Here is a 67,695-nt window from a genome sequence, read left to right as displayed (position 1 = left end):
GGGGCACAGATCCATAAAAAACTACTTCAGCCGGGCCTGTCATGTATATATGGCTGTCTTCCTCTCTCCACTCAATCTGCAATGGCCCTCCTGGTAAATCAACCGTGCAATTCTGTGTCCAATAAGATAAGCATGAAAAAAGATGAGTAACGAGGAAAGAGAGTAAAAGAAACTACAGTAAACATGAGGTTAATCTGGAGCCAGCATTTAACAGCACAAATCCATCATCCAATAATGAAGCAACAGTCAAAAGTTGGAATCTTGTGACAGTAAAGTAAACCTATTTTTTCTGATAGGAGATAATAAAGTAAAACTGAACTTTTAAGATAACTAGAATCATCATTTTTGTATATATGACTTTACTCTTCTTAAAATTGAACGTTAAAACTGATAGAGCAAAATGGCACAATTTCATTTCCGCGAGAAATATTTAGACCAGTTATGTTAACTTTTTTACAATATTCAGCAAATAGAATGCCAATACTTACCCGCTCAGCTCGACCCTCAAGAACTGCTGCAACAACTACAGCACAAGCACCAGTTCCGCAAGCCAGTGTTGCTCCTACAATGAAAAGTAATTAATTTCCCACTAGAAAAGAGGGATTTGATATTAGATCACAATACAAATAAGTTTTTCCTTTGGTTGCAATAGAACTAACCTGCACCACGCTCCCAAACACGCATCTTGAGGTGTGAAGGAGTGAAAACTTGTACAAATTCTGCCAATCACAATCAAATGAGATTCATGAATACAGAAACATACTTAAGAATAATGACATATTAAGAATTAAAAGCTCACAAGACAAAACCAAAGGACCAAAGAAGTTCAATTGAAAATAAATATTTAACTCGCACTAAAATATATAGCATGATCTTTATATGATCTTGTAACTGTGTTTCAAGCTGCTAAGTAAGGCACACAACCATATGAGGATAGGGCAGGGCATAAATTCTTTTTACACTTTAGGCCATGTCAGAGCATACATGTGTTGACTAGCTGTTTGACTAGCATGACAACACCCAAAAAAAAAAAAAAAAAAAAAACGATTTGTAGCATGATAGCATCCAACAATATACCAAGACTAAACTCTAATTGACTTCAATAACAAAAGCATGCCCACAGAAAAATATATTCTAACCTGTGTTAGTTCGTGCAGGAAACACCACATGGTTTTCAAATTTTGGACCAATTTCAGCCAACTTCAATTCATCAACCTGCAAATTCTGTTCCATTCCAACCAAAAGCAAGAAGTGACGGTCAGCAATGATTGATTTTGCTAGAAGTCCTACTTCAAAAGATCATGCAAGTAGAAAGAGGACAAGTTGGGGATATTCAAGAAAACTTTCAACCATTTGAAAATGATGTGATATACTAAAGGCCACAGGGCAACTATTAATGAATCATCAGATGAGTATCATTGCTTCTGCTAAATTATTTACGTCCAAACTAGGTCATTCATTTCAGAGAAAGAGAAGTATCAGAAAGAAGACAATTAAATGAAAACTCCAACAGACCTCTATTAGTAGTTACTATGTCCCAAGTTAATCCAGAAAATAGTTACCTGGCCTCCTTTTGTACCAAAAGTTACACAATGAGGATTTCCCATACTAACACATGTTACGTTCCAGGTTACTCCATCTACATCAAGATCCGACTTAACAACAGATTGATTCTTGTTTGCAGGTAGTCCTGTAGGTACATCTGTTGCTTTTAGAATTGGTTCCCCCATATCAACTTTAACCTGCAATTCAGAAAGTCAATGTCTGCTAAATTGAAGATGACCATCTACATACATACTTAAAGCATGACTGAGGCATGCAGAGTAGCAGTGGGCCTTCTTATAATATTTTCAAAGCCACATGCTTTGCCATTATCAAATGTTTGATGTGTTTAAAGTATCTCAACCTGAAATGCTCTACTTAAACTAACACATAAAATAAACAAGAAGGTATTGATACATAGAGTAAACAAGAACGTACCTTCCCATCATCTTGAATTTCTGGAACAATTAGACCAGCACCGGTATGCACCGTAAAGCTGCAATGGTATACACATAAGGTCATTGTTAGAAAACAGACACACATATTAGTCTGAAACAGATTATATTTCCCTTCTCAAAATGCAAACAGACACTAAAGGAAACAATGCAGTACATTAGCAAGCATTGTTAGATAAAAACAAAACTATAGCATTAGCTCACATCCATACCGTTGCTTCCCGTGCAAATTCTCAAGCTCCGCAATGAATCTGGCAAAGCATCGGACTCCATTACCACACATCTACACGATAAAATTGAACATCAAACTTTCAGAAATTCGAAAAACATAACTCATATAATTAGTAAATGCAACATATCTGCATCATAAATAATCAAAGTATCAAGTAAAGTCAATATTTGGGAAAATGTGAGTCACCTCGGGCTCGCTCCCATCAGAATTGTAAATCCTCATGGTATAGTCGGTGCCATTGATGCCCGGCAGCGCGAAGATCACTCCGTCAGCGCCAATCCCGAAGTTCCGATCACAGAGCTTCGCTGCTTGCTCTGGAGTGATCTTAGGCTCCGAAGAATCCCTATTATCAACCTATCACTCGCAAAATCAAATAATCAATAAAAAACCAAAACTCAAAATAGAGAATCGAGCACACCTAACCCTAACCTTTTCGTTCCTCATCAAATTTCAAAATTTGCAAAATTTTCACACATTTTCATTCAGAGATATAAAATTACCAAAATGAAGTCGTTGCCGAGGCCGTGGTACTTGACGAAGTGAAGGAACCCGGTCTCTCTCCGGTCCAGAAAAGAAGCCGGCGAGGCTTTCTCGACGGCTTCGACGCTCATCGAAGACGAGGCCGCCGAGACGCGAAGACAAGCAGTTCTCAAAGCGACACTTCCCCTGACAGAGTTGAGTTTCAGAATTGGAGAATAAGATCGAAGAGAGGTGAAGGAGGCGAGAGAGCGGCGAGCTGGGGACGTGAGAGGCAGTGTGATGGCGGCGGCTATGGCCATGACTTTGACGCTAACAGTAACAGAGTTTCCTTCGCAGCTGATTTGTTGTTTCACTTCTTATCTGTCCTAGCGCCAACATGGTAGTTATAAATAAGGTGGTAAAATGGACATTCTCTTTGAATTTAATTTAAGACAAGCTAATTAGGATTTGATATTTTCTTTGAACTCACCCACAATTTTTATATATATTTATTTATACAAATGATAGGATATTTAAAAATACTTTTACAACTTGTGAATATATGAAAATTCTAATTGAAAATGTCAAAACTTCTTGACGTGTTGGTGAAACTAATCCTTTCATTTATGCACAACTTTACTTGACAATCCTCCATAACCTCGTATTAGAGAGTAATTGATTTGAGTGGAAAAATTATATATAAACTTGACTAAACAATACTGTACATGCGAAATGACATTTTAAACATTAGTACTTGGGAGCGTTACATAAAGAACCAAGCTCTAACTGCATGCATTACACTTTGTTATGATAAAAATTCAGGGCAAGTTAAAGTCAATGAGTTGACCCTAATTGCCTTTTCAAGCAAAAGATCCATTAGTTGCAATTCATGGTCTCTGCCAGTGAAGCCCAGCAACCCAATGCTTTTAAGGTGCTTGAGCTGTGAAGTGTTCGACTTGACACTTGTGAAGTCCATCCACAGGTGAGGCTCGTGCCAGTATTGGTAGAACAATGGGCAGGGGATGGTGCTGAGGTTGCTGTCAATCTGCCACCACAAGCTCAAGGCATCAGTTACCTCAACCAAAAAAAAAATATATATATATATATAAGCGATAATTTATTTTAAATAATATATAAGAAGGAGAATTCAAACTTGAGCGCAAGGGGCGAGCTCAACTCACGGAAACAATTTAATAAAAAAGATGAACTGTTATTAGAAGTCTAAAAACTTAATTACCTCAACCAACAATTTCTCCAGCAAAGGACATGCATTTAAGAAGCAAGCAAGGGAGTCTCTTTTGTCCTTGTTGATCAAAGAGTCGATCCAAGTTAATGCTTTTAACTTGTTGAATTGGAAATCAAGCCTCCCAAAAATCACTCCTGCTGAACACAGCCACTTCAACAATATAGCAACCAAATTCAGTCTCAGAAGTTGGAAATATATAAAGATTTACATGTGTTTTATAATTTCATATATACCTCAAGAAGCCAGCCACTTATAGTGAGAGCCTCAACATCCTTGAAAGAGAAAAGGATGGAGAGAATTTCCTCACAGTCAAACTCATTGTTGATTGGTCCATCCTTCAAATTGAGCACCACATCAACCAAGCTTCTTGTGTTTTTTAGGGTGATAATCTGGGGGAGAGCACCACGGAACCAAAATGATTTGAGATTTTGTGCAGAAATTGTAATGGCAGCCATGTTTAAACAGTCTGCGACCACCAAGCTCCTCAGGCTATCTGTTTTCACATCAAGGCTGTCCAGTCCCGTGCATTTCTCAAGCTTCAAGCTTTCAAGAACATGGCAATTGGAGAAAACTTCAGACACCAGGGTTTTAGTGAGGTTGGTGACTGATCTGAGGTGGAGAAACTTCACCCCAGCAAAACTATCTGTTTGTGTAGGATGATGGCTGTGAAGGCACAAACAAGCACTTGTTGATGTTGGCTCTGATTTGAAATCTCTTGAAACTTTCTTTGTTTCAAAAAATTCTAGATGAAGCTCTCTGTCAACCCCCTTGGTGGCTTTGAGAATCAGTGCTTCATTGCTGTCAACAACATTGAGGCACAGCTTCCATTGCTCAAGACAAGCATAGGACCTCATGCACATTCCCATAACTTGGTTGAATTCTTGACCTGAGCCTTCATGGTTTACTGGGTTTGGATCAAAATTCAAGCTTACCTGAATTGGAGACCAGAGGCTCTTCCAATGAGTTGAAAGGACACTAGCGCTTACTGCCTCTTTCAATGGCAGGAAGGATATAATTCTCTGTTTTAATTCAAATGGTAAGCTGCTGATCAGATCAAGCTTTTCCTCCTCCATTAGTTTCTGATAATTTCCCTGCTAAAACCGAATTGTTAGACCCAAAATACAAATACAAATTCACAAACCAACTTCTAAATCCTCAAACAATTGTTGGGTTAAGCTCAGAAACAAGAAATCATCAGAAGAACATAAAACTAAGGCTTCAATTGCTTCGAAACGTACCGGAGCCAGTGTGGATGTGGAGCTGAGATTGTCAGTTTCCAGCGAGTGCAAGATTATCTGCAATGGAGTTGATTTTGCCCCGGTAATCTGAAATGGACAAGTCGCCTTTGGTGGTGCAAAGGAGTTCATTGCGCAGATGAAGGATGCGGTTGTGAGAGGTGGAGGCATAGCGACGTTCCAGAGATACCCAGGATTGACGAGATGTGGGAGACAACGCCACAGTAGACAACACAGACGGAGTGAGTGAGATGTTTATACAACTCAATATTGTCCGATTTTGCTGGACCCAAGAGAGATAAGAAGAATTGATGACAAGCCAACCACAGTGGACAGTTGGAGCGGGTCAATTTGATAGTAATGATGGTGAAAACAACAAGTGGAGGCTCACGAGGTTGGTTGTTGATGGTGGCAGAGGATTTTGGCCATTGGTAGGAAGGACATAGCTATAAGAGTTGGCTATGGGAAACCTGGGTAGAAAAACATCGATAGATTATGGGAGCTCTTGATACCATAAAATTATTTACCAGCATATCAACTATTCAAATTCAAATCCACAAATGACTTTAAGAACATCAATTTTCTCTTGACTTGGGACTTTGTCTAATGAAACAAGTGGTGCTTGAAGGCAACAAGTGGTGCTTGTACGTTTCAAGTTGACATCAATCATGATCCCCGATCTTTATATAAACATTTCTTTGGCCTTAATGCAGAAAGCTGATATCGAATCGAACAAATAATTTGTTACAGAGATTTTCTTTGCCCATGAAGTTGAATTTCATTATTTAAACAAAAGTAAACGATATGAATGAATCAAACATGTCTGCTAGATTATTATATGATGTTGATTAGATTGGACTTGTAATTAATAATTATCAAGATTTTTGTTGTTTATTTTTTGTCAATCTTTCACAAATGGATATTATTTTATTAAAAAATGTTCCAGCAGCTTCTAGGAAAATGGATGAGGAAATTATTGTCAAGGTTCAAAGTTCTGTAGTGGCCATTGGCCAATAAAAATATAATAAGCTTAAAATTAGTGTGTTCTTATCTTCTGTGACAAGGAAAAGATGGATGAGAGGATCAACAATAAGAACTTATTGGAATTGTTATTCCAATTTAAATGAAATAATTTCATGTCGGACGTTTGGTGTTCTTAATAAAAGAGGAACTATTAAATTGGACAATATTCTCATGGATTAGAGACTAATTTCACTCTCGACTCTATGGAACATGACTGAACTGAATGATCCGATTTTCGCGCTATTGAAAGTTTGAATGAAATTCAAGACATTTTTTGTCTCACATCGGTAGAATGGAGAAAAGGGCCTAATGAAAGCAATTTGGGTATATATAATATTTAATTATCAAAAGATGGGTCTTGAACTTCACATTCAGATTTAAATTAATTTTTAAGTTTCGAATTAATAATTTTTTATAAATTTGGATTAATTTAAATAACAGTTTTTTAATAGTTCTAACTCTTTTGATAGGGTTTTAGAGGTTTATTAGAAGAGACCTCATGTCTTTTTTTTAGGGTGCATTTACTACCATATTTGCTTATCGATAGATATGACCAATTCAAACTTCTTGAAAACCTTAAAGTAATTCATGTATGTCTTTAACAATTGATTTTAATTAATATCCACGAAATCTGTGCCTTCTGTAATAAAATCTGAGTTGAGACTTTGGAGTCTCCTTCAACTTCTATCTTCGTTAAACGTACGGTCGTTGTGCCCAAATCAGAGCTTGCTTTAGAGCACTTCCATCCTTGGTCAACACGGGCAGAAGGGCCACTAGTACCCAAAAACTAACTCCAGCGGTGAAGGCCAGTCTATGTTATTTGGGTTTGCTGACGTTAACATGACATCATCAACCAATTTAAATACCTAAATTTTTTTATAAAAAAAAATTCAAAAAATTCAGAATTTTTTTAATTATAAATACCTAGCCATAGCAAAACTCCATACAAATTTCTCTCCTTATAAGTTAGAATGGTGATTTCCCCACTCATTTTTCTCTTATTTTATCCACTTACACTCTTTTTTTATAACTAAAAAAGGAGTGTAAGTGGATAAAATAGGAGTGAGGAAATCATTGCCCATAAGTTATATATTATGTGAATAGTATTTGCCTTTATTTGCCATAGCAATAAGTGAAAAAGCAAAATAAAAAAGGATATGATTGTTACTATTCACGTGAATAGCCTCTACTATTACCTACTTTTACATTTTGCCATGGCACCATGAGTTGAAGCGTAAAGCCAGGACTTGCGCGTGTGCTTGAAGAACTGACATATGTGTGGAGGTATACTGTGTACATAGTTATAATTTAGGTTTTTTAGGTTTTACACATAAAAAAAGACAAAAAAAATCACTCAACTTTCAAATCAAAGACATGCAAATGTATTGGATTCCTTGGGAAATCTAAAAATAAATAAGAATATTTTAGTCCATTTTTGCTTCTTTTAAAATTTTTCTCTCTTCTTTTGCTTTTTTCAAAATGTTCCTTATAATTTGAAGACTTTTGGAGCCTCGTGCAAGTGCCCATTTTCCATACCCCACCGCTTCTGACTCAAGTACGGCTGCCAATTCAATGCTCAAAATAAAGCCACATCAACAGTGAAGCTTTCATGGCAGAAAGAACCAGCCAAAAAATCTCCCCCATCCCCCAACAATTCCAATGAAAGGCAAAACCACCTGGTTGGATTTTTCTCGTCATAGAGTTTTCCCTCCCTGCTACGCCAACGAAGTCGCGCAAATGATTGGGAACTTCGGTTCCCACGAAAAGAAGAGAACAGAGCTGGAGGGCATAATGGCCAATTCACTGTCCATAAGTCAACTCAAGGAAGCAGATCATCACTTAAGTGGGAGCAAAAACATAATTTCACTATTCTTAATGAACAGATTAGGAACAGTGAGTTTGGATTCAGTTTTATGGAAAAAGTATCATATAAGCACATTCACTCGTATTGTCTGTGAGAAAAACAAACTTTATTAATATAGATAGTTGAATTCTGAGAGACAGTCACTTGTAAATTTCAAGCATCAAGAAATGGTGAAATTACTGTCTTTAGAACATTACATCAAATCTGCTAGTCTCTATCTCGAATCCAAGTCAATTTTATTTATTTATTGTTTATTGTATTTCAATTTAGAGTTTATTGCAAATTTAATTTCGCTGGAGTTGTTTTTCCAACATCGCCCGCCCACCAAACAAGGCCTGAAAGGATGGAATAAGGATGCTGGCTGCGAAGGCACAAACAAGCACTTGTCGTTGTTGGCTCTGATTTGAAATCTTTTGAAACTTTCTTTGTTTCAAAGAATCCTGGATGAAGCTCTCTATCAACAACATTGAGGAACAGTGTTCATGGACCCTAGGCCTGCAAGAGTTGACATGAATCACGGTGGTTCGTTTAATTTAAAGCGACTTTTTTGTCACACGTATTAATATGGACCCCCTATGATCTTGACTTTTTTATAAACATTTTCTTTGCCTTATTATAATGAATAGACGCAGGTCTACTAGTCTATATTACTGTATAGTTATTCATATGAAAAATATACATTGACCTTATCATAATTATACTAATAAATTGTCAAGATTGTTGTTTAGTTTTTTGTCAATCTTGTACGGCACGTATTAGGAGCCTAGGACATTCAACAAATAGATATTATAAGAAAAGTTCCAGCTGCTTCGAGGAAATGAAGAAGGAAAATACTGACGAGGTTCAAACTTCTGTTATGGCCAAAATAATATGATAAACGCTTGCCTAAAGTGGCCTTATCTTATCTTACGTGATATTATAATTAAGGAAAAGTAATGCTTCTAGAATAAGTTCATATCAATTCACTCCTGTGCATAATCACTGTCCACAGCCATTTCTTATAATGTTCATGACGAATCTAGATTCCTGATGTGCTTATAACTTGAAAAGGGAAAAACAAGGATGAGAGGATTTACTTTCTCCATGTCAACAATATGAAATGATTGCAATCCTTTGTTTAGCATCAACATGACTAGTAAAATGAACTAGTTTCATGTTAGATGTTTGGTACCATGAATAAACGAGAGGAACTGGACTTATTGTATTGGACAATAGTCCCACGTATATGAGAAAACAAGTCTCATTCTAAACTCTATGGAATATGACTGAACATAGTCTCGATCCAATCTTGATTCGCTCACGTTCCAATGACTGATGTAGTCTCGATCCAATCTTGATTTGCTCACCAAAAGAGGCCTGAAAAGATGGAAGAAGGATCATGAATTGGTATTGTTAAAGCAAATCAACAAATTTATATATACTAAAACTCAATTCAACTAGACATTGTTCCTAAGCACAATGAAATGATGCAATTGCCCCCGTGTTACTGTTACTCAGCCTTTTTTTTTTCCTTCCCAGAGACTCGTTAAGTTTGAACCATGGTTGAGCTGGTTAGGGGGCAACAATGGGATAACCTGCTTGGATGTTCGGGATTCGTTTGGGGCAGTGCGCTGCGAATCTCACCCTTCTTTTGGTCTTCATCTCATCGATTTGTTTGTTGGTTGAGAGATTTTTAATGATTTCTAGAGCATTAGTCTGATGGATCTTCCATCTTTGTTGGCTGCGAGTTCTTGCATCGTTTGTCTTCAGGTTTGCATCTCATCAACTTTTTAACAAATTAATGACTTGTTGATGGATTGCTGAGCAAACTGTTGAATCCTTTAATTCCTTACTCAAATTGGTTCCTCGAACAAGTGAGTGATAGGTTTAGAAGATAAGTCTTTAAGAACAAAGGTTGTTAGCATATGAGAGTTTATTTTCTCTTGCTAAGCAAACTGTTTTATTCTTTGTTTTAGAAACACTTGCTTTCATCCCCAACAAAAAAAAAAACAATCATTTCATCAACTGTTGTTGGGGTTACTCTAAATTGTGTAATGATCTATTTTTGTTAATATTTGTTTTTTTAAAATTAATTTTTGTTTTTATGTTCATATGTTTTTGTACTAATTTGTGTAATATATATTCATTTAGTGATTTCATGTTAGAGATGTTAAAAACTGTGTAATAGCTATTTGATGTGGTATGTTGCCAAAATATAAATATAAATGAACATGTATGAGATAGAGAGAAAGAGAGACCCTAACTTAATGACGTTGATGACTACTAGAGAGAGAAAAACAAAGGAGATTAGTATCTGTATACTTTTTTTTTTCTTCACTAAAATTATGATTTGGATATGTGGTAAGATTGATTTTTAATTGAATTGATGAACTGAGTATGTGTTATATTAAAGATTTGACTATGGTTATAAACCAGATGTATTCAAGATTTAGTTTTTTTTTAAAGCAAATTTATGAACTTCGCATGTGCTATACCTTTTTTTTTTTTTTAAAAAAAAACAAAACTTTTGTAATATGCATTGTCATTAATTCTTATATACTATCATGTCTGAATGTTAAATAACTTAACTCTGTTTCATATATTGGGATTGTCCGTTTTATCATACAGTTGTGAGCCATGTCAAATTTAAGTTTATCCGTTTTCAATTTCTAAAGGCAAAAGTTATGATGCATGGTAAATTTGTAGTTCAACTGTTTTATTTCTGTTTTTGAGTTTTTAGAAGTCATTGTTTAGACTGTTGTTTATGGAAAGTTTGATGATTTGCAGCATCAGTGATTACAGACAATTAAAGCACAGTGATTACCATCCATAGTTTTGTCTTTGATTTTTCCTTTTGTATTTCCTAGAAATTGATTTTAGTTAGAAATATCTTGATTCCTTTTAAAAAGGTTTGATGAAGTGTCAAGATTGTCTGATACAAAATCATGAGTCATTCAAATACTATGAAGTGTGCACAAGAGAAGGTGAAATCCTCTTTTTTATTTTCCAAAATATAAATAGTCTCAAAGCAAATTGTATAATTAGTTTTGTTATGTATACTAATTGTTTTCAGGGGATGATGTTTCATGGCTAGAGATATACACTGAAGGCTTTTTTCCCCGACTTACTCTTTGTATAGTTCAATCCTTCCCTATCGGGTTTTGCAGGCATGAGTCATTGGGCAATTTGTTGTATAATAGTATGGTATTTCTCTGGTCTTGCATGCATGTGGAAATGAGTTGTGTTGTGTTTATTTAGTTTTCTCTTTGTGGTATTGGTTACTTTTCAACCAATTAAGATGTGATTGTGCTCTTAAGGAATTTGAAAAGAAACCAGTCTTCACTTCATATCGTCATATTTTCATGTTTTCATTTGTTTGTGTAAGAAAAGGAAATGTAACAGAATTTTAACTTCACTGTAGATTCAAGTGCAAGTTTGCACGCTTTCATTTAATACAAGAACATAACTTAATTTCAATTTATAATTTATGTGATTTATTGTTGTGCAAAGGAGTGAAAATAGAAGCGATCTACTTATTCAAGCTGTGTTTGATGACAAAGTACAACTTCTTGAATCAGGCTATAAGCCATTTGGTCAAAAATTGGTTGAACATGAGAAAAAAAAAGATAGTTACCCAAATGCTTCTGCCACTTTTCTCAAAACAAGCTCCACTTACATTTCTCATTGTCTCACCCAACCCTTCTCCTCCAGAGCCCATTTCATAGTAAAAAAAGAGGCATGGACTAGCAGTTAAGAGAGCTCTTTTCACATCTTTCAAGGGGAAAAAATTGAAACGGTTAGGATTTATATAACAATTAAGTCATTCGTTCCATATTTTCACATTATCTAACATTTACTAATACTTTTATTTTTCTTCTATTTTGCATGTGTTTAAGTGATGTTGCAACTAAAAAGAAATACGAGGAAACTCTTGCTGTGAAGACCATAGAAGAAAATGTGTCAGATTCTGACAATTTACCAATTATCAGTTTGAAGAAGAAACTAGCCCAAGGCAGTTCCAAACCCACCTCTGCTACCTCCAAAATAGAGTTTGTACTCTTTCCTTTACAATTCATTCATCATCTCACTGAAATTCACATTACATGCATAGTATTTCATTGTTCATAGCTTCTCAATTTCTCTATATTAAGTGGTAGTTGATTGTGTTGAATTTGGGAAAGTTTCTTTTTCTCATAATTGTCTTCAATTACGATTCGATTACAGAGAAAATTTATCAGCTCTTCTTCTAAAATATGATTTTTCCCAAACATCTTTTACAACGCAATTAGGTTGGATTCTTTTGGTCCAAAACAAGAGCCAGTTTGTTTGATTTTAAAGGTTCTGTACTACATTAATTTTTGTAGTTCACTGAAGTGATATAGGTATATTTCAATTCTTCCCAATTCTAATATTTAGTTGCTGCAATACTGCTCAACTTATTTTCATTGTTATGATTCGTAGCACAAAGTCAAACCACACATATATTTTATTTTCTTATTTTCACTAGAACTTTGTTATTTGTCTGCTCTGACAGCTACCATTTTTCCAATTTGTAACAAAGAAGTGAAAACACCTGCACCACCCATGCAGCAAAGCCAACCTGAAGACATCAATGAAAAACCAAGAACCAGTAAAGAGAGAAGTTCTGCCACCATCATTGTATAACGTGTTATTTATCTATCTATTGCAACAGTTGTAATAGTTTTTTAAACACTAATTCACGTACATAACATGTTACTCATCTATCTTTTGTAATTTAAACTTTCACATGTATGTAAATAATATTGTGTTTCCTATATGTTTTTACAACTTTTTACGTATATTATACAGTTTTACGGATACCTTTTCGCGCCCCTAACATATTCGATCATCCCAGTAGGATACCTTTTAATGAGTGCTCAATATGTAACTTTGCCACTAAATCATTTCTTTTTTAAAATAAGAAATAAATAAATAAATAATCTCAAATTGGAAGTGAATTTAACACAGCGAGAATGTTGCCGGACTCGTAGCCGATCTTTTGGCCTAGTCCCAAATTAAATAAAACAAAAGGCTAAGTAGCATTTTCCCTTTGGCAAATAAGATGATTAGCCAAGACAAATATGTTTAATTTTTTTTCTTTCATTTTTATCTTGCAAACCATTTTAGTGGCCACGTGGCCCTTCATGGATGGGTTTCTCAAAGGACTTTTGTACTGGTCCATTGAGCCTCGGGTGTCCCATTTGAGACAAGATGACAATCATGTTCATGTCTTGACTCAAAAAGCAAAACTTAGGATAAATATAAACTGTACTTTATGTATCTAAATTCCATATCATATGATTAATTAAATCACTCTGTTTTGTTTTGTTTGTGAAAAACAACAGCAAGAGATTGCTTCGCAAATCTAACCTCAGCTTGTGAATTGTGGTCAGGAGGGACAATATCCTGTCTGATGATGAAAGCTCATCTTTTGGTCCGCAAAGCTTTTTATGCACAAGGAAATGGTTTTCATGGATAGTGGGTCTAAGTTCATCGATTATGCAACTTTAAGATTAATTTGTCTGTAAAAATGATCTGTGTATTTCTTCTTTTTACATTAACAAGGAATGGGGAAGTCACGAATTTGGGAAGTTAAGAATTTGAGAATAAGCGGAATTGGAATCGGATCAACTATTTGAACACTCATAATTTTTTATTATGCATGTGTAAGTAAACGCACATGAGAAATAAGGAATTGGAATCACTCCAATACCCATGTGTTGGTAAACACAAGGGAAGAAGGAATCAAATTGATTTCCATATACCATTACTAATAAGTAAACATGCCATAAGAGTTATTTGATACAACTAAGGTTTTTTCGTGTTTTCACATGAAACCCTATGAGGTTTTGGAAATCACACTCTCAAAAAAAAGCTAGCTAAGTATTTGATTTAGTTTCCTTCAAGTTACCACTAATCAAGGTTCATTAGCACACAGTAGGCAAATTAGAAATTAGAAGAGCAAACCATATATTTGATTGACAATGAGAGATTGAGAGAGTTATGTATGGGATCCGACAGAATCCCCTTAACCACGGAGGCCATTTTTGGAGAGTTTATTTAGTGATACAACAGGACGCGAGTTATTATAATGTGCAGTCTACTTAGTAAATTTTATTAGTAGTTTTAAGAAGGTTTCAGACATACCTTATACTCATCCCACCATTAAAGATTACGTTTATGGAAGCTTTGCTAGAGGTCTGCACACCTTCATTTTTCCCCCCCTTTTTATGTCTCTGCTTATCCCTCTTCAATTTAATTGTTCTGCAAGCCGGCTAGGCCTTCGACTTACACATTGCTTCTGTCGGCCTTCGACTTACACATTGCTTCTGTCATTTGAGAGAGAGAGAGAGAGAGATGGTTTACATTTGGAGTGATCAAGAGGTGAGTGGTTTTTCATTTCAATGTATTAGAATTGGTGCATCTATGCATTTTCATTTGTTGTTTACAACAATATTTACTGGCTTTTCATGTTTAATGGCAAGAATTTGGCTGGAGCCTCCATGAGCGGCGTGGTCCAGATTTATGTTCAGTTTATCCTTGGTGCTTTTGGCAGAAAGTCAGATTTAGTTTAAAAGTTTTCCCCAACTGGCTGTACAATTTGATGCATTTGTAGTGTTGAAGATTAATAATATCACACAGAAAATACAGCAATATTTCTGAGAGCAATAAAGGATATGAATTATAATTCTTGCTGCTCTTGAAACACTTCATGTCAGTGTATTTATGCATGTTCCAAATAAAGTGAAGGCCTGTTTTGTATAATTTTCAATGATTCATAAAATGGACATTTGGAGCAAATGATCATGGTTAATGATTGATTTTCATTGGAACTTCTGTTGCATGCTTATTTGGGCTCTTTGTTCTCTGACAGAGTGTTGATGAACTGAAACACAAGCTTCTCTGCACCAATTTTGAACTAGAATCAGCAAAGATGATGGCAAAAGAGGAGGTAAGCAAAAATGAGGAGATCATAAAGCAGTTATATGAACTCTTGAAGGCTGCTTGCCAAGAAAGAGATGAAGCAAGAAACCAGTTGCAAAAGCTAATGAATGAGTTATTGCCATCCACACCAGCTGATCAAACCACTCATATCCTCTCATCACAACCCAATAATGAAAACCCAATTCCCCAAAAAACCACAAACCCATCAATGCTAAAAGAATCAGAAGCTCTTCTTCCCCAAACATACAATTTCCATGTTTATGGTTCATATCCCACAAACTGCAACTTGGGTTCTATCTCATTCCAAGGCCTGCCTAATGCAAACTTTGCTGATTCAAGTAACTTGGCTCTGCCAAAAAGGCCTGTTGCTCAGGAATGTGGCTCCAAGTTTGATTGTGCTTCTGTTCTAATTGATAACATTGCTAGAGTGAGACCATTGCCCAAGAAAGGAAGACTGATGCAGGCTGTCATGGATACTGGTCCTTTACTTCAAACACTTCTTGTTGCACCTCTTCCCAAGTGGAAAAATCCACCCACTCTCATCTATGGAGGTGATGATTGTGGCTCATTAATAGAGCAGAGATTAGAAGCAGTCGAGTCGATTTGCCCAACGCAGAGTTCATCGAGTGGTTCTGCTTCATTCCTTGATAGTTTTTCTCAGATACCATCTTCTTCTGTGTTGAACTTTGCACGTGGCTCTGCTTGTTTGAACAATGGCCTGCAATTTCATGTTGGAAACAATACAGATGCCATGCAGTATCAGATTGCAACTGGTAAACGAAGAAGGTTCTGATTGAGAGTTGGAGATCCTTTTTCTGTTGTTTAACAATAAGTATACATAGACTTTGGTGACTGGTGTAAATGATAACTTTGGTTTATGAATAAAGTTGTGACTTTGGTGATGGGTGTAAATCCAATCTTGATTTCTGAATAAAATCATAACTATGTAGTTTTTGGACTTGATTAGGATTTCATAGTTGGTCTGTTAATCCTTGAAATTCTACTTAACGAGACCTCATTATGAAAAGTAAATTTTCTCCAATTGGCAATCAAACTCAAGGAACACTCCAAGCCCAAAACATTTGCTCTCTTGAAGGAAAAGCATTTTGTTTTTGTTTTAAAATGTTTCTATATTTCAATTTGTTAGAGAGGATAAATTCTTGGATCCGCGTGTCGAATGACATAGATTATTCAATTACACTCATACAATAGTAGGACACATATATTTTAGTCTTGCCCAATCTCACAAAAATGACCCAACCTGATTGAGTGTGTTGACGTATACATCAGGACACAAGAATTTATCATAAAATGAAAATTAATATAAGGGTGTGCATCAATCCAACTGAACCGATTAAATTGACTAATTCAAATTGTAATTACCGGGTTGATTTGGTTTTGACCAAGAATTGCAGTTAACCCCCATTGTCACTTCATGTATTTAACTGTTGCTTCACCACAATCGGGACAAATTTGCATTTAACCCCCATTGTTTAAATTTTTTAAAAATTAAAAAAAAAAACTAACCTAAAGCGTTCAAACACTTGAAGTTACATTTCTTGGGCTAACCCAGTATGCCTTTTACGCATGGCTATTTGATACCCAAAAGTACCTGCCCAAACACAGACAAATGAAAACCATACTATGTAGGCCTCCTGTCTTTCTTTTCCTACAAAGGAAAGCTCACACTTTGGCTGGTGCCCTTCTTACTGAAACCCAGAAAGCTCATGCCCATGGCCTTCAACTCGGTACCTCGGATGCATTCTTCCATGCACGCCAGTTGTTCGACGAAACGCCTGACTTGAGCGTGGTATCGGCCACGTCAATAATAGGCAGCTTTGCTCGGCAGCACCATCATGAAGAAGCTATTTATCTCTTTTCAAGAATGCTTCTTTCGAATATCAGACCCAACGAATTTACATTTGGCACTGTCATTCACTCGTCAACTGCACTTGGAGACCTAAACATAGGCAAGCAACTTCATGCATTTGCAACAAAGATAGGTTTGCATTCGAATGTCTTTGTGGGAAGTGCAATGTTAGATCTTTATGCCAAGTTGGGCATTACCCAGGATGCTAAAAGAGCTTTTGAAGATACCCAGAACCCCAATGTAGTTTCTTACACCACATTGATATATGCATACCTGAAAAAGGAGAAGCTTGAAGAAGCTTTGAAGCTTTTCCAAGTGATGCCAGAGAGGAATGTTGTTTCATGGAATGCAATGATTGGAGGGTATAGCCAATCAGGCCACAATGAAGAGGCTGTCAATCTATTCATTGAGATGCTTAGAAATGGGTTGGTACCTAACCATTCTACTTTTCCTTGTGCTATCATTGCAGCTGCCAATATAGCAGCACTAGGAATGGGCAGAAGTTTTCATGCCTGTGCTGTCAAATTCTTGGGTAAGCTTAATGTGTTTATTGGCAATTCACTAATAAGCTTTTATGCAAAATGTGGTAGCATGGAAGATAGTCTCTTGGTTTTCAACAAAATTGAAGAAAGAAACATTGTTTCTTGGAATGCTGTGATATGTGGCTATGCTCAAAATGGTAAAGGAGAAGAAGCAATAAGCTTTTTTGAAAGGATGAGGTTGTCAAGTTGCAAACCCAATAGTGTTACACTTCTTGGCTTATTGTGGGCTTGCAACCATGCTGGTCTTGTTGACCAGGGTTATTGTTATTTCAATCAGGCAAGAATTGAAGACCCCAGCATTCTGAAGCCTGAGCACTATGCTTGTATGGTTGATTTACTCTCCCGGTCCGGGTGTTTCAGAGAAGCTGAGGAGTTTATCAGCAATTTGCCTTTTGAACCAGGTATTGGGTTTTGGAAGGCATTGCTTGGTGGCTGCCAAATCCACTCAAATATGGAATTAGGGGAGTTTGCGGCTAGGAAAATATTGGCTTTGGATCCTGAAGATGTGTCATCATATGTAATGTTGTCCAATGCACATTCTGCAGCTGGCAGATGGCAGAGTGTGGCAACAATAAGGAGAGAAATGAAAGAAAAAGGGTTGAAGAGGGTTCCAGGCTGCAGTTGGATAGAAATCAGGAACAGAGTTCATGTATTTGTTTCTGGGGATAAAAACCATCACCAAGTGAGTGAAATGTTATCTGTATTGAAAATTCTGTATAGAGATTTTAAGGGAGAATAAATCCAGACAAGGAGAAAATGCCATTGATGATCTCTACATGTAGCTGGAGCCAACCTTGAGATGAGGGAGACCAACTTTCAAGGCCCCAATGAAGCTAAATGGGTGAGGCCAAAAGTGCTCTTCTGGCTGTTTAGAGGAAAGTAGAATGAACTTGGAAAAAATAATCTGGGAAAGGAGATGCTCAATCAATTACAAGGCCTCTAAGTTCTTGCAATGAAACAGCAGATTGGTTCAAGTTTTGATTTTTGGTCGGTTTGTTGTGCTTTTACATCAGCTAATTATGTTCCCCTGGCTAAATGCATCATCAGCCAGAATATGGAGAAATTATAGATGTTAACGTGTTTTTCAAATTAGTGGGCATGATATGTTAAAAGAAAAATTAATGAATTCAAATGATATATCAAAAGAGTTTATTACAGAGGCTTTTTTCTGGATACAACCGATAATACTAATCTAAACAACGGGGAAGGGGATATGAACTTGGATATAGAGTGGAGTCTATCCCACTTCGCAAAACCCATGTATATTGATTACAAATACTTTCAACTAGTAATTTTCATCTCAAAATCTTAGAACATTGAAATTATTTAATAGCAGAAAGATTTATTTTGACATTGCCTTGCATTCAATATCCAGATGACTGATTAAGATCCATATCTCATTTTACTGGTTTGATATTTTGTTTACCCTTTTGCAAATTAAAAAAAGAAAACAAGGGAAAATTGAAAGATCAAAATTCAAAAGAGCAATCCGCTCAAAATTTTTTTTTTAAAAAAAAAGCACAAAACATTGGGCCTATTTTCAAGGGTTCAATCAAAAGCCCAAAAATAATAAAAAGCGAACATGCGCGTGGCCTCTCACGGGTCCGCAAATCAACACGTGTCAGATGACCGCAGTGGGAAGGCGCACACGAGACACTACATTAACATATAACCGGTCGGGCGGTCCCCGCACGCGCCTCAGCAATAAAAAATCTGTGGGACCCACATTTCCAACCCATAGTGAGAAATCGCACCGTCATCGAATCATTCCCAGTTAACCAGGGTTAATTCCGTCCCATGGTTTAGAGCTTCAGATCCAAGATTAGGGTTTCAGAGCTTACCCTTATCAATTTCCCCCAAAATCCTATCTCAATTTCATCCTTTCAATTCTCAGAACCCTATTTAGGTACTGAATTTCTGATTCGTTATAATTTTCGATCGCTCTGGAGAGAATCCTTTTTGTTTAAGGAGCAAAACAAAAATTAGGGGAAGAATGGAGACACAGAGGATAATGGAGTTTCCTCACAAGAATATGGATAAGCGGCCCAGAAAGAGGCCTCGATTAGCATGGGACATGCCCCCTCCTCTTCCTCCTCCTGAGGTTCGTCTATCTTAATTTTCCAAATTTTGTTATCTATTCACAATCCCTGGTCAATTTCCCGAACTTTTTGTTTTTTCTGTAATTTTTTGAATTCTCACGGTTAACAGCTTTTTTTTATTCATAAGTTTCATTCAGAATAGATTTGTAGAAAGTCTCAATCTTGACGATTTCTTGAATTTTTGGGCTTTAGGGACATAATAAAACGTTATTCTTGAATTATATACATGTATGTGTAATTTGATTATGCTTTATATGTTATGCAGCTGTTCCCAGCAATTTACTGCGGGCAGGAGTTTGGGAATGGGCCAATCCCCAATTACACCTATACGTCTATGTTTTATGGGGGGTTGCCACGCAATGCTTCCCCTCCGTGGAGACCTGATGATAAAGATGGTCATTACGTGTTCGGCATCGGAGAAAATTTAACCCCTCGATGTAAGTTTCTCTAACCATTACAGCTCTTGTTCTATGTAACTAGGTACGTCATGTTCAGATTTGGATGTACATGATTGTTTGGCTCTTAATTCATTCATATTTGCAACTATGTGTGGTTATTTATGTTCGGGCTCCCGTATATGGAATCATGCATTAGATCTTGGTATTCAAGTTTTCTGTTCATTATTTATGGATTGACTTTTCGTTATCATTTAAGCTTATTATTTGTTCACTAATTCATACCTTTTGCTTATCATACTTGCAGACAGAATTCTCAGCAAAATGGGAGAGGGTTGGTATTCTTGCTTTCTTGGGAGTAAAGTTCACCTTCAGCTAGAAGGGGTACATATCTCTTTTCAATTCCTCAGAATTATTTTAATATCTTGGCTATGACTTTTCTAGGAACTTTTGGGCAAGTGTTAGAGTGTATTGACAATGAAAAGAAAGAAGTTGTGGCAATCAAAATTGTCCGCTCCATACATAAGTATCGTGAAGCTGCGATGATTGAAATTGATGTCCTACAAAGGCTTGGAAGGCATGATATTGGTGGCACTCGGTAAGGATACTTTATTTTCTGTCTTTCTCTTTGGTGGTAGAAGTTTGCGATGTTAGTATAAGTGGTTTTATTCTTTGCAGTTGTGTGCAAATACGGAATTGGTTTGACTATCGTAATCATATTTGTATTGTAAGTATTTATTGGTACTTCTGATTTAATTAGTTTAGAGGGGCAATATATGTTACTTCATGCCTGAATTTTCTGTGAGTTAAAAAAACTTGCGGATGGATTTAAATGGTTTCAACAGGTATTTGAGAAGCTTGGACCTAGCTTATACGATTTTCTTCGCAAAAACAGCTACCGTTCATTTCCCATTGATCTTGTTCGGGAGCTTGGCAGACAACTTTTGGAGTCTGTAGCATGTGTGTGGACAATTCTTGCACCATTTTATCTAAATTCATTCAACTTGATGCTCAAACTGTTTTAAGTGTAAAGCTGAATTCTGGCCTTCTGGGCATGATATTTATTTCCATCTTCAATATTATAAGGAGAACATAATTATTGTATGTATAGCATGTAGTTGATGATAATAATGGCAGCTAATTCCCTGCTTTTTGACTTGTCTGCTGGTTTATTTTTGCAGTTATGCATGATTTACGCCTTATACATACTGATCTGAAGCCAGAAAATATTCTGCTTGTTTCATCTGACTACATCAAAGTGCCAGACTATAAGGTATTGTTTACTAAATCATGCTTTTGGTCTCTTAGCATCTTCTGTGTTTGTGCATTCACACGCAAGCAGACCTTGGAGAGGGCATATGGGTTATCTGATTCAACAATGTTGTGGGTTTTGTAATGTGTTTGATTATTTTGTGCCTCATTATAGTCTAATATATCCCTCATGCCGGAGTTGCAACAGCATTTTCTGTTTCATTCAGCAGTTCTTAATTTTTAGACTTAGTCTAAGATGTCCAGCAATTTGGTACAGCATCAGTTTAGGTTTCATTTTTTTACCCAAGCCATCTTCAGATCTTGTGTTTTTTTTAATTGTGGTAATTAGTAAAGATCAAAGTCCTGACACTTCACCCTTTTCTTTTCTTAACTGGAATCAAGTTTCTCTCACGGTCGACTAAAGAGGGTTCCTATTTCAAGAATCTGCCCAAGTCAAGTGCCATTAAGCTCATTGATTTTGGGAGTACAACATTTGAACATCAGGATCACAGCTATGTGGTGTCAACACGCCATTATCGTGCACCGGAGGTTATTTTGGGTAAATACAATTCTAGGCTACTCAAGTGACATCTTGGGTTTGCATTTGTAGATAACAGTCATCTGACGTTATATGCAGGTCTTGGATGGAACTATCCTTGTGATATCTGGAGTGTGGGTTGCATACTTGTTGAACTTTGCTCTGTAAGTACCATTGAGTTCATATGGCCGATCATCTAAAATTGAGTCATTTTCACTTAAAGTTACAATTGAATTTGTGTTTCGTAGGGGGGGCAGAATATTTTGTTGACATTTGTATTGTTTTTCAACAGGGTGAGGCCCTATTTCAAACGCATGAGAACTTGGAGCATCTTGCCATGATGGAGAGGGTTTTGGGGCCACTACCACAGCATATGGTGCTCAGAGCTGAGTAAGACACTTACTGTGCATAATCCCCTCGTTTTGTATTTGGCATGGAGCTCTTATATTGTGCCCAATTTTTGCAGTCGTCGTGCTGACAAATATTTTAGAAGGGGAGCACGACTGGATTGGCCTGATGGAGCAACTTCTAGAGAAAGCATGAGGGCAGTTTGCAAATTGCCCCGGTTACCGGTAATGATTCAGAACTTAAAAAGTTGCTATCTTATTTATGCCAATAATGTAACACCCACGCATATAAAATACAAGTTTAATCTGTCCTTGGATTTTTAAGTGAGTGCTTGCAGACTTACTTTATTGTTATTTTGAACCATCCGTTGCAGAACCTAATAATGCAGCATGTGGACCATTCTGCTGGAGATTTGATTGAACTCTTGCAAGGGCTCCTAAGATACGAGCCAGCGGAGCGTCTCAAGGCAAGGGAAGCACTAAGACATCCCTTTTTCACTAGAGATATGAGAAGGGGTGGCTACCCCTTGTAAATCAACGATCCTCATCTATCAGTCATGCGCATGAGCTATTAGAAAGCCTGAAAGATATAAAATGAGTGAAACGAGTCGAAATACAGATGTGGGTTTTTGATTGTACGATTGTTTCTGTATAGTAAAGTTTACCCCATCCCTTCCTCCCTTTACCTGCCCATCAATGTCTTATACTGGTTGTCTTCTTCTATAGCCATAGCTTCTGGTTTGTTTTTATGATTTACACTGAGAAAATGCGTGACCATAAAAATCATGACTTAAAATGTTGTTTGTGTCCATATGCCATTCTTTTCTTACCCAACTTCAAATGCATCAATAGGCAAAGTGGGATTCTCTGGTTAGCCTTAAAATAACCTATGGTGAAAACGACTGAGATGGGGTGAGCGGTCAGGGACTGAATTTACTGATGTAAATTTTCTAGTTTACTGACCAGCTCATAAGGTTTAATTTCAAAGGGGTTTACTTCTAAAACTCCACTTAAGGCCTCCTGTTTTATTTTAATTTGGTCAGTTGTTTGAAGTTTAAGAAAATGCATGCTGATTAAACTATTGCTAATCTTTGTTTGTTTAGACTTTAGAGCAGATGAGCATTTGATATTGAAGGTACCAACAGAGTTGTTGAAAGTAACAAACCGTGAACCAACAGCAGAGCAGACCATGTCATTATCATCTCGAGCTGTAATTGCACTAACCAATATTATACCATCTATAAATTTGGTTTTGCCGAAATTCTAAGCTGGCGTCGAAGATTAAAGTCCACAATGCAATCATGTGACAAAGCCATTTGACATGCATGTGTTCACGATGTAATCTTTAAATAAGTTTATTTTCGAGATCTCTCGATAAAGAGTACGTCTTAAGCGACTAAGGATGATCATTTACAGTGTCAGGAACAAAGGAGGATCTTTTACGCAAGCTCTATCAATGCTTTTGGGACAAGGAAGATCATTAATATGCTAAATTCTTTTTCCAGAACAGATATCCTCTCTTTTCTTAGAGAGTATCTTTTGATTTACTATAAAGCAAAAGAGAATTATATACCGTGTGTATAATGAATTATATTGTTGTTTATCTCTCCAGATATACATTCACCCACTTGATGAAAAAATACATTTACATCTTCTGGAGATATAAATAGGATGTAAAAGTGACTTTACATCCCCGAATTTACACTTCCCGCTGTGAATGCTCTAACAAAGATGCAACATGGCAGTGGTTAATTCTGAAAATTCCATCCTTCTATCATCTAGTGAAAAACTAAGATATATACCAAAATATCTAGCTAGCCTTAGGTGATTGGTCAAGAAGCCAATTTTGGTACTCTGGATGGGCAAACATTATCTAGTTGGAAGTCTTTGTCTTAACACACGTAAATGGAACCACAATTATAGGTCAGTGAAAGGTGAAAGCAACAGTTTTAACACAAAGTTAATTTTTTTTAATACTTTTAGGTCATGATTAATTATTAAATAGCAAGTCCATATGGGCCATATCATATATCTTTTCTTCCCTGAGTGAATAAATTTGTACAAATCACATGCCTCCCATCCCATACACCAGAAAAGCTCACATGCCAACAAAACTGGCTGAATTACAAAACTACAAATTAAAGGCAAAAGAATACAAAAGGCACCTATTGAAATACCCTCAGTACTAGTAGTAGTAGTACATATATATTCAGCGGCGGGTTCAAAAATTTTTCAACTGAAGTGCAATTTTTAAAAGCTAAGAACTTAGAAAAAAGAAAAAGACAACTAAACATCCTTGTAATTTAAACAATACTAATGTTATTCATAATTAATTAATTAAAAAAAGACAACTAAGCCTCTTCCTCCTCGAGTTTGCTACTAATCTTACGAATACAGAGAGAGCTAAATAAGAAAAAACAATTATTCAAAAAACAAAAAACAAAAAGAATAAACAAAATTGGCGTTTGCTCAAGGAAAAAAAAAATGCATTCAATTTACTTTGGATTGGCATACTTAAGAAGAAAAAAAAAACTCAGGATTCTTGTGATGCACACATACTTTGATGAAATTGGGTAATGTTAAATTGGTCTTTTATAAAGAGAATTCCTAATCCCACTTAAATAAATAATTCCCAAAACCCAATTGAATAAAGGGAACTCTCAATTAAAACTCAATTAAGTAAGAAATTATAGAAGCCCTTTGAAAAGCCCACGAAAATGGCCAGCTGTTTCCCCTTCTTTTTCTTTTTTTTTTTCTTTTTTTAAAAAAACCCTGGTCCAAAACGATGTCGTTTTGGCCAAGCTCGTTTTAAAAAAAACAAGCGCTGCGTGCTTTGCATCGCTTCGCTTGAAGGAAAGTGCCGCACAATTTTTAGCCACTCGGAGATAGCCTTTTTGATCTTATTGGCTTAAGCAGACCATTCGTGAGCAAATAAGATCAAAGAAAGCAACCTACAATCCCATCCATGCATACTAACTGTAAACAACCGATTTGCTTATTCAACAACTCTCTAATCAGTTTGGGCTAGTGGTTTAGGCATTTCGTCGAACAGATTGCGTGCGTCCAGTAGAGATGCAACTCCAGCAGTGTAATGGAGTTTTCGCCACCGGAGGTGCAGGTACACCTCCTTGCGCCTACACAGATCCGCCACTGTATATATTCACAAATCTCTTCTATACATTCTAACAGTATTTCTATAAAATTATAATACAAGAGTCATTTTGATGTAAACTACTTATGTTAGAATTATGATTATGAATCATTGATCTCGTCAAATATTTTCTTACTATATTGTAAATTAACATGATCAATAGTCAAATCCACCGTTATGATATATGTCAATACATACATTAGCATCAAGTTCGACCTTTATTCGATAACAGTAATTCGAACTTGAGCTCTCTTCTATTATAAAGTTGCTAGGTTAGAACTTAGAAGAGAGGATATTGAAATTATGGGCTAGGTGGGTAGAAACTGGGCCAAAGTTTGTGCTGCGGCAGGAGTGTGGGCGGCGCAATGATGCATGGGTTTGATATACCAAGTCAGAACTTGGGCATATGAAAACCTACCAGCTAACATGTGTAGGAAGGTGAGGGGCCCCGCGTGTCACGTGGACACTGGCTCAGTGCCCACATATAAGAGACAAACTAAGGCTGCTTGTAGAATCTCCTCTCATCCCCTCTCCACCAATCATCGTGCTTCTCCCACGTGGGCATTGGAGCCCCCACACCACCTTATGACATCACAAGACTCACCTGCACTTTTTTTTATTTATTGATTTTACTTTTCATATAAATATATAATTTATCGTCCATCCCTCCTCATGATTTTCTCTTATTTTAACCTTAACCCATCAGTCGTTTCAACATCTTTGGCTTTCTTGATTCCCAACTCTGCGTTTTCTTATGATCTAGCAGCTGCTTGCCTCTCACTCTCTCTCCCCCTTCTTTCTGCAACAAGTTGAGCTAGCCAGCCTCTTTCTGCGTTATTAGAGGAAAATATTAGGTGTTATATATTGGGATATATATATATTAACGAAGAAAAGTACTACAAGAAGATGGGCGATTCCTCTGCTTCATACATCCACATGGTAAGCTTGTTTTACTTCTATATAGCAGTATAAGCTGCAATTTTTTATGAATATTCTTCTACTTTTTTTGATCATCATCATCTCCATCTTATATATTTGATTTAATATATATGATCCAGTAGTTTTTCTGTTTTGAGAGTTTTTATTTATGAAGATCAATGGTGGTGACATGCATGATTATAATGATTAATCAGGTGCACCATTTAATCGAGGAGTGCATCATATTCAACATGAGCAAAGAAGAGTGCATGGAAGCCCTCTCTAAGCATGCAAACATCAAACCCATCATTACCTCCACAGGTCAGTCCAACCCAAATTAATTCCCCCTCTATGTATATACACCTTCTTTTTTTTCCCCGAGAAGCCATATAAGAGACTCGAACACAAGACCTTAGGTGCAGAGTTTACCGTCACAAGTCTTTATGTACACATAACATGCATGTTACACTTATAATTAAGTGTTTGCATGGTATTATTATTAAATAGTCTGTATAATTGCAGTGTGGAAGGAGTTGGAGAAGGAGAACAAGGAGTTCTTTGAGGCATACACAAAGAACAGGGAAGCTAGAGCCTTTGAGATGGAGATCACAAAGCAAAGGATCGAGAAGATGCTTTTCGATCTTTCGCAAAAAGACAGCTCCGACGACGACGACGATGAGAAGTAGTTTGATTTTTCATTCAAGACAACGACCGATAAGATGGCCCTTTTGGCTTTCATTGCTAGCTAGCCAATACCTATTCCTCTCTATGTAAACATCGGCGCAAAGGCCGCCAAAAAAACGACAGCAAATAACGACATGTAATATGGACGGCAGATACGACGTCGTCCAGCAGTCATCAATAGTAGTTGGGAAGTGTGATTTGTAAACCTGTTTGGTTCGTTTGGTGGCTGGGGTGGGTTGGCGTACACGTGGCAGAGCCCGCTGTGCTTCCATTGGCCTCCCTTGTGTGTGTGTGTGTGTGTCTCGCATTGCAGATGCTTTGGACTGTTTTGTAAATTTACTTGTCCAGCCTTTATTTATTTATCTTCATAATTAATTCTCTCGTGTGTGTAAATTTTTTTATATGTTATGTTTGGTCTATTTTCTCCCAATAATTTTGTTGTGTGTGGGTCATTTGGATATGTCGCTGTTGGTTCCCTTCGTTTTTGTTCGGTGGAGAGAGAGAGAGAGAGTGGCATTAATGTTTTAAAATACACCAAACTTTCAAACGTTTTAATGACTCTCAATCAGTTTAACAGTGTGAAGGTATTTAACTGTGACTTTCAAATAGTTTTAAAAAAATTTATGGTATCCAGAAACAGTGAGCAGACTGACCTGTTTGAATTCAAGATCTCAATGAACTTCGTTTTCTCAAAACGAAAAAAAGGTTGGGCTCCACTTTGGTATCTCATCTTCTCATCCACTTCCTTCGCCGAGTAAAAAATCTTGAATCATTTTCTTCATGCTTGCATCACGAAACATATCAATATTTTATTATATTGAGTTTTGCTCTCGGGACCCTATGTGTAGGTGCTACTTTATTATAGAGGGAAAAATGTGCCTTGAACCATAATCCGGGTAATAATTCTGGTAAATTACTGGGTTTTTCATTTGTATGAATAATGAAATGGTTGTTGGGTTGGAGTATATGTTTGCATATAATATTTTATAAAGTTGAGTGAAACACATCCAAAACACATTTACAATATAATAAAGAGGCTTCGAACTTCCTAGAAATTACAAAACTGCTATCACTTTCTTAAAACAAGCCCAACCTTAAGACCTCATAAAAAAGAACCCAAAACACTCAATAGAGCATTAAATTAATTTAATAATTAAAATTAAATTCAATAGAGCAAGCAGTCATTTTTTAGGTTTGTTTATAGAAATTAAATGGTGTACAATTTATCTATATTATTAGTGCTAAGAATGAGTATATAACTAAATATCTCTTCAATTTAATCAAACATTTGGTTTGGTAAAAATATTCTTTAAGTATAAACTAAGCCTATTAATCAACCATAGAAAAAAATAATTTAAGAAAACCTATAATCACATCTTTTCTCTTTGTTTTTTTTTTCAAAATGTGGAGCCTCATTTGGTGGATCGGTTTGAAATATGTTAGACTGTATAACATAATATATTGGATTGTTGTTCAATTTAATGAGTCCAATCTCATCATTTTTAGTCCAATTTAATTGAGATAATCCTGTTCAGACCGGACCACAAAACGAGGCGCGTAATTACAATAACTTCTCACGAATAGGACTTAGCACAAAGCCTATGGCAGTTTCTAAGGAAACTGCTGGACTGGATAAATTAGATATAAGCCCAACTCTGGATGAAGCCCACTTGAGGAAACAGCAAAAAAAGAGGACCAATATTGAGTTTGAAATTTTCAGCCCAAGGCCTGAAAGCTTACGTCCAATTTGATGACATATACGACGTCGTTTGGAGCCTAACTGGATCAATAATGTTGTAGTTTTGGACCGACGTGCGTAAACGGCATATTCTCAGGGTTTTGAACTTCTCCTGATTCTTAGTTCTCTTTCTCTTCTACTTCTTCCTCCTCCTCCTCCTTCTCTGCCACTATCCCCACCTTCATTCCAGGGTTTAAGAAAACCCTACTTCTCTCAATCCATGGAGTCTCTCGCTAAACTTCAACACCGTCACCAACCCTTTAACCTCTCACTCAATCCCCACCGTCCGTCATTCCCAAAACCAATTTCTTCCTTCAGACCCCCACGCTCATCACCACCTTTCAACTTCACTTCCCTCACTATCAGAGCCTCGTCCTCATCCTCTTCCCCATCCTCCGCCGACCCACCTCACCAAAACCCCCAAAACCCTAAACCCTCACCCTTCCAAACCCTAGCCCCTCTCGCCTCCCCTCTCCTCAAGACCACTTGCGCCGCCATAGCCGCAGCCGCATTCTTTTTCATGCGCTTCCACAACAGAACCGCCGTGGCCTCCCCCACAGTCTCGCCTTCTACTGTGGAGCCCAGAGAAGAAGTTTCGTCCACTGACAGCGTTACGGTCGAAGAGAAAGAGAGGCTCATTGAAGAGCAATTGAGCCAAAACCCCGACGATGTCGAAGCGCTGAGGTCATTGATGGAGGTTAGGATCAAAGCCCACAAATTGACCGAAGCGATTCAGGTGCTGGACCGCTTGATCGAGCTCGAACCTGAAGACTATGAGTGGCAATTGCTGAAAGCCAATGTTCATAGCTACATGGGCGAGTTTGAACTCGCTACCAGTGAGTTCGAGGAGATTTTGGCCAAAGACCCTTTGCGAGTTGAGGCCTATCATGGTCTTGTGATGTCTGCTTCGCAATCCCCCGAGAAATTGGAGAATGTGGTGACGAGAGTGGAAAAGGCAATGGAGGGTTGCAAGAAGCTGGGGAACAAGTCGGATGTGAGGGATTTTAAGCTGTTAATTGCCCAAATTCGCGTGATGGAGTCAAATTATTCAGAAGCTTTGAAGCTTTATCAAGAGCTTGTGAGGGAAGAACCGAGAGATTTCAGGCCTTATCTGTGTCAAGGAATCATTTATACTATGTTGAGGAAGAATAAAGAGGCTGAGAAACAGTTTGAAAAGTTCAGGAAGCTTGTTCCCAAGAACCACCCATATAAAGAGTATTTCGATGACAATATGTTTGCCACGAAGCTTTTCGGGCAGAAGGTGGAGAGGGAGAGAGCAGAGTCGAACATCTGAGGGAATTATGTTGCTGAATTTTAGCTCATTCTGGTGGCTGGCTTCTGTAATGTGGTGGTTGACTCTTGGTTTCTCTCTGCCTGTTTTTGGTTAATGCTTTGGCTGGTAGTGTTCATGCAAACTGTAGGTAACTTTAGTAGTAGTAGCAGTAGTAAAAGTATTCTTCAGACTGTAGAGCGTTCTGCAAATCGATCAGTGAAATTTAATATCTTGTTGAACCATTTTTGTCTCAGTATTTGAAGTTATAGATGGAATGAAATTGTTTTTGATCTGCCAATGCTGAAATGATTAACTTCCCTTGTTGGTTAATGTGTTTATAACTCAAGAGCATGCATTGATTATTCCAGTACGTCTAATTGTATGATTTCGTCTTTATCAATGGTACAGTAGAAAATAGAAATGGTTGCAATAATATTTAGTGATGGAAAATCCTTTGGATAATTTTGTTTCTTTAACTGAGATTAATCCTACATGACTAGTTCTGGTTTTCACTTGTGTTCTAGCTCTGCTGCATATTATACCTTCATAAATGACATAGGATGCAATTTCCCCCCATTTATTTCCTCTATGCAACTTTAGAATTATCAGCCCTAACTCCTCCTAAGTTTCGGTAGCCCTGCCAGTTATAGTCATGTTGTTATGCAGTCAATTTCTTGTCAGAAAAGCCTTAGTGCTGTTTTATTTTTTCAGTCATCATGTGTGGCCATTGATGCTGTACTTGGTTCAAAGTTGTTCCACATCTCATTAGGGGTTGAAGTTGGTGCGAATGTTCATAACAGGGAAGCTGTTCGTGATGAGCTGCAGTAGTTTGTACATGAGCATTTTCATATAACTCGGATGTGATCATTTGCGTTGATGACTCAGTTTGAGCTTTATACATAGCAATGTGGCAGTGGACCAGTTGTAGTTGTTATGTTGACAGTGTGTATGTGTATACACAAATTGCACATAACTATGAAGGTGGTGATGAAGATGTTGACAATTATGATATGATTGTGTGTGTCTATAATTTGTAGCATATTTTGGTATGCAGTATGGACTGGATCTATTCTGGAACAAATGCAGATTTGAATCTTATTGTTTTGTGCTCTCTGCTGCAATATTGTTCTTTCTTTATGTCATGGCAAGTCATTGGTCTCATCATTTAGTTAATGGCTAATTTCGCTGGTTTTTTTTTTTTTAATGTTTACCAATTGAATCAAAGCTGTAACTTCTGCTTAAGACTGTAGGCTCTCTACCTGGCTGGGGCAATTTAGTTCTTTGAAGTCTGCCAACATCAAATTGGCATGTGCGTCTGTGCATGCATTTTTGTGATGTGCGCTTTCCAAACCAGTATAACAGAGTATACCTAAACCTGCAGCTGCTATTCTACTTGGGTAACAATCACCATGACAAAGATGAGGCTTCTTAGGAAATGACCCACTACTGTAGTGGTTTGGAGCAATTACTCCTCAGGAAAGCTTTTGGGTTTGAGTTTCAGTATCTGTATAGTATATTATCGCTCATCTCAATAAGAAATATCCTAGAAAATAAAATAAAATGAGAGTTGTACAATAAAGCTTTGTTGGCCCATTAGATTTTAGTTAGCCCAAGAAGCCTACAGCAACAAGGCTAATCAATCAATCATCAAAGTGATATTGACAATTTGGACCATAGTGGCAGGGCCTGAAACTACACTGGTTTTTTCTTTTGGGTCTAATTAGTTCATTCAAAGAAAACCCAAACTCATGAAATACAGAGCAATGTCGGCGAGCAAACCACTGACCAGTGACCACCACAAACAAACACAGGCCAGCGGAAATAGAAAGCGAAAAACCAGATACCGAGCACGACGCAGAAGAGAGAAAAGACAAGAGCTAGTAACCCAGACGAAGAAGCATATATCTAGATGAGGCAAAGGCACCCAGAGGTATGCAAGTATAAGCATGAATTGCTTCCCAACTATTTAAAAATCTAATGTCCTCAATGAAATTAAATAAGTAAATTACATTATTGTTCTAAATCATTGTAATCAATTTCTCCCATTCATATGCATTGTAGGCTTAGTTTGCATGTAATTCCAAAACGTTGAGGACTATTTTTTTCCCTCAACTTCTTCACATTTGCCTAGGATTGAGCTTCTTCATGAAGTGTAGGATCAGGAGGTCGCTTTCGTTTTTGACCTTCTTCAGTTTAAACGCGTCTTGGGTTTGAATGTTGACTTTAGTTTCTGGTCGGTTTGTCTTCCAATGTCGACTTCATCATTGTTTGAAATGCGTCTGGTCCCAGCGGGAGCTGCGGATTAATTTGAACCTCAAAACTCCTTGCCAAACAAGGCGGGAGCTGACTTTTTTGGTCCCACCGTTGCAGTGTTACTGTCTCAAATTCTTGGTGACCATGCAAATTGCAATCAAGATATTTTCAATGTGATAAGATTTCTTCTTTTAAATGCATTCGGGGTAAATGAATGATACTTGGTTTTTGACCTGCTCTCTGCTAAGAAACAGATGGAGCATTCACGTAGTTCTCATGGTAGGCTGATTTTGTTTAAATTCTATCATGGGTTCATTCTAATTTTGTGCATGAGCACAGCTCTGGAATCTGCAACACTGCCCAGCACTAGTTTCGGAAACGAAACTGATCGTCTGGCTCTGCTAGATTTCAAGAAAGGAATCACTAGTGATCCTCTCCATGTCATGAGCTCCTGGAATGATTCCATCAACTTCTGCAGCTGGGTTGGCATTACGTGTAACCATTCCACAACAAGGGTCTTGAGTTTGAACCTGGAAGCTCAGAACTTGGGAGGCTCCATACCACCTTCTATAGGAAATCTTACTCATTTGACCTGGATCAACCTGGGAATCAACAACTTTCATGGCCAAATTCCTCAAGAAATGGGTCGTCTACGGAGCCTGCAATATCTCAATCTGTCTTACAATTCTTTTGGCGGGAATATTCCAACTAATATATCTCACTGTACACAGCTAAGTGTGCTGGATCTTTTTTCCAATGAGATTATTGGGGTTATTCCGGACCAACTGAGTTCATTGTTGAATTTAAATCTTCTATGGCTTTCTCTTAACAATCTCATTGGAACCATCCCAGGTTGGATAGGAAACTTTTCATCTTTGAATAGTCTTCGTCTTTCTCACAACAATTTTCAAGGAAGCATACCCAATGAGCTCGGTTGCCTAACAGCCTTGGGGAGATTCGTACTTGCAGGGAATCACTTGTCTGGTAAGGTTCCTGCTTCAATCTATAACATATCTTCCATATACGTTTTCAGTGTTGTTGGAAACCAGCTGCAGGGAGAGCTACCACCAAATGTTGGTATTACTCTTCCCAATCTTGAACTATTTCTTGGTGGTCGCAACAGATTCACAGGAAATATTCCTGCCTCGTTGTCAAATGCTTCTAGACTTCGGAGTATTGATTTTGGTCAAAATGGTCTCACTGGAACTATTCCTGCTGAAAGTCTTGGAAGTTTGCAAAGCTTAGTTAGGCTAAACTTTCGTCGTAATAGATTGGGAAGTGGGAAAACTGGTGACCTGAATTTCCTCAGCTTCTTGGCTAATTGTACTAGTCTGGAGGTGTTGGGTCTTTCCAGAAATCAATTTGGAGGTGAGCTGCCAGGATCTATAGCCAACCTTTCAACCCAACTAAAACATCTTACTATAGGGGGCAATCTGATACATGGAAGCATCCCTACTGACATTGGAAATCTCTTAAGCTTGAACACTCTGGAAGTGGAACATAACTATTTGGGTGGGAGTGTCCCTGATGGAATTGGGAAGCTTCAGAAATTAGGGAGACTGGTTTTGAATGTTAACAACTTTTCTGGGCCAATCCCTTCCTCCCTAGGTAACTTGACTTCATTGACACAGCTCTTCATGGAGGATAATAGGTTTGAAGGAAGTATACCTCCAAGTCTTGGAAATTGCCAAAATCTACTGATACTCAATCTTTCTAGTAACAACCTAACTGGTACCATACCTAAAGAGCTTATTGGGCTTTCATCCCTTTCAATTTCTTTAACCATTTCTAACAATTCATTGACTGGTCCACTACCATCTGAAGTGAGTGATTTAATACATCTGGCAGAGCTAGATGTATCCGGAAACAAGTTATTTGGTGAAATCCCTACAACCCTTGGCAGTTGTATAATGTTGGAGCGTCTGCATTTGGAAGGTAATGAATTTCAAGGAACAATTCCTCAATCTCTTCAAAATTTATCAAGCCTGGAAGAAATAGATCTTTCACGCAATAATTTATCTGGGCAGATTCCTGAATTTCTAGGCAAGCTTAGTTTTCTTAAGTATCTCAATCTTTCTCATAATGATTTTGTGGGTGAAATTCCTAAAGATGGGATCTTTTCAAATGCAAGTAGTTTCTCAGTTCTTAGAAATGACAAGCTCTGCGGTGGCATACCAGAATTACATCTGCATGCATGCTCCAACAAAAAGCCCCATTCATCTCGAGGAGTACTTGTCCCAAAAGTAGGTATCCCCATAGCATGTGCACTTGCGTTCATAGTTGCTCTATCATGCTTCATTGTTGCTTGTTCAATGATGAAAAAGTCAAGAGGTAGACCTTTGACTTCACGTTCTCATAAGGATTGGAGATTAGGTGTCTCTTACTCAGAACTGGTTGAATCAACTGACGGGTTCTCTGTGGACAATCTGATTGGTTCGGGCAGTTTTGGTTCTGTTTACAAAGGGGTATTCCCTAGTGATGGAACGGTAGTTGCTGTTAAGGTATTAAACCTTCAACAAGAAGGAGCTTCCAAGAGTTTCATTGATGAATGCAAAGCTTTAAAAAGTATAAGACATCGTAATCTGCTCAAGATCATAACTGCTTGCTCAACCATTGATTATCAGGGTAACGACTTCAAAAGTCTAGTTATTGAGTTCATGAAAAATGGAAGTCTAGACACATGGCTGCATCCAAGAGATGATGGGCAATCTCAAAGCAACAGATTGACCCTTATCCAAAGACTCAATATTGCCATTGACGTTGCGTCTGCATTAGATTATCTGCACTATCGTTGTGAAACCTTCATTGTTCATTGTGATCTAAAACCAAGCAATGTTCTTCTTGATGAAGATATGGTAGCCCATGTTGGTGACTTTGGTTTAGCAAGCTTCCTCTTGGAAAGACCAAATAATTCCCCCCGAAGTCGAACAATGTCAGCTGGTCTAAAGGGTTCGATAGGCTACATTCCTCCAGGTATGAATTTCTATCATTCTCAAATTTTCTATTCCTAAAAACTGATTACTAAGCCCAATTATGTCTATATTGATCAAAAGAATGATAACTGCATCTTTTCCTTGGGAATGAAGTATGAGTAAACTCTAAATTTCATTTGAGTGTACATGCTAATGTATGTATTGAATGGCAGAGTATGGCATGGGAGGGAAAGTTTCCATCATCGGAGATGTTTATAGCTATGGAATACTGTTGCTAGAAATGTTCACAGGAAAAAGACCTACCAGTGACACGCTCAACGATGGTCTAACCATTCACCAATTCACAGCGATGGCAATGCCTGACCGTGCTATGGACATAGTTGACCCTTCATTGATCATAGAAAGAGATGACTCGGGTTCTGACGATGATAGATATGTTAATGACATACAAGAAAGACAAATTACAAGATATCAGGATTTCAGCACAGTCGAAGGAAGAAGATTGGAGGAATGTTTGGTTTCAGTGATGCAGATAGGGCTCTCATGCTCTGCAACATCACCAGCAGAGCGAATGCCTATGAATGTTGTTGTCAACAAAATGAGTGGAATTAGAGACTCATATCTGAATGTAAGAAGAAGAAGCTAGCAATATACAAGATAGGGCTAGGTTTGTTATCTAATCTCAATCTATAAGCAAGAAATTATTTTAATAAGGATATTATGTATATCAAAGTCTGCGACTTAATCTGAGGTTAAATTCAGCATTTTGTAATGATATAGTACAAGAAGGGAAGAATGTTTTATTCCATTTATGTCCTTGTTTGTCTGTTTCATGATAAACAGAAACATCTATGTTTAGCGGTTATTGGCGGGGTTTAGCTGCTGGAGCTATAAAAAACTCATCTAATAACATAAAATTCTGAGTTTAGCTGTTTTGAGAAATTACAAACGACAATATTCACAATAAGCCAACAAGTTTACTCAAAGAAATTACTCAAAAGAAAATTGCTTAGTCAAGCGAGTCACAGTATCTGTTGCTTTCTAGACACGGTGGGAGCTTGACTCTAATTTGGTCTTCAACATTCTTTTCTATATATGAGTATCGTAGGGTTTCTTCTTTCTTATGCATGCATTCATATAAACAAAACACTTTCGATCCACCCAAAAAAAAAAAAAAAAAACACTTGGTTTCTGATTTGCTCTGTTTTTACAAAAAGGGATGGAGCACTCACGCACTACTCATAGTAGGCTGATTTTGTTTACATTCCTTCATGGGTTCATCATTTTATGTATGAGCACACCTTTGGAATCTGCAACGCTACCCAGTGCCAGTGCTAATGCTTCTGGAAATGAAACTGATCGCGTGGCGCTGCTGGACTTGAAGAAAAGAATCACTCAAGATCCTCTCCATGTCATGAGCTCATGGAATGATTCAATTCATTTCTGCAGTTGGGTTGGCGTTACGTGCAACCCTTCCACCAAAAGAGTCTTGATTTTGGACTTGAGTTCTTATAAATTGGCAGGCTCTCTACCACCTTCTATTGGAAATCTTACTTATCTTACTGGACTCAGCCTCACAAACAACAACTTCCATGGTGAAATTCCTCAAGAAATGGGTCGTCTACGAAGCCTGCAAGCTCTCAACCTGTCTCAAAATTCCTTGGGCTGGAAAATTCCAACTAACATATCGCACTGTACCCAACTAAGGGTGCTGGATCTTCGATTCAATGCGATTACTGGGTCGATTCCCGACGACCTCAGATCATTGATGAGTTTAAATCACCTAGAACTTTATAGCAACAAACTGACTGGAACTATCCCAAATTGGATTGGAAATTTTTCATCTCTAAAAGGCCTTCGTCTGACTCGCAACAATTTTCATGGGAGCATACCCAGTGAGCTCGGGCGTCTGACAAGCTTGGAGGTGTTCTCGCTAGCAGCGAATAATCTGTATGGTATTATTCCTTCTTCAATCTAAATATTTCTTCCATAAAGCATTTTAGTGTTGCTGTCAACCAGCTCCATGGAGAGCTACCACGAAATCTCGGCATTAATCTTCCTAATCTCGAAATTTTTATGTGTGGTAGCAACAAATTCACAGGAACTGTTCCCGCATCGTTGTTAAATTCTTCTAGAATTCAGATCCTTGATTTTCCTTTAAATGGTTTCACGGGGACACTCCCTGCTGAAAATATTGGAACCTTGCGAACCTTAGTTAGACTAAACTTTGCTGAGAATAGTTTGGGAAACAGGAAAACTGACGATTTGAATTTCCTCAGCTTCTTGGCTAATTGTACTAGCCTAGAGACATTGGATCTTTCTAGTAATCAATTTGGAGGAGAATTTCCACGATCCATAGCCAACCTTTCTACCCAACTAACATCTCTTTATTTGGGGGGCAATTTAATCCACGGAAGCATTCCTGACGACATTGGAAGTCTTGTAAACTTAACCATGTTAGCACTGGACTTTAACCATCTAACTGGTACAGTCCCAGATGGAATTGGGAAGCTTCAAAAGTTAGTGGGACTGTTTTTGAATGATAACAAATTTTCTGGACCAATAGCGTCCTCTCTGGGTAACTTGACTTCATTGACACAACTGTACATGTTCAACAATAGGTTTGAGGGAAGTATACCTCCAAGTCTTGGGAATTGCCAAAGTCTACTCGAACTCAACCTTTCTTATAACAATATAACAGGCACCATACCTAGAGAGCTTGTCGAAGTTTCATCCCTTTCAATTTCTTTGGACATTTCTCAAAATTATTTAACTGGTTTGTTACCACATGAAGTGGGTGATTTGGTAAATCTTGTGGAGCTGGATGTATCAGGAAATAAGTTATCAGGCGAAATTCCAACAACTCTTGGCAGTTGTATTATGTTGATGCGCCTGTATTTGGAAGGTAATGAATTTGAAGGAACAATTCCTCAATCTCTTAAAAGTTTAACAAGTTTGGAAGAAATAGATATTTCACGCAACAACTTATCTGGGCAGATTCCTGAATTTTTAGGCATGTTAACGCATCTTAACCATCTCAATCTTTCTTATAATGATTTTGAGGGTGAATTGCCAAAAGAAGGGATCTTTTCAAATGCAAGTCGTCTCTCAGTTATTGGAAACAATAAGCTTTGTGGTGGCCTCCCAAAATTACGTCTACATGCCTGCTCCATAAAAAAGTCCCATTCATCTCAACGACTACTTGCCCCAAAGGTAATCATTCCTGTAGCTTGTGCACTTGCATTCATAATCGCTTTGTCATGCTTCCTCATTGCTCGTTCAAAGGTGAAAAAGTCAAGAGGTGGACCTGCAGCTTCACATTGTTATAAGGGTTGGAAATCAATTTCTTACTCAGAACTTGTTCAATCAACTGGCGGGTTCTCTGTGGACAATCTGATTGGTTCGGGAAGTTTTGGTTCTGTTTACAAAGGAGTACTTCCTACTGATGGGAGGGTAGTTGCTGTTAAGGTACTAAACCTTCAACAACAAGGAGCTTCCAAGAGTTTCATTGATGAATGCAAAGTTTTAAGAAGCATACTACCACACCGTAATCTTCTCAAGATCATAAGTGCATGCTCGAGCATTGATAATCAGGGTAATAACTTCAATAGTCTAATTTTCGAGTTCATGGAAAATGGAAGTCTAGACTCATGGTTGCATCCAAGAGATGATGATGAATCTCAAAGTAAGAGATTGAGCCTTATCCGAAGGCTCAATATTGCAATTGATGTTGCTTCTGCATTAGATCATCTCCACCACCATTGTGAAACAACCATTGTTCATTGTGATCTAAAGCCAAGCAATGTTCTTCTTGGTGATGATATGGTAGCCCATGTTGGTGACTTTGGTTTAGCAAGGTTCCTCTTCGAAGCATCAGATAGTTCCTCTCAAAGTCAAACCATTTCTGCTGGGCTAAGGGGTTCCATCGGTTACATTCCTCCGGGTATGAGTTTCTACCACTCTTCAAAATAAGTTAATCGCCTTTTTTTTTCTTCCTATAAAACTCAAAAATGAGATCTAAGATCTAAAGATTATTTGACTGTGACATTCTAATGCATGTAATGAATGACAGAGTATGGCATGGGAGGCCAAGTTTCCATCTTGGGAGATATTTATAGCTTTGGAATACTATTGCTAGGAATGTTCACAGGAAGAAGACCTACAGATGACATGTTCACAGAAGGTCTAAGCATTCACCAATTCGCAGCCATGGCAATGCCTGACCATGCCATGGACGTAATTGATCCTTCATTGCTCGTTGTAAGAGATGATGCAGATGGTGATTATGAAATATACAACAATGACATACGAGCAAGGACAGTTAGAAGTTATCATGATGGCAGCCCTGTCCTTGCAACAAGATTGGAGGAGTGTTTGGTTTCGGTAATGGAGATAGGACTCTCATGCTCTGCAATATTACCATCTGAGCGGATACAAATGGATGTTGTTGTGAACAAAATGAAGGCAGCTAGAGACTCATATCTCAATTGAGAAGAAGAAGGAGAATAAGAAGCTAGAAATATTCAAGACAGGGCTAAGTTTCTTATCTGGTCTCAAATCTGTAGCCGCATCTATTTGCAAGAAACTATTCGAATAAGGATATTATATGTACCAATGTCTGTGACATTATGTAATGATGTTTTATTCTGTTTATGCATGGGCTTCTTCGTTTTGCTCGTATATATGCTTTGCTTCTTATTTTGCTATATTGATCTTCAATTAGCAGCTGGTTCTTGTGACTTCAGCATTTTATATACAGAGTATGGGAAGGATGTTCTATTCTGTTTATACCTTTCCTTTTTCTTTCTTCTTTTATTTTTCCATTGGTGGTGCCACTATGAAACCATGCTCCTAGGCTTGGGTATATTGTGAATGCTAAAAAGTAAGATGCATACAAAGACATTATCAAGGGAGCAAATTTCATGACCCTATTTTCATTTTACAAAGATAAACACAAATATACCGAACAGTTGAAATTTTCCCAATAGCAGAATCCTCGTAGCTGATGAGTTTATCCCAAGCTTTCTCTTCCTATACAATTTTGGTGGCCTCCCAAAATTACGTCTACATGCCTGCTGCATCAAAAAGTCCCATTCATCTCAACGACTACTTGCCCTTCATGCTTCATTCTTTCTCGTTCAAAAGGTCAAAAAGTCGAGAGGTTCCCTTGTAACTTCACATTCTTATCAAGGTTGGAAATCAGATTTATCTTAGAACTCGTTCAATCAACTGACGGGTTCTCTGTGGACTTAAATTACGTCTACATGCATGCTCCATCAAAAAGTCCCATTTTCTCCGGTGTGCGTCTCCATCAATTGTATAATTTGATTAGATGTCTTGCTCAAAATTCATCAACCTTGGGAGCCCCACTCACTCACTCTCACAAGTTGGAACCGCACACCAAACAGTCCTTAACACAGAGAATAGCAGACCATTGTAAGATATTTTTTACTCTAGACTAGAGGTGGCTTGTGGGTTTGATTACCTAGACTAGAGGTAAGGTATGAAATTTTTAGGAACTCCGATTACAGGCTTTAAAGTTTATTGTTGTTTGCCACTCTTATATTGTTAATAAGAGTTCTAAGCATCGCACCGGTTAAAGAAACATCAAAATCGAAACACGGTCATAGCATTGGGGTAAAGATTTCACAACGTGATGAGAACAAAAATATCATAAACTAGTTAATTGAAGCATCTCTCTTTACTAGTTAATTGATCCAAAACTTGTGATATTTGGTCAGGAAATGCATTTTTAACAACATTAGGGAGTTGCAGTCTGTCTTTCAAGACTCGCAGTACCACTGTAGTAAAGGCCCTGCAGATAGAAAATAAATAAAAAACCACTCCTCTTGGAAAATTGGTGCATCGATGGGCCTACGCATTATTCATTGTAGTGTTATTGCATTCAATCAAATCACAACCAACAATTTCTCCAATTCATATTATATCATGCAGGGCCAGCCATCTATGTTTAGTGACTATAACAAGTCAGCAAGTTAGTCATGACTCACGAGCACAACTTGATAGACACGGTGAAAGCTTGACTTTAATTTGCCTCCTCACATTACTAGCATTATTCATTGTAGTGGGATTTCTTTTTTTCTTTTTTCTTTTTTTTATTTAAAAATACCATGAGGTGTGTCCCCGCACCCGAAGGGTGGGATTAATCTCGGTCGGCCAAAACATACAAATTTAAGACTAAGAACACGTTGACTGTAAAGGACGGGTACTTCATTGTTTTAAAATTGAAAACACAACGAAAAACATGCTTTAAGGGTATAACTGCAAGACACCAAATTGAAATGAACCCTATGAAATAAATATAAAAGAAATATTGAGATAGCTAGAAAATGTGAGGACCAACCAAATTAGAGTCAAGCTTTCACCGGGTCTAGCACTAGCAAGGAATTTAAGACCAAATTAGTGTTGATGTGTCCTTGCATATGCATTGTCTAGTCCATTGGTGTGACCAACTTTTTTCATGAAGCAAATGAGTAGGCAAAATATCACTTAGGTTGTCAAAGTATAATTTTACCTATTTCATTTGCATACTCCTTTGGAGATGCTCTTACCACATCAACATTTTTATGTTTACAAAGGAAGAGGCAAATGGTTGACAAAATATACTTACTCTCACAAATAAGACAATATTGTCTACTTCAAAGTGAAGAGGTATATTGGACCGTACAAAATTTTATTTTTATATAATACAATTTTTTTTGTGCTATGTGAAATGCGGTAAATGTAAAAGATAAAAATAAATAATATAATGTTGCATTGCTTAATTCATTTACCTAGTCCATTGAAATAAGCAGTTTTTTCCAAAAAGCCATTAAATAAGCAGCATGCCACATCAGTACACTTTTTACCTACTTCGTTTACTTATATCGTTGGAAATGCTCTAGTGACTTTTCAAATCTTGATCGTGGTAATTGGTGAGTGGGCAGTACAAGAACCCAAATTGATGTCTAAAATCTAACACTTGACTTGTGTTTTTCTACCAGGTCAACAACGCCTGCCTTCTTACCCTCTGGGTGTTGTCCTACTCTGGCTCCTATTAAGAGACAGAAAGGTCCAGCCAAGACTTCTCTGTCGTGAGGAGATGGTGGAAGAAGGCAATGAAGTTTCCTGGTGTTTATACCCAAAATAAGCAGCCTATGAGAGCCAGACATGTGGAATAAAACCGCGCTCCACTATGGTAGCCTTCGGCACCATCCTTACCGCACCCGTGGCTAGGGCAACATTTCCTTCGGGACACATGGCAGTCCCACAATTGGAGTCCACAGTCCCACAACGAAATTCTAAACAACTTGCACACCTCCCAAGGTCTATAAAAGAGAATAACTATCCCAAAAAGGAGGTAATCAGAACTTACGATATACTGCCTATTGATCTGTAGTTCAACTTTACTAAATCCGTACTTACTTAAGCATCGGAGAGCCTTGGTGGTACCACACCGATGCCCTAGGTCTTACCGACCGTGTGCTATCTTGCAGATCGCACGCCCTACCGAGGCCCAGGGAATACCGAAGGCCCCATATCACTAAGTTACTGCGGGAAAGTGCGAACCATTTTTCTGCGTCAACACCTGGAAAGTGAAAAGCACTGGAAAATGTCCTAAACAGGACAAGCTGCACGGGGAAAAAGAACGACAGCCTCTATATAAAATTTGATTACACTAATTTTTTTAGTCTTTTTACTATTATATAAATATGAAGTAAATTACAAGGAAGATTCTCCGTAAATTTTGAAATCCTATATATTAAACATAATACTACCTTGTTGATACTGATAATTTAAGGTAGCAAGACTATCAATGATCATATTTGCTTTTCGATAAATATGACCAAAGGAGAAGAATTGATTTTATTTTCCTGGGGTAATTGTGTCTCATGTTTGGGAATGCGAACTTTTTTTTTTGTCTGTATTTGAAATTTGTATCTTCCTACTCCCTACAAATTAAAGGACATTTTCAAAGCAGTAATAGTCTAAAAAACGATACTATGAATTGGAGAAATTGTTGCTTGTGATTTGATTGAATGCAGAGGCCCATCTCAATTGTCCAATTTTGTCCAAATTCATATCTATATTTGGATTTTTATTTTTGTCTAGTCCAGAAAAAAAATATACTTCAATTTTTCCTTCTCTGTACTTTTAAACCGTCAATGCTAGACAGACACAGTGGGATCTTAGACTATATATGCTCCTTGTTATGCATTCCTGTAAACGAAACTCAGACTTGGTTTCTTATTTTGACAGCAAAAGAAGAAGAAGAAAAAAAAGGAGGAGAGACACAAACGTACTTGGTTTCCAATTTGCTCTGTTATTACAAAAAAGGATGGAGCACTCACGTAGAACTCATGGTAGGCTGATTTTGTTCAAGTTCCTTCTTGGGCTCATTCTCTTATGCATGAGCACAACTCTACCCAGTGCCAACGGTAATGGTTTTGGAAATGAAACTGATCGTGAGGCGCTGCTGGACTTGAAGAAAAGAATCACTCAAGATCCGTTCCATGTCATGAGCTCGTGGAATTCTTCCATGCATTTCTGCAGTTGGGTTGGCGTTACGTGCAACCGTTCCGCCAAAAGAGTCTTGGTTTTGGACCTTAGTTCTCTAAACTTGGTAGGCTCCTTACCGCTTTCTGTTGGAAATCTTACTCATCTTACTAAAATCAACCTGATGAACAACTACTTCAGTGGTGAAATTCCTCAAGAAATGGGTCGTCTACGAAGCCTGCAATATCTCGGGCTGTTTGATAATTCCTTCGGCGGGAAAATTCCAACTAACATATCGCACTGTACCCAACTAAGGGTGCTGGATCTTCAAATCAATGCAATTACTGGGTCGATTCCCGACAACCTCAGATCATTGATGAGTTTAAATAGCCTAGCACTTTCTCACAACAATCTCACTGGAACCATCCCAAATTGGATTGGAAACTTTTCATCCTTGGAAGGCATTGCTCTTGGTCGCAACAATTTTCATGGAAGCATACCCAACGAGCTCGGACGTCTGACAAGCCTGGGGGAACTCTTTCTTGGGCAGAATAATTTGTCTGGTATTGTCCCTTCTTCAATCTATAATATTTCTTCCATATACAATTTCAGTGTTGTAGCCAACCAGCTTCATGGAGAGCTACCACCAAATTTCGCCATTAATCTTCCTAATCTCGAATGCTTTTACAGTGGTGCCAACAAATTCACAGGAAGTGTTCCTGCATCATTGTTAAATTCTTCTAGACTTCGGTTGCTTGATTTTACTTCTAACGGTCTCACTGGGACACTCCCTGCTGAAAATCTCGGAAGGTTGCCAAGCTTAGTTTGGATAAGCTTTGCTGGGAATAGTCTGGGAAAAGGGAAAACTGGCAATTTGAATTTTCTCAGTTTCTTGGCTAATTGTACTAGCCTAGAGATATTGGATCTTTCTCGAAATCAATTTGGAGGAGAATTTCCACCATCCATAGCCAACCTTTCTACCCAACTAAAAGATCTTAGTTTTGGGATCAATTTGATCCACGGAAGCCTCCCTAAAGAAATTGGAAATCTTGTGAACTTGACCTCATTAGCAGTGGAGTTTAACTATCTGAGTGGTACAGTCCCTGATGGAATTGGGAAGCTTCAAAAGTTAGTGGATGAATCAGACATCTTCTGCTTCTTAAAATTACCAACATATCCAAACATAAAATTTGAAAGAAATTGTTTTAGAACATTGTTTTTAGTTAATTTCACCTAGGCAATTGTCTATCCACTAAAAGTGGAAGAGACAAGACAACTACCTCACTCTCTTATACTCAAACCTTATAGATGGTCTAAAAATTGCAAACTGCTTATAAAACATCGACAACTAGGGATGAGATTATATTGATAAAACTACAAAAACGCTCTCAAAACATTAAGGATCCAGTTCAACAGCTGCAAATATCAAGTCTAATTGTACAAAACAAGAAGAGCCACGGGATTCACAATTTGTAATGAACGAAAGCAAACCAAGAGCAGTGCACTACATACCTATTTTAAGCACATCCACAGAGCCAATATGTAATATACGCACGAGTTACTTGGCATCAACCGCTAAATGGACAATAGAATCCCCTGATGACCTAAACTGCAAACCAAATTTCAAGCTAGCTAGTAATTAAAACAATGATGACAAAATTACTTAGGTAAATTTTAAGTGCATATGTAAAACAATGATGCCTAGCTACGACTACTCTGCTTTCAATATATGTAAATTCCAAGGTTCCATTATGACTAAAACCCACTTCTCAGTTTTGTTTTTCTTTTGAAAGATTAATTGGTTCCTGATTGAATCACCCCAAAACTAATGTCTTGTTAATTTGCAATGGTTCCAAATATGTAGCATATGTTACAATTAATTAACTAAAGCCCCCCACAGTCGTCTTGCTAGTATAGTTCATGCAACCCATGATTTTAATACAGACAAAATCACAGGTGCCAATAAAAGAGAAAATCAGTAACAAATCAAATGCACAAGAACAGAACAATAGAATACCTTCCCTCTTATTTCTCTCCCCTTTTTCTTTCAAAGCTTCTCTTTCCTAAATTAGCAACGATAACATCAAAACCAAAAATACAGCAACAGAAAAACAAAAATAGTCCAAATATCAAATACCGACAAATTAAACCAATCCAAAAACACCAAATCAGAAACACCCAAACATCGAAAGCTTAGGGATTTTCATACCTTAGATTAAAGCCCAGAGAGGCAGCGAGATCTGAGAGAGAAGAGGATCTGAGTGAGATTGAGAGAGAGGAGGGAGGAGGTGGATCCAGAGTTGAGAGAGAGAACGAGATAGGGTTGATAGAGTGAGGAGTGAGAGCGAGAGCGATGACTTGCTTGCCTGAAGAAAGAAAAGAAAATTGAAAACCAAAATCTGAGAGTGTATACAGCTGTCAAAATTTTAGATGGCACTGTCTTTGTGTTGGTTCGTGCCTTACTGGAAATGATGGAGGGTTTAGGCACGATTTTCAGTTTTTCCATGCTTTATTCTCTACTTTATTCAAATAATTAGTCATGAAAATTATTAATCCGTATCCAATGACATTTTATAGGGACTGTTTCTATTATCAGTCTCCAATAGCATTCTATAGAGACTGTTTTTATATCGGTCTTTAATAGAGCATTTTTCTAGTAGTGAATACTGATGGCTTTTGGATGGTGTTCTCTCACTTCTCTCTGCCTCTCGGCTTCTACTCCGCAAATGAAGAACTAGCGTCCCTTTTATAATTGAGCAAGGAAGGCTTGAGAAGCCTTGGGATTTACTTCCAACGGATATGAGCCACTGGCAACATTATTTGCCCAACATCATCCTTTGTCTTTTTAATATTATAATGGTGTCATCATTGTGTTGGCAATGATTATCCACCTTTTGACTACACCGATAGTATTCTCTCATGGGCTGGACCCATGGTAATACACCAACAATGTCATGGCTAGCTTGGGTTCCAAGAAACATACCTTAGTCTAGAGTAATTCAAGTGGACCTCATCAGAGCTTCTGGATACGACTTTGTCAAAAAAGAACATAAACACAGAGGATATGACTTGGTGGAGCTTCAAAATTTTAATTTATATGGTGCTGAGATTGAGATTGTGGAGATCATTTATTTACAAGTGTCTTACATCTGGGTTTGGGAAATTAAAGTTAATCTTGTAGATTTTGGTAAAATGTCACCATCTCAATCTACAAGAAGAAGCTAGAAATATGCATTCACGGTGTACTCATGGTAGGCTGATTTTGTTCAAGTTCCTTCTTGGGCTCATTCTTTTGAGCATGAGCACATGTCTGGAATCTGTAACTCTACCCAGTAGCAATACTTTTGGAAATGAAACCCATCGCCTGGCACTGCTTGACTTGAAGAAAAGAATCACTCAAGATCCTCTGCATGTCATGAGCTCATGGAATGATTCCATTAATTTTTGCATTTGGGTTGGCGTTAAATGCAACCATTCCACCAAGAGTCTTGATTTTGAACCTGAATTCTCAAAAACTGGTAGGATCCATACCACCTTCTATTGGGAATCTTACTCATCTTACACGAATCAACCTCAGAAACAACAGCTTTCATAGCGAAATTCCTCAAGAAATGGGTCGTTTACTGAGCCTGCAGTATCTCAACCTGTCTCTAAATTCCTTCAGCGGGAAAATTCCATCTAACATATCACACTGTACACAACTGAAGAGGGCTTCATCTAGCTTTCAACGAGCTTATTGGGTCCATTCCAGACCAGCTCAGTTCGCTCACACTATGTGCGTGAGGTTGTAAGGAAGAGAGAGTGACTGAAGGGAATAGAACATTCTGCTGCTACACGTATGGGACAGAAATCTTTGCTCTAAATTCTTCTTTTCTTCTTTATCACTCTGCCTTCCAAAATCTCAGAAAACACTAACAAGGTGGTCGCTCTTTGGAGATTGTGGCTTTGGTTGATTGTTTAAATTGGGAAGGAACAAGTAATTTTTTTAGGGTAAGGACAAACAGAGCTACTCTGGGATAGAACTGGGAAAAGAATAACATGAATAGAGAAAGCCGCAACAAACTCACAAGGCTATCAAATCCAATATAGACAGGCTGTTCACCAGCTTCAAGCCACTCCGCAAGTGAATCTTGAAGCAAGGTCAAGAAAACAAAAAACAACAACATCAACCTTCGGTCCCCAATCTGCCAAACAAGTAAAACGTAGAGCATATCAGCAAATAATCAGCATACTGTATTCTCATTTGGTCAAGCTGGTCTATTTTCTTCCACATCAAATCATATTACTGACGCTTCTGCAATATTATCAGCATACTATTGACAGAACAGGAAGAAGCCCATGTAATAGGATATGCTTAATAATCCAAAACCACCATGAGGATTCTGAAATGACCATGAATCTCTATCACATCTTCAGAAAGAAATTGAAAAAAAAAATAGTCTGAGTAATGGCAGAAGGCATCTTCTGGTACTCTTTTCTCCATATTAAATGAAATTATGACTTTAGTTTACTTTTAAATGAAATAAATTACCTCGAAGATTCATAAACTAGAGGAGGGATCTAGTAGACAGTAGATTGTGAAATTATTCACATACGTTTTTAGCCAACGAGATTATCAGCATACTTTGAAGTGCAAAACAAGTAAGAAACAAGGTGAAGAGTAGTAAGGAAATCCACAAGGAAAAAAATAGTAACAAGCTCTGCGAGTTCATACTTGAACTGCATCAAGTGGTATCAGAGCGTCCTTTCTGCATTTTGCATCCTTCCTTGAGTTTAAAGCAAAGAGCTCTCATAGCGGATGCTGCACGTGCCCTGGACAAAGCAAAAATGATGCCGCACGGCTATACTTTCTAATTACATTCGAATATTTTAAAAGTACAGCCGATCGGCTATACTCTTTAAATGTAACACGAAGCTTGAATTCGCAGAGGATGGAACTTTCTCCCCCAGTCACTGCTTCGTCCTTCGGGTTCGGCACCGAAAAAAGACCCAACTCGCGTAGGCGCCCGCCTAGCCACCTAGCGACCGCCTAGCGACCGCCTAGTGCCCTCCTAGCCACCGCCTAGCCGCCCGCCTAGGCCGACTTTTCAGTTCTCGCTCTCCCCGTGTCGTAAAGGTCTGTTGCCTCTGTTCATTTATTGTAAATTTTAGTATTCAATAGTTCATTGCTTTTTCAATTTTTCAATTTTGAATTTTGTTTGAAACGCTAGATAATGTAGGGGTTTTAATTTGTTCAAATATGCTCTTGACAATTGTTGTATGAGGGTACCTGTCAGTAGAAAATGTGCTCTTGAATTTTATTAAGATTATATTGAGAGCCGAATGTTGGATTTTGAGATTGCAGTTTAGGAGAGCATTACGTGATTTTTCATGTAGGGAAGGGAAGTAGCATAATGACTTTAGGTTTTCGTGTTATGGCGCAACACCTGAAGTTCTTGAAAGGCTTTATAAGGTCATACAGAGTCTAGCTAATCTAGTGCAACAGTATTTTAGGCTGGATGGGACACCAGGCAGTTTTTATGAGTACATATGATAATGATAAGCCTCAAGGAAAGGTTTCATCGGAAATACTTCACAAGGGGAGTGTGGGACCACAAGGAATTGAAGTTCATGAAGTTGGTACAGTTGGTATAGAGGAGCTACGAAATGCATAAATAATTATCTAGGTTTGATGAGTGCATTTTACTCCTTACTTGTGGCCTTTGAGCTCTGTATAAAATTTGCGCAGATGAAGCATCATTATAAAAGTCTCAACTCTGAAGTTGACTTCTTATTTTGAGTTTGTGGACATAGCACAGATAATAGAAATGCACTGTAGGGGACAGTCATAGTATTTGTGAACAGAAAATAGCGATCTAAATTCCAACTACCAAGTGAGAAGAAAATCTGGGAACTTAAGAGGTGAAGACCAAGAGTGATTGACAGTGGATCATTATCTAGAGATCTATTTGATTTCGTCTACATTGCAGGCAGAAAATAAAAAGGCCAATCGTAATGGGAGAACCATGCATGCCTCAAGCCTGGCCAGGTGTCTCACATAATGAGTGATTGTCCTTTCCTTAGGGATGTTGATAGCTAAGCTTCATCATCGTGCATGCCCTTATTTATCTTTAGCTAGTTTTCCTTCGGTTATAGGTACATTTGGTGGTCTATGTTGTACATGTTCCTATCACATTAACTTCTGTTAACTTATAACTAACAGGGTTCACTCCCAGTGTTTTTCTATTGTATTGATTTTTAATTGTCCTTTTGAAGTCACTCCTACCATCCATATTAAGCATTCACCAATTCACAGCCAAGGCAATGCCTGACCATGCCATGGACATAGTTGACCCTTCATTGCTGATCGAAAGAAATCATGCAGTTGGTGATGATGAAAGATACAACAATGACATACGAGCAAGACCAATTACAAGCAATGAGGATGGCCGCCCTATCCAAGCAACAAGATTGGAAGAATGTTTGGTTTCTGTGATGCAGATAGGACTTTCATGCTCTGCAATGTCACCATCTGAGCGTATGCAAATGGATGTCGTTGTCAAAAAAATGAAGGCAACTAGAGACTCATATCTCAATTTGAGAAGAAGAAGAAGCTAGCAATAGGCAATATCTGGCTAAGTTTGTTATCTGATCTCAATCAATAGCCTCATCTATTTGCACAAAACTATTCAAATAAGGATACTGTATGTATCCATGTGTGTGACATTATGTAAGGATGTTTTATTTTGTTTATGCCTCGGCTTCTGCATCTTGGCTTACTCAACTGCAGCTTAATTAAAGATTTCACATGTTTTGTTTGCCGTCTTTTGTACATATGCTTTGCTGCTTATTCTAATTAATTGCTCTTACCAGTCCAGTGGTTTCGCCTGGAGCAGCTAGTAACAAATATTCTCTGTTCCAGAGAAGACTCAATATAATGACTCATACATCAAGCACAAATTCTTGTACTTAATCGGGAGCCATTGAAGCAATCATACACGGACCGCTCCTTGGTGCTCTGCTACTATTGAATCCAATGGAGCTGCCACTTCAAATTATACTTGTGAAATATTGTGGATGTCTCATCCATGGATATGACAGGGTCCCAAATATAAGGTTTATATCTGATTTTCTTTCCAACCATATTTTGGGGTTGTGGTGGAGATACTCCAAGTGGATTCTGGGTTTGGGCAATGAAATGGATCTTGTAGATTTTGGTAGCGGTCCCCCATCTTTCTTGTCCCAGATGCACCAAAATGGCCTTGCCCTTTATGCTTGTTGCACATAAAAAGCCCTCTTTTCACTCTGTACATAACATTTGTTCTATCCTGAACGATGTACAATATTGTAATGGCCTTTGGGCTCGGCTCACCACCCCAACTTGACCCCCAAAAAAACAAGTTTTTGCTTTTAATGATTACAAGACACTCCATGCTGTTTCCTTGGAAAGAGTTCCTCTCAATGTGTATAGCAATGAGTAAAAATCCTTGAAAACCAGAGAATAAAGAAGTGAAAATGACATCAGGCTGATTGAAGGGCATGAGCGTTGATGTATGATGCCATGATTTTGTAAGAACTAATTAAGATCATGGTTGAGAAATTCTCCGCCATTGTCAGAACGAAGAACCTGAATTTTGGCATGCAACTGAGTCTTCACCATTTGATAAAACTGTTGAAACTTGGAACTGACTTCCCCTTGAGTTTTGAGAAGGGAAACTCAAGTCATGCGTGTGCAATCATCTATAAACGTGACAAATCATCGAGCTCCTGTTGGAGTAGCAATTTTAGCAGGTCCCCAAACATCAAAATGAACAAGAGAAAACAGAACCAAACTCTTATTTGAACTTAATAGGAACGGGACACGATGGCTCTTAACCAATTCACACGTATCACACTGGAAGCTAGAAACATAAAGACTGGAAAATAATGATGGAAATAACTTCTTAAGATAACCGAACGAGGCATGCCCAAGACGTTTATGCCATAACCAAACTTTGTCCCTCTCCCCCTCAGAATGAGTTCCACTGGTTGTGAAAGCTCGACTAACCTTGATCTCACTATCTAGTGCCTAGTCCAAGTAGTAGAGTTTGCCCCGTCGAGTACCACAACTAATCGTCTTTCCTGTGAGGATGTCCTAAAAAACACAATGATTTGGCCAAAATGTTATAGTACACCCCAAAGTAGTAGTAAGTTTATGGTCTAAAGATGGAACAAGCAATACATAATTTAGATGTAGGGAAGTAGAGAGAGATAGAGAGCCCTCCCCAACCATAAGGGAGGGGGTACCATTAGCATTAGACACCACCGACGGAGTGGATGATTTGCGACTAATAAGTTGGCTAGGATCAAATGTCATGTGATTCGTAGAACCCGAGTCTATAATCCATGCGGATTTTTGAGAGAATGTATGAAAAGCAGAACCTTTGGTGGTGGTGATAGAAGCACGAGTCCGTAGCTGGGTCAGCAGGATTAACCGCATGCTTACGTGAGTCTGCAATAAAGGGGAGAATAATAGGGGTTCTTGACATCGCAGTGGAAGTAAGATGTGATCTAAGAACATGAGAAATTTTGATTGGAGGAATTTGATTTGAGGAATTTGATGTATGAATTTGATATAGGAATTGGATTTGAGAGGTATGTGTATATGATTTGAGGGTATGTGTTTATGGATTTTGATAAGGGGATTTGAGGACCTTATATTTGAGGGATTTAGATTTGGGGAAAAATATGAGGAATTTGATTTAAGGTTTTGGATTTGAATGTGAGAAAGTTGAGATAAGGGTTTAGAGACAACCTAGGATCGATTGCTCTGATACCATGTTAAAATATGAATATGGTTTGAATATTTTAAGTTAAGGGCATGTTTACGTATCAATAAAAGCAAGTCCAGCGCAGAAGCCAAAACCAGGCAAAAGGCTGCCCTAGCGAGCCCAAGGAGCTCAGTAGCAGCAATCGGCCCGAGCAAATGGTGGGTCCCACCACTGGGCAAGCCAAGGGCTAATCTTGCTTGGGCACCAAACCTCAGACTCTTGGCGTCGTGAGTTGATTTTCATTTTTTTTTACTGTTGGACCCACCAGCCCACATTGCCCAATAATTACAAGCCATATGGCTTCTCCTGGAGCCTCCGATCAAAAAATCTTGTATAATCTAACGGTTGTCCAATTTTTGGCCAAAAAAAATGAAAAAAATATCAAAAAATTCTGGAAATTTTTTCTATACATACCTACCAACATTATTCAGTTTCCACACCAATTTAATTTCGAAATTTTATCCAAAAATGTTATCTTGATTTTTAGGTGAGGATTTTACGATAAATATTAACACTTGGGAATTGAAAATCTTATCCGAAAAGCTTATCAAAACCAATGGTTTAAGTATAAAAAATAAAAAATAAATTTAAGTGAATAGTAATTGCCTTAGACTTGCCCTAGACTTTGCCCTTATGGGTGGAACCATAAATGCAAAGGCTGACACTATTTACGTGAATAGTGGCAGCCCTTGCTTGCCCTTACCTTAGACTTAGCCATTGTAGGTGGAAGTGCTCTAATGGGTATGAGAGGAAAGGGAATGATTTCCATTCATGACTTCCCCAGCATTTACTTGCAATTAAGAATGAAAAAATAAGTGGGCCCCACCTCAAAATCCGTAATCACATTCCCTCAAAACTATGTATCAGATCAACTAGGGGGGAGTAGTCGATACGATTCCCATTCCTGTTTTCTCTTAATAACTTCCAAAAATACCCTTACCACTTTACCATAATTCTAAAATTAATTTGGATTCTGATTCATGCAAATTAGTAAACAATAACAATGGGAATCAATTACATTCCTTTGCTAATTCCATATGTTTAGTAAACAGCTTAATGAGAATGATTCTTCCCATACCGATTCAGTAGTTCCTCGATTCCTAAATTCTCTGATTCCTTACTTTTTCCGTTACTGATACGTAAACATGCCCTAAGTTTTATTCTTCTCCATAAGGAGGTATATATAGGAATTTACATCAGTGCTTTACAAGAAAATATATATTGTAATCAATTATGATAGTATCTCCTAATTATACAATGATTTGTCAACTATATAAAATAAGAAAGTAAATCCCATAATTCCTTGATTAATTAGGAGACTCACATCAACATACTTTATAGATATTAATTGGTCTCATCATATAGTTAATGACTGAATCAAAGCTATAACTATTGGTTAAGAGTGCAGTCTCTCTACCTGGCTGGTGCAATTTAGTTCTTTGAAGTCTGCCAAAATCAAATTGGCAAGTGCGTCTGTGCATGCATTTTTTTGATTTGCACTTTCCAAACCAGTATAATAGAGTAAACCTAAACTTCTACTTGGGTAACAATCACCATGACAAAGATGAAGTGTTGTTAGCAAATGACCTACTAGTGTAGTGGTTTGGAGACGATGATCAATCTCAAAGTAAGAGATTGAGCCTTATCCAAAGTCAAACCATTTCTTCCTGGTACGACCCCTACCACTTCTTCTTTAGCTTCTTGTGGGCAAACTGTTTCTAATACGACCTTTGCTTGGGACAATCTTTTTTTTTTTAATCCTTCAAGATTCACTGGCGTGATGATTTTTCCTTCTAACTGTCATTGGCATGATATTTTGTCACAGGGAAATCGCTTTCCCAAGTGTTGAAATTTTTGTTCATCCACTAAAATTACCAAACCCACTTGGAGAATTGTTATAAACTTTTATTCATCCACTTTTTTTTTTTCCACTGACTTTAGTATTATAGCTTTTCTTTCTCCGGTATGATTTCTTCCTCTCTTTTTTCACGCTTTCATAATTGTTTGGATGTTTTGGTATTTGTCCACTATATTTGTTTGAAAGTGCATCGATGTGCCTATATAAAAATTACAAATACAGATATGAATCCGGACAAAATTGGAAAATTGAGAAGGATCAAATAACCACTCCTCTTGGAAAATTGGTGCATCGATGGGCCTATGCATTATTCATTGTAGTGTTATTGCATTCAATCAAATCACAACCATCAATTTCTCCAATTCATATTATATCTTGCAGGGCAAGCCATCTATGTTTAGTGACTACAACAAGTATGGCTCATGAGCACAACTTGATAGACACGGTGAAAGCTTGACTCTAATTTGGCTTTGTAGATGGACTAGGTCAAAACTAAGGATACAAATACAAATATGAATCTGGTCAAGTAATCCTCCTCTTGGAAAATTGGTGCATTCATAGTAGTATTATTGCATTCAATCAAATCACAACCAACAATTTCTCCGATTCATATTCTCTTGCAGGGCCAGCCATCTATGTTTAGTGGGTATTGTTGAATGACTATAACAAGTCAGCAAATTGGTCACGGGCACAAGTTAAATGTGACGACAAGCAAATTGGTCAGCAAATTGATAGACACGGTGAAAGCTTGACTCTAATTTGGTTCCTCACATTACTAGCATTATTCATTGTGGTGGGATTTCTTCTTTCATATACAAACACTTGGTTTCTTATTTTGACAGCTAAAGGAAAGAAAAAATAAACACTTCGGTTTCTGATTTGCTCTGTATTTTTTTTTTATTAAAAAAAAGAAAAAGGGATGGGGCATTCACGCACTATTCTTGGTAGGCTGATTTTGTTTCCATTCCTTCATGGGTTCATTCTTTTATGCATGAGCATGAGCATGAGCACACCTCTGGAATCTGCAACTCTGTCCAGTGGTAATACTTCTGGAAGTGAAACTGATCGCCTGGTGCTGCTGGACTTGAAGAAAAGAATCACCCGAGATCCCTTCCATGTCTTGAGCTCATGGAATGATTCCATTCATTTCTGCAATTGGGTTGGCGTTACGTGCAACCCTTCCACCAAAAGAGTCTTGATTTTGAACTTGAGTTCTCATAAACTGGCAGGCTCTATACCACCTTCTATTGGAAATCTTACTCATCTTACCGGAATCAACCTTAGAGACAACAGTTTCCATGGTGAGATTCCTCAAGAAATGGGTCGTCTACGAAGCCTGCAATCTCTCAACATATCTCAAAATTCCTTGGGCGGGAAAATTCCTACTAATATATCTCACTGTACACAACTAAGTGTGCTGGATCTTTATTCCAATCATATTATTGGGTCCATTCCTAACCAACTTAGTTCATTGTTGAATTTAAATATTCTATGGATTGATATTAACAGCCTCACTGGAACAATCCCGGCCTGGATTGGAAACTTTTCTTCTTTGCATGAACTTTTTCTTACCGAGAACAATTTTCAAGGAAGCATACCCAATGAGCTCGGGCGTCTGACAAGCTTGAGGAAATTCACAGTTGCATTGAATAATCTGTCTGGTATTGTCCCTTCTTCAATCTATAATATTTCTTCCATATACCGTTTCAGTTTGGCTGACAACCAGCTGCATGGAGAGCTACCGCAAAATCTCGGCATTAAGCTTCCTAATCTTGAAGAAATTTACGTTGGTGTCAACAGTTTCACAGGCAATGTTCCTGCATCATTGTCAAACTCTTCTAGACTTTTGGCTCTAGATTTTGGTAAAAATGGTTTCACTGGGACACTCCCTGCTGAAAATCTTGGAAGCTTGCAAAGCTTATATTGGCTAAATTTTGCTAGCAATAGACTGGGAAATGCGAAAACTGGCGACTTGAACTTTCTCAGTTTCTTGGCTAATTGTACTAGCCTAGAGACGTTGGCTCTTGACACTAATCATTTTGGAGGAGAATTGCCAAGATCTATAGCCAACCTTTCTACCCAACTACGTGTTCTTACTTTAGCGCAAAATTCAATACACGGAAGTATCCATGACGGCATTGGAAATCCTGTAAGCTTAAATCAACTTGAAATGGATAACAACTACTTCAGTGGTAGTTTACCTGATGTAATTGGGAAGCTTCAAAAGTTAGGGATACTTTCATTGAATGATAACAAATTTTCTGGGCGGATACCGTCATTGACAAATCTCTACATGGGCAATAATATATGTTCCAGGGAAGTATACCTCCGTGTCTTGGGAATTGCCAAACTCTACTCGAACTTCACCTATATAATAACAATATAACAGGTGCCATACCTAGAGAGCTTGTCAAGGTTTCATCCCTTTCAATTTCTTTGGACATTTCTCAAAATTCTTTGACTGGTTCGTTACCATCCAATGTGGGTGATTTGGTAAATCTTGTGCAGCTGGATGTATCGAATAATAAGCTATCAGGTGAAATCCCCACAACCCTCGGCAGTTGTATTATGTTATTACGCCTGCATTTGGAGGGTAATGAATTTCAAGGAACAATTCCTCAATCCCTTACAAATTTAAGAAGTCTGGAAGAAATAGATATTTCACGCAACAACTTATCTGGGCAGATTCCTAAATTTCTAGAAAATTTTACGTTTCTTAACCATCTCAATCTTTCTTATAATGATTTTGAGGGTGAATTGCCTAAAGAAGGGATCTTTTCAAATTCAAGTGGTCTCTCAGTTATTGGAAACAATAGGCTCTACGGTGGCCTCCCAGAATTTGTAACACCCCGACCCCAAATTTTATCCCATGTTTAATTAATTTAAGTGGAATTGAGAAATTACCCGTGGGATAAGGGTATTTTAGTCATTTTCTTATCCGGAAGGAATTTGGAAATTCCGGTTGTACCGTTGCGTAGAGCACGGTGAGATGAGTCCGTAGACACGTAGTGGGCTCGAATCGGAGTTGTAACGAGAGAGATATGGTCAAAAGAAGCTCAGTGGCATAATCGTAAATATTTGGAAAATGAATTTTTCGTTAAAAGACGGAATTGCCCCGTCACTCTCTCTCCCCGCGTCTCTCTCTCCCGACGGCAGCTCCTCCTCTCTCTCTTGAAACTCCGCCACCGTCCATGGCGGTGGGCGGGCCGTCTCAAAGGCCGCTCGGCCGTCAGACACAGCCCTTCCCGGCGTCGGCGCCGCTCGGTCGCCGGAAAATGCGGGTTTTGGCGGTTTTGCCGAAACCGCAGGCTCGATCTCCCTCCTCCGGCCACCGTTTCGGGTGATTGAGGTATGGATTCCTACCTATTTTTCATGATCTAGCTGATGGTTGGGTAGGATTGCATCAATTTTGAGTGTAGATCATCCGATTTTCGATTTAGGTTTCGGCCGGTTTTGCGATCGCGATTCCGGCCACTTCCGGTCAGTTTTTGGGGTATGTCCAAGAACAAAAGTGACTCCAAATTAGGTGTATTACCTAGGGTAGGAGTCTTGGCTCACGATTTGGAAGTTTTCCGGCGATGCGATATCGCTTTAGACACCCACGCGCTGCCGGCGCGTGTGGCGGCGCGTGGGCACTGTAGCTGAGGGGCATTTTTGTCCCACTGTGATCCTCTCGATGTCACGAGCGCGTAGGTGTGCTCGAATCTCAATTTGGATACCGTTAGAGTTCCGAACGGATATCGCATATCGCGTATTTTTCGGGTTCACTAGGTTTGGACCGTCGGATGGTCCTGAAATTATAATATGTTGATCTAGGTATTACCAGGATCGTGTAGGATTCGACGGATCATAAAATGGAGTCCCGGATACTCCGAAAATGCCAACCCTAGGGTTAGGGTTTTAGTGACCGTCCGATCGTGCGATCGTGAGCGATCCGACCGTCCGATCTGGACCAAACTTACAGGACATGTGTCCTAGAGCCTGTAGAACCTATAGGAACTTTCGGATCGAAATTTGGAGGTCGTGGGCCCCGCGGGCCCGTTTGACCAAGTTTGGGTAGTTTGACCCTGGGTTGACCGCTAGACTTTCCTTGTAGTTCTACCATCCCAGGAGGGCTAGAATGACCTTAGTGACAGGTCTCGAGCGTTGTTGAGTTAAACGGAGACCGTGAGCTTAAGATATAAATTAGTGAATTTAAATGGGGGAGTTTATGGTATGCTTTATTGGTTGAGGTTTATATAAGATTAGAAATTATATTTTATGTACTTAAATTGTGTGGATGTTTAAAAGTAAATAAAGCGATTGAATGTTAGCTTACAGTGCTATACGCACTACCCCACGTACCCCATATTGTGATCATGTTGAGGGTGGTGAGAATGTAGCGAGCCCGGTGTGAGTCGCACGCGTCTTTGGATTAGCGGCGTGTTGCGGACCCATCGTGGCGGGTGCGTCCGGCGTATGAGGAGATGTGATTGTGTGATGGTGGTGAGAATGTAGCGAGCGGTGGTGAGAATGTAGCGGGCTGGTGAGAATGTAGCGAGCCCGGTGTGGTCGCCGCGCGTCTTTGGATTAGCCGGCGTGTTGGCGGACCCATACGTGGCGGGTGCGTCCGGCGTATGAGGAGATGTGATTGTGTGATGGTGGTGAGAATGTAGCGAGCCGGTGGTGAGAATGTAGCGAGGCCCAATGTGAGTCGCCGCGCGTCTTTGGATTAGCGGCGTGTTGCAGACCCATACGTGGCGGGTGCGTCCGGCGTATGAGGAGATGTGATTGTGTGAGGTTGGTGAGAATGTAGCGGGCCTAGTGTGAGTCGCCGCAGCGTCTTTGGATTAGCGGCGTGTTGGCGGACCCCATCGTGGCGGGTGCGTCCCGGCGTATGAGGAGATGTGATTGTGTGAGGGCTGGTGAGAATGTAGCAGGCCCGGTGTGAGTCTGCACGCGTCTTTGGATTAGCCGGCGTGTTGACAGGCCCCATACAAGGCCGGGTGCGTCCCGTCGTATGAAGGGTGATATTGTGATTGTGTTTGGTGTGTTGTGATAGATAAATCCTAGAATGTATGAATTTGTATGGCTGTAATGGTTTCTTTGATATTAGGAGCCAGGATAGATACGAAAGAGCTACGTGTGGCTTGATCCCTTAGTAGGGTACGTAGGCAGCCTGAAGTTACTAGGTGCAGCCACAGATTAGACCCCACTTAGGTGGTCTTATTGAGATTGGTTCGGACCCTTGTTGTTTGTCCTGAAACTTGGTTGAATTGAGATTGGTCCTGAGGACTAAGTGAGTGAAGGTGTGCGTAATTAGATTTTGATTTTTGGTATATGCATGTTTGATGCATTAAGTTATTTTAAAACCTCTGTGGGCAGTTTTGCTAGAATCATTTGAAGGCCGGAGGCCATTTGTGTAAATTGCATGAGATTATATTGTGCATGCTGCCGGTTGGGTTATAAATGTGTTTTATGCAGGTGGGAATTTTGGGGAAATGTTCAATTTACAGGGGAGACTCTGCGAAATTTGTGAAAGTCTCGTGCCCTTAATCCTCTATGGTAAATGAGGACATAGATTTAAGGAGTGAACCTAGCGTGGGTGTGATGCCGAGGTCTCCGCAGGGTTCGTCTCGGGTTCCGGGAAATTCGGGACGGGTCTGTCGAATTACTTCTGCATGCATGCTCCATCAAAAAGTCCCATTCATCTTAACGACTACTTGCCCCGAAGGTAATCATTCCTGTAGCTTGTGCACTTGCGTTCATAATCGCTTTGTCATGCTTCCTCATTGCTCGTTCAAAGGTGAAAAAGTCAAGAGGTGGACCTGCAACTTCACATTCTTATAACGGTTGGAAATCAATCTTTTACTCAGAACTTGTTCAATCAACTGGCGGGTTCTCTGTGGACAACCTGATTGGTTCGGGAAGTTTTGGTTATGTATACAAAGGAGTACTTCCACTCAAAATAATTAGGGTTTAAAACTGATATGTTTATTCTTCTCTCAATGAGGAATATATATACTACATACAGAGTGGTTACAAATAGGAAATATGTACAAAATCTCTTAATTTTACTCAAATTAGATAATTACAATAAAACAGAAATTCTATTCCTAATAGGAACGTTGACTCACGCCAACACTTCCCCTCAAGTTGGTGCATAGATATCGGTAATACTCAACTTGTCAAGTGAGTCTTCAAATCGGCGCTTTGACACAACATGGGTCAACATATCTGCAAGCTGCTCTGAAGAAGGCACAAAAGGTATAGAAATTAACTTATACTCCAGCTTCTCCTTCATGAAATGCCGATCAACTTCTACATGCTTAGTTCGACCATGTTGCACCGGATTGTTAGCAATTTCAAATGCAAACTGATTATCACAGTGGAGCTTTGTAGCAGCATTCGGTCTAAACCCAATTTCTGCAAGTAACCACCTCAATCACAGTATTTCACAAACCTCTTGGGCAATCCCTCTATACTCAGACTCTGCGGAGGACTGAGACACAACGTTTTGCTTCTTACTACGCCACGTAACTAGGTTACCACCAACAAAGGTGAAGTAACCTGATGTAGAACGTCTATCTGTAATATTCGGCATAATCTGCATCAGTGTAACCTTCCGGATCAAGTGACCATTTTTCTTAAATAATAAACCTCTCCCAGGAGCAGACTTTAAATAACTCAGAATACGCATCACAGCAACCATATGATCCTCACTAGGTGAATGCATAAATTGGCTAGCAACGCTTACAGCATAGGCAATATCAGGGCGTGTCAATGATAAATAAATCAATCTCCCAACTAACCTTTGATATCGTTCTCTGTTAGTTGGGACCTGATCCACATAACTACTTTTTGGGTGCTCAAATTGTAATTCCATTTGGGACGAAAGTGGTTAGTTTTTGCATTTTCTTGACTAAACCGTAGACTACTTTTTGGGTGCTCAAATTGTAATTCCATTTGGGACGAAAGTTTTGGGTGCTCAAATTGTAATTCCATTTGGGACGAAAGTGGTTAGTTTTTGCATTTTCTTGACTAAACCGTAGACTACTTTTTGGGTGCTCAAATTGTAATTCCATTTGGGACGAAAGTGGTTAGTTTTTGCATTTTCTTGACTAAACCGTAGACTACTTTTTGGGTGCTCAAATTGTAATTCCATTTGGGACGAAAGTGGTTAGTTTTTGGCAAATGGGGTCCAGGTCCTTCACCCATTTTGCAAGTTTGCAAGTCCAATCAAATGACGTCTCACCTTGAAATTTCAAACAACATGAGATAAAGGGTTCTCTAGTCTAGTTTCCGCCCTGCTCTCGCTATATACTCTTTTAGACGTTGAAATCTTGAATCCAAAAAGTCTTTGGTGACCTGAACCTGGAATCTTGTGTATATTTTGAGCCATACCTTTGTAATTTTTCATGGGTTGTTTTGTTTTATTTGCTTGTTGTACAGAAAGTTCCCTTAAAAAAGCAGCAGCACAGATCTGCTTTAGCATTTGTCTGAATTATTAATTAGCGTTTCTATCTTTCTATAGCTGAACCTATCTGCACCAGCGAAAGTTGAGGAAACTTTGTGACCTGAGAGCCACCTTTACCAACAAAGACTTTTCAAGGATTAAATAAAATTTATGTCCTTAATCAAATGGGCTCTCATTCTGGAGTTATTAATCATATTCTCGCTTTATATTCCGGCATTTTATTTGTTTACAACAAAAAGATGCAAAAAATGTCCTTTCAAATTTCAAATATGAAAACCTAGGGCCAAAATCATCTAAGTAAGCTAAAATTTCTCAATCCAAAAGAAATTTAGGGACAGGACGTCATATTATACGTGTAGTTAAGGTCGTTCGATAAGGTTTGTCTAACCGGCCAATGCACACCTTTTGACTCCATAACAGCTCCCATTAGCCCCCGAGTGCCCATCATCACAGCTCCAATCGGCACCCTTTTACACATTATAAAGTATAATTATCCTTAAGTAAGCCCACACTATGGACAAACATTTGCTCACTTAGATCTGCATTTCCAAGAGCCCAAAGTTTTTTTTTTTCTTTTGAAACAAGTCAAAATACCTATTCAAGAAAGGAAAAAAAAACAATATTGCATCATGTGCATGCCCATCTTGCATGTATAGAAATACCACTGCCATCGTGTTTTTGATGTTTTATATATGTTTTTAATGCACACAAAGAAAGTTTGCATTTAAATATTTTCGTGTTTATTGTTAAAACGTGGGCCTTGTATTGTTAGTTTAGTTGAATTAAATTACTATATTTAAGGGGGGAAAAAACATGTGCAGAAAAATTAATTTTTACTTTTGGTTCAAATAAATAAAAACACATCAGATGGGAGAGGGCTGAGTATGGCAATACCATCCCCGTCTTTGCTTCCCATCCTCATCCTCATCTTCATCCCCGGTATGAAATTTCGGGGAATTCCCGTCCTCGTCCCCGTCCCCATTAGGAGATTATATCCCAAATCTGACCCGAATCCCCGATTATACATTTAAACAAATATAAAAACTATCCATATTATACTTCAATTTCACCTTAAATTATCATTCAACTTAATTAAATTCAATTGAACTATAAAATTTCACTCAACTACTCAAATTCATTTCAATTCAATGAAACTAATACAACATAATGTTTTCATTAACAATTCATCATCAAGATGAATGTCCTCACTCAATGGAAAACAAAAAAAACTTGCGCAAGAAAAGTGTATGTTGCTGTACGTAGAGCTACTAAATTACAGCGGCCATGCTACTTTAATAGACTAATCTAACTTAGCTTAATATTATTTAATTAGTTATTTATACATTAAATTTTTTTAATTGTTATATTATATTATGTTATATATAATTATTAATTTAAAATAAATACATCATTTATTGGGCGGGTTCGAGGATGAGGAACTTGTGATCACAAAATGATGAAAGCAGGTCCACTTTTTCAGCAATAATAGACCCATAGCAAGATGGAATTTACTTTTCCGAGTTTCCAGAGCAATAATAAACACATAGCAAGATTTCTAAGCAATAACTTGTGATCCTCTCTCTCTTTTAGTACATCTGAGCTGAGCCCCAACCTACCATCACACAATGGAATCTTATCTTCTCATGTATTTTGATTTTTAAATTTTGTGTTACATCCGGTTTATTGCTCCCCAGAATCAATTCTAGATGTGTTGTTTTGATTAAGCTAGCATATACCAAAATAAGGCCGTTATGGCGTCAGTTTCAGCAGACCTCTTCATTTGCAAATTTGTAGGTATTCTCGAGAGTGAAGCAGCCTCCATAGCAGGCGTTGGTGATCATGTTGATGAGATTAAGCGGGAGCTGGAATTCATGAAAGCCTTCTTGGCGAATGCTGACGAGGGCAACAAAGGACACACACAAGTAGAGCAAGTGTGGATCAGAAGTGTTCGAGACTTGGTCAATGATGTTGAAAACATCATTGATGAATTCATGTATCACGTGTACGAGCAGCAAATTGCCTGTCGATTTACCAGGTGGATCCACAAAACCATTCACTTTCCAAAGCACCTTTGGTATAAGCGTAAAATAGCCAACAAGTTACGGAAAATCACAATGGCAATTAGAGCTATTACAGAGAGAAGTCAGAGATATGGTGGTGGTGCAGCTGTAGAAGGAAAAAGTACTTCTTCTGAGGATATTCGCAGATGGGTGCAGATTCAAGCGGAGTCTTCTCTTTATCATAAGGAGGATGAACTCGTCGGGATTGAAGGTGATAAGAACATGTTAATGGGATGGCTGACGAACGAAGAGCAACGCCAAACTGTTGTGTCTGTGGTCGGGATGGGAGGATCGGGGAAGACAACTCTAGTTGCAAGGACTTTCAAAGATGAAATTGTAAAGAGACATTTCGAATGCTATGCGTGGATTACTGTTTCCCAGTCTTATGTGATTGAAGACTTACTTAGAAGATTGATCAAAGAATTCCACAAAGCAAAGAAGGAAGAGGTCCCTGCAGACATGAATGCCATGAGTTATAACGAATTGCTGGAGATTTTGGTGAACTACTTGGAGACTAAAAGGTACCTAGTTGTATTGGATGATATTTGGGATGTCCACCTTTGGGAGAAAATAAGGTTTTCCTTTCCAGATAAACAACTTGGAAGTCGAGTCATGCTTACAACTCGAAGAGAAGACATAGCATCCTCTTCTTTTGGAGTTGAAAGCCATGTTCACAAGATTCAACCGCTGGAAAAAGGTGATGCGTGGGAGCTCTTCAGCATGAGAGCATTCTCAAGTTATCCAAACAAATCTTGTTCAACAGAAATTCTGCCAATAGCTCGGGAACTTGTGGAGAAGTGTGAAGGCTTACCTCTAGCGATCGTAGCATTGAGTGGTCTTATGTCTTCTAAGAAGTCACTTACAGAGTGGAGCACAGTCTACAACAGCTTAAATTGGCATTTAACAAACAGTCCTTTGCTAGAACCTATGAAGATGAGCATCTTGTTGTTTAGTTTTAATGATTTGCCATACCGATTGAAGCAATGCTTTCTATATTGTTCCCTTTTCCCAGAAGATCATGTGATCATAAATAATAGGCTCATCTCATTGTGGATCGCTGAAGGATTTGTTGAACATGTCGAAGGGCTCACGCCAGAAAAAGTTGCAAATAGCTATCTTATGGAACTCATTTTTCGTAACATGCTACAGCAAAGGTTTCGAGGACCCCTCCCAGCATGTAAGATGCATGATCTTTTGAGGGAGATTGCTCTGTCTATAGCAAAAGAAGAAAAGTTTTGCGCTGTACATGATGGGAGTGAAACAATAGAAGAAACTGGGGCACTCCGTTTGTCAATTCAAACAACTAATGGAGAAATTGAATCATGCACAGGTATATCACGGCTTCGTTCGTTTCTTGTCTTTGCCACTGCCGTATCCTCATTCTCTTTCCCAAATAAGTTACCTTTTGCCCTTAAATTGTTGACGGTTCTAGATTTGGAGGATGTCCCAATTGATAATCTGCCAGACAATCTAACGTCCTTATTTAATTTAAAATTTTTAAATTTGAGTAGAACTCCAATTACGGAGCTTCCAGAATCCATTGGACAGCTCGGCAACCTTCAGACCTTGAACATCGCGGGGACAAAAATAGAGGCACTTCCAAGAGGGATTTCCAAGTTGCTAAACTTGCGCCATTTAATTGTGGGCAGGTTCATTTCCGGAAAGGTAATTGTTATTGGGGTAAGAATACCATCAAGTATTACTATTAGTAAGATGAAGAAATTGCAATCTTTGGCATATATTGAATCAGAAGGAAATAGTATTAGACTTATTGGAAATATGACCCAGCTTAAGAACCTTGGCATTACAAATGTGAAAGAAAGAGACGAGGAGGACCTATGTGCCACAATTCAAGAGATGAAGGTGCTTTCCTCCTTGGGTTTAATTGCAGCAGAGGGAGAGGAATTTCTTCGAGTTGACGCATTGTCTTTACCGCCTCCCTACCTTGATAGACTTGACTTGGTCGGCAAACTGGAAAAGGTACCACATTGGTTTTGTTCTCTCCAGTCTCTCACAAAATTGAATCTGCATGGGTCCAGACTTGAAGAAGATTTACTAACTCATATTGAAGCGGTACCCTCTTTACATTTTCTTTTCCTTGATGATGCCTCTGTTAGGAAAGAGTTATGTTTTAGCAGAGGCTTTGTGAAGCTTTGGTATTTAAGGTTGGGGAATCTTGCATTATTAAATAAGATAACTATAGAAAAAGGGGCGATGCCAAATCTTGAGGTCTTAGATGTTCATAGTTGCTTGACGTTAGAAACATTGCCACAGGGTGTTGAGCACCTTACTAAACTAAAACGATACAGATTTGATAATGTTTCAGAGAAGTTTAGAGAGTCCATAAAAGAAGGAGGTGTGGATCATCCAAGGATGCTACTCGTCGACGAGAGATGTAAGAAATATACGTAAGTATCTTTTATCCTTTCAGTGACTTTCCTAAACTTAATGATTTGGAATATTGCACTTGTGTTCAAGAAATTGTTCTCGTTCACATCTCTGTTAATGGATGTAAAGCCATATAAATTGTTTGTTAATTACAATATTGCTTTTGTCTTTTTATATATTTTGCAGAAACAAGTCCAGGTATGTCGATGATGAGAATTCACTGTATCCCACACAATCTGGGATTAGTTAGGAAACTATTTCATTGTTGTAATTTGTAATTGATTCTGTATTCTTACTTACCAAAGTTGTACAACTAGATTGTAGGACTAGATGGCTTAATTGTAGGATGACCTTTGTATAAATCCAGTTGCTTGGCTAATGAGAAATTCATTTTGGCAAGAGTGCTGCTAAACGAACTCTAAAATTAACTGAGTACAACCTATGATCTAAGTACACCCTAATATTTAAACAAAATGTAAAATTAACTAAGTACACCCTATTTAACTACCAAAAATACCCATGGTACACCCTAATACACTCTATCTCGCCAAAAAAAAAACCAACAACATTCATCGATCTCCCTATGATCCCTTTTTCTCCATACTTTGATTCTCAAAAATTTTAACTGTAAAATCTGGACAATATTGTTCTTTTTGATATATCCTAAATCTAACTAATGATACACGTCGAATACTCTTACGACACGTGCGACCTCACAAACATATCACAATATCTCCCCATATGCCTGTACTACTAACTCCACATATGGGGTCTGTCAACACGCAGGAAAATCCTACGACACGTGTGACCTCATCATTATATCACAATATGTCCCTATATGCCGGAACTACCAACGCCACATATGGGGTCTGTCCGTACACCTGAAAATCCTACCACACGTGGGACCTAACAAGCATATCACAATATCTCCCCATATGCCGGTACTACCAACGCCACATATGGGGTGCATCAACACGCCGGCTACTCCTACGACACGTGCGACCTCACAAGCATATCACAATATCTCCCCATATGCCAGTACTACCAACGCCACATATGGGGTCTGTCAACACGCCGGCTATTCCTACGAGACGTGCAACCTCATCATCATATCACAATATGTCCCCATATGCCGAAACTACCAACGCTACATATGGGGTATGTCCAAAAGCCGGAAAACCCTACGACACATGGGACCTCACAATCATATCACAGGATGGTACTTACAACGTAATCCCTCATCTTTATATCTTTATAACAACTATATATATAATTTCCACTATTGAATAAACCTCACCCACGATATAGCATATGATAATCTCTCAATTTAAAATCATAAATTAATATCCTAATCCCACAAATTCAACATAACCCAACAACGCTCGAGACCTGTCACTAGGGTCATTATAATCTTCCTAGGGAGGTAAAACTACCTCGGAAGACTCACGATCAACCAAGGGTCAAACTACCCAATCTTGGTCAACCGGGCCCACGGGCCCCACGACTTCTAAATTCTGATCCGAAAGTTCCTACGTGTTCTACAAGGCTTAGGACACATGTCCTGTAAATTTAGTCTAGATCGGATGGTCGGATCGCTCACGATCACACGATCGGACAACTACTATAACCCTAGCTCTAAGGTTGGAATTTCCGGA

The 67,695-nt window shown here is 38.3% G+C and overlaps 12 protein-coding genes, 2 long non-coding RNA genes and 1 pseudogene across 20 annotated transcripts in view; 11 read left to right on the top strand and 4 right to left on the bottom strand.

Annotated features, from left to right (window-relative positions):
• The window catches only part of LOC103339995 (diaminopimelate epimerase family protein), a 3,239-nt gene extending 157 nt beyond the window's left edge, over nucleotides 1-3,082 (bottom strand). The window contains exons 1-9 of the mRNA XM_008243358.3: nucleotides 2,730-3,082; nucleotides 2,416-2,583; nucleotides 2,210-2,280; nucleotides 1,981-2,038; nucleotides 1,563-1,742; nucleotides 1,140-1,224; nucleotides 660-719; nucleotides 489-562; nucleotides 1-112 (exon numbers count right to left, since the gene is read on the bottom strand). The exon at nucleotides 1-112 is cut by the window's left edge and continues 157 nt beyond it. Coding sequence (XP_008241580.2) covers nucleotides 1-112; nucleotides 489-562; nucleotides 660-719; nucleotides 1,140-1,224; nucleotides 1,563-1,742; nucleotides 1,981-2,038; nucleotides 2,210-2,280; nucleotides 2,416-2,583; nucleotides 2,730-3,008 — 1,087 coding nt within the window. The 5' untranslated portion in view covers nucleotides 3,009-3,082. The remainder of the gene's footprint in view (nucleotides 113-488; nucleotides 563-659; nucleotides 720-1,139; nucleotides 1,225-1,562; nucleotides 1,743-1,980; nucleotides 2,039-2,209; nucleotides 2,281-2,415; nucleotides 2,584-2,729) is intronic.
• A 285-nt stretch (nucleotides 3,083-3,367) lies between these two features.
• On the bottom strand, nucleotides 3,368-5,481 carry LOC103340998 (F-box protein At2g39490). Of its 2 annotated transcripts, none has more exons than XM_089049493.1 (4): nucleotides 5,173-5,481; nucleotides 4,168-5,028; nucleotides 3,926-4,084; nucleotides 3,368-3,733 (listed from the first exon to the last, which is right to left on the bottom strand). In XM_089049493.1, exons 1-4 carry the CDS (start codon nucleotides 5,338-5,340, stop codon nucleotides 3,494-3,496), a joined length of 1,428 nt encoding a protein of 475 aa, XP_088905619.1. In that variant the 5' UTR covers nucleotides 5,341-5,481; the 3' UTR covers nucleotides 3,368-3,493. The 2 variants fall into 2 exon arrangements, with proteins under 2 accessions (XP_088905619.1, XP_088905620.1); XM_089049494.1 differs by having other exon boundaries at nucleotides 4,168-5,025.
• An 8,755-nt stretch (nucleotides 5,482-14,236) lies between these two features.
• LOC148921051 (uncharacterized) lies at nucleotides 14,237-15,833 on the top strand. Its single transcript, XM_089047797.1, has 2 exons — nucleotides 14,237-14,254; nucleotides 14,931-15,833. The coding sequence occupies exons 1-2, from the start codon at nucleotides 14,237-14,239 to the stop codon at nucleotides 15,792-15,794; spliced, it is 882 nt and encodes a 293-aa protein (XP_088903923.1). The 3' UTR covers nucleotides 15,795-15,833.
• Nucleotides 15,834-16,487: 654 nt separating this feature from the next.
• On the top strand, nucleotides 16,488-18,568 carry LOC103341018 (Pentatricopeptide repeat (PPR) superfamily protein). The gene has a single exon (XM_008244501.3). It carries the CDS (start codon nucleotides 16,632-16,634, stop codon nucleotides 18,150-18,152), a length of 1,521 nt encoding a protein of 506 aa, XP_008242723.2. The 5' UTR covers nucleotides 16,488-16,631; the 3' UTR covers nucleotides 18,153-18,568.
• A 609-nt stretch (nucleotides 18,569-19,177) lies between these two features.
• LOC103340004 (serine/threonine-protein kinase AFC1) lies at nucleotides 19,178-22,854 on the top strand. Its single transcript, XM_008243370.3, has 12 exons — nucleotides 19,178-19,514; nucleotides 19,778-19,949; nucleotides 20,215-20,241; nucleotides 20,352-20,505; nucleotides 20,586-20,634; nucleotides 20,753-20,867; nucleotides 21,089-21,180; nucleotides 21,561-21,717; nucleotides 21,796-21,860; nucleotides 21,989-22,086; nucleotides 22,163-22,268; nucleotides 22,418-22,854. Exons 1-12 carry the CDS (start codon nucleotides 19,407-19,409, stop codon nucleotides 22,574-22,576), a joined length of 1,302 nt encoding a protein of 433 aa, XP_008241592.2. The 5' UTR covers nucleotides 19,178-19,406; the 3' UTR covers nucleotides 22,577-22,854.
• A 2,998-nt stretch (nucleotides 22,855-25,852) lies between these two features.
• On the top strand, nucleotides 25,853-27,174 carry LOC103340015 (uncharacterized). Its single transcript, XM_008243381.3, has 3 exons — nucleotides 25,853-26,133; nucleotides 26,328-26,433; nucleotides 26,635-27,174. The coding sequence occupies exons 1-3, from the start codon at nucleotides 26,101-26,103 to the stop codon at nucleotides 26,796-26,798; spliced, it is 303 nt and encodes a 100-aa protein (XP_008241603.1). The 5' UTR covers nucleotides 25,853-26,100; the 3' UTR covers nucleotides 26,799-27,174.
• Nucleotides 27,175-28,601: 1,427 nt separating this feature from the next.
• Nucleotides 28,602-30,921, top strand: LOC103340025 (protein SLOW GREEN 1, chloroplastic-like). Its single transcript, XM_089050006.1, has 2 exons — nucleotides 28,602-29,955; nucleotides 30,519-30,921. Exon 1 carries the CDS (start codon nucleotides 28,755-28,757, stop codon nucleotides 29,826-29,828), a length of 1,074 nt encoding a protein of 357 aa, XP_088906132.1. The 5' UTR covers nucleotides 28,602-28,754; the 3' UTR covers nucleotides 29,829-29,955; nucleotides 30,519-30,921.
• Nucleotides 30,922-31,584: 663 nt separating this feature from the next.
• On the top strand, nucleotides 31,585-35,805 carry LOC103341030 (receptor kinase-like protein Xa21). 2 transcript variants are annotated; one of them, XM_089050001.1, is made up of 3 exons: nucleotides 31,585-31,737; nucleotides 32,400-35,033; nucleotides 35,206-35,805. In XM_089050001.1, exons 2-3 carry the CDS (start codon nucleotides 32,504-32,506, stop codon nucleotides 35,637-35,639), a joined length of 2,964 nt encoding a protein of 987 aa, XP_088906127.1. In that variant the 5' UTR covers nucleotides 31,585-31,737; nucleotides 32,400-32,503; the 3' UTR covers nucleotides 35,640-35,805. The 2 variants fall into 2 exon arrangements, with proteins under 2 accessions (XP_088906127.1, XP_088906124.1); XM_089049998.1 differs by lacking the exon at nucleotides 31,585-31,737 and having other exon boundaries at nucleotides 32,059-35,033.
• Nucleotides 35,806-35,933: 128 nt separating this feature from the next.
• Nucleotides 35,934-39,502, top strand: LOC148921050 (LRR receptor-like serine/threonine-protein kinase EFR pseudogene; annotated as a pseudogene). Its single transcript, XR_016124993.1, has 2 exons — nucleotides 35,934-38,936; nucleotides 39,066-39,502. The product of XR_016124993.1 is annotated as an LRR receptor-like serine/threonine-protein kinase EFR pseudogene (transcript).
• A 1,100-nt stretch (nucleotides 39,503-40,602) lies between these two features.
• Nucleotides 40,603-46,189, bottom strand: LOC103339303 (uncharacterized). Of its 2 annotated transcripts, XR_016125979.1 has the most exons (4): nucleotides 45,699-46,189; nucleotides 45,507-45,552; nucleotides 45,002-45,098; nucleotides 40,603-40,808 (listed from the first exon to the last, which is right to left on the bottom strand). It is a non-coding gene; the product is annotated as an uncharacterized LOC103339303 (long non-coding RNA). The 2 variants fall into 2 exon arrangements; XR_016125980.1 differs by lacking the exon at nucleotides 45,507-45,552.
• On the top strand, nucleotides 43,206-44,726 carry LOC148921049 (LRR receptor-like serine/threonine-protein kinase EFR). The gene has a single exon (XM_089044129.1). The coding sequence runs from the start codon at nucleotides 43,206-43,208 to the stop codon at nucleotides 44,724-44,726; it is 1,521 nt and encodes a 506-aa protein (XP_088900255.1).
• A 2,251-nt stretch (nucleotides 46,190-48,440) lies between the features above and the next one.
• LOC148921048 (uncharacterized) lies at nucleotides 48,441-50,287 on the top strand. The gene is made up of 2 exons (XR_016125982.1): nucleotides 48,441-48,605; nucleotides 49,745-50,287. It is a non-coding gene; the product is annotated as an uncharacterized LOC148921048 (long non-coding RNA).
• Nucleotides 50,288-55,036: 4,749 nt separating this feature from the next.
• LOC148921047 (LRR receptor-like serine/threonine-protein kinase EFR) lies at nucleotides 55,037-60,098 on the top strand. Its single transcript, XM_089047789.1, is given in 3 exon segments — nucleotides 55,037-56,441; nucleotides 56,444-56,977; nucleotides 59,850-60,098. Coding segments are annotated over 3 exon segments (2,169 nt in total). The 5' UTR covers nucleotides 55,037-55,055.
• A 168-nt stretch (nucleotides 60,099-60,266) lies between these two features.
• Nucleotides 60,267-61,001, bottom strand: LOC148921046 (secreted RxLR effector protein 161-like). Its single transcript, XM_089047786.1, has 2 exons — nucleotides 60,579-61,001; nucleotides 60,267-60,491 (listed from the first exon to the last, which is right to left on the bottom strand). Exons 1-2 carry the CDS (start codon nucleotides 60,999-61,001, stop codon nucleotides 60,267-60,269), a joined length of 648 nt encoding a protein of 215 aa, XP_088903912.1.
• Nucleotides 61,002-63,021: 2,020 nt separating this feature from the next.
• Nucleotides 63,022-66,439, top strand: LOC103334675 (disease resistance protein RPM1-like). Of its 3 annotated transcripts, XR_016125963.1 has the most exons (3): nucleotides 63,022-65,632; nucleotides 65,979-66,060; nucleotides 66,227-66,439. XR_016125963.1 is itself a non-coding variant. In XM_089049905.1 (2 exons), the coding sequence occupies exons 1-2, from the start codon at nucleotides 63,344-63,346 to the stop codon at nucleotides 65,220-65,222; spliced, it is 1,698 nt and encodes a 565-aa protein (XP_088906031.1). In that variant the 5' UTR covers nucleotides 63,022-63,343; the 3' UTR covers nucleotides 65,223-65,361. The 3 variants fall into 3 exon arrangements, 2 of the variants coding, with proteins under 2 accessions (XP_088906031.1, XP_088906000.1); XM_089049905.1 differs by lacking the exons at nucleotides 65,979-66,060; nucleotides 66,227-66,439 and having other exon boundaries at nucleotides 63,022-64,982; nucleotides 65,164-65,361; XM_089049874.1 differs by having other exon boundaries at nucleotides 63,024-66,060.
• Nucleotides 66,440-67,695: the final 1,256 nt, after the last annotated feature.

The sequence above is a fragment of the Prunus mume genome, linkage group LG1 (assembly GCF_029339155.1).
Source record: "Prunus mume cultivar Tortuosa linkage group LG1, ASM2933915v1, whole genome shotgun sequence".
In the NCBI taxonomy this organism is placed as follows: Eukaryota; Viridiplantae; Streptophyta; class Magnoliopsida; order Rosales; family Rosaceae; genus Prunus; species Prunus mume.
The sequence above is the reverse complement of the archived record's forward strand: the minus strand, read 5'-3'. Positions and strand labels throughout refer to the sequence as shown.

Excerpts from the sequence above, each read along its gene's own strand:
- LOC103340998 (XM_089049493.1), bottom strand. The coding sequence starts at position 5,340 with ATGCCTCCACCTCTCACAACCGCATCCTTCATCTGCGCAATGAACTCC. Across the intron at positions 5,029-5,172 it reads CCACATCCACACTGGCTCCG|CAGGGAAATTATCAGAAACT; the intron begins GTACGTTTCGAA and ends ATTCGGTTTTAG. Across the intron at positions 4,085-4,167 it reads TAAGTGGCTGGCTTCTTGAG|TGGCTGTGTTCAGCAGGAGT; the intron begins GTATATATGAAA and ends ATATTGTTGAAG.
- LOC103341018 (XM_008244501.3), top strand. The coding sequence starts at position 16,632 with ATGAAAACCATACTATGTAGGCCTCCTGTCTTTCTTTTCCTACAAAGG.
- LOC103340004 (XM_008243370.3), top strand. The coding sequence starts at position 19,407 with ATGGAGACACAGAGGATAATGGAGTTTCCTCACAAGAATATGGATAAG. Across the intron at positions 19,515-19,777 it reads CTCCTCTTCCTCCTCCTGAG|CTGTTCCCAGCAATTTACTG; the intron begins GTTCGTCTATCT and ends TATGTTATGCAG. Across the intron at positions 20,868-21,088 it reads ACTTTTGGAGTCTGTAGCAT|TTATGCATGATTTACGCCTT; the intron begins GTGTGTGGACAA and ends TTATTTTTGCAG.
- LOC103340015 (XM_008243381.3), top strand. The coding sequence starts at position 26,101 with ATGGGCGATTCCTCTGCTTCATACATCCACATG. Across the intron at positions 26,134-26,327 it reads CTGCTTCATACATCCACATG|GTGCACCATTTAATCGAGGA; the intron begins GTAAGCTTGTTT and ends ATGATTAATCAG. Across the intron at positions 26,434-26,634 it reads ACCCATCATTACCTCCACAG|TGTGGAAGGAGTTGGAGAAG; the intron begins GTCAGTCCAACC and ends GTATAATTGCAG.
- LOC103340025 (XM_089050006.1), top strand. The coding sequence starts at position 28,755 with ATGGAGTCTCTCGCTAAACTTCAACACCGTCACCAACCCTTTAACCTC.
- LOC103341030 (XM_089049998.1), top strand. The coding sequence starts at position 32,315 with ATGGAGCATTCACGTAGTTCTCATGGTAGGCTGATTTTGTTTAAATTC. Across the intron at positions 35,034-35,205 it reads GATAGGCTACATTCCTCCAG|AGTATGGCATGGGAGGGAAA; the intron begins GTATGAATTTCT and ends ATTGAATGGCAG.
- LOC148921049 (XM_089044129.1), top strand. The coding sequence starts at position 43,206 with ATGCATTCCTGTAAACGAAACTCAGACTTGGTTTCTTATTTTGACAGC.
- LOC148921046 (XM_089047786.1), bottom strand. The coding sequence starts at position 61,001 with ATGGAATTACAATTTGAGCACCCAAAAAGTAGTTATGTGGATCAGGTC. Across the intron at positions 60,492-60,578 it reads ATAGAGGGATTGCCCAAGAG|TTTGCATTTGAAATTGCTAA; the intron begins GTTTGTGAAATA and ends TGTGATAATCAG.
- LOC103334675 (XM_089049874.1), top strand. The coding sequence starts at position 63,344 with ATGGCGTCAGTTTCAGCAGACCTCTTCATTTGCAAATTTGTAGGTATT. Across the intron at positions 66,061-66,226 it reads GAGAGATGTAAGAAATATAC|AAACAAGTCCAGGTATGTCG; the intron begins GTAAGTATCTTT and ends TATATTTTGCAG.